Below are 72,089 nucleotides of genomic sequence, written 5' to 3' on the forward strand. Positions count from 1 at the left end.
CTGTGTTATTTAGGATATCATTTGGTAATAACTTTATCAAATTAAGCTCTTCATACAGTTCATCTCCATTGACATGAACCTTAATTAATTTGGCCAGATCGAGTAAATCTGTTAATTTAGGTAATTCACTTAATTTCAAACACGAAAACATTTTGAATGGAGAGTTTTCATAATCAAACCATTTTTCGAGGTATTCTAATGCACGTTTGTAAGTATGTAGAGCATCAGATTTAAATGCATCGTTTTCTTTGCTAGTAAGATTAGGTAATCGTGTAGTTACTGCAATTCCAAAGAAATTATCATTTTTACGATTTAAAATTTGAGATCTTAAACTTAACATTACATCATAGACTTCTGGAGCGTTTAAATTATTTTTTTCTAATATTAAAATATGTTTTTGAAAAATGGACAACACATGATGAACAAACCAAATGTAACATTCTCTTAAAGTTAACTGTTCAGAAAGTTCATTTTTCTGATCTTCAATAAATGTCCATATGATTTTATCACATTCATTTTTTCCTTTTTTTATAAAATAAGTTTTAATTGCATTCCAATTTAAAATTAATCGGTCCACGGCATTAAACAAACTCAGCCATCTCACCGGAATATGTCGCAATACATTATGATAGTCCTGTTGTACAAATTCGAAACATTCTTTAAGTTCATCTACTCTTTTGGAGCTCATAGAAAATTCATTAAAAACTTTTAATACCAACGTTTCTACATCGTATTTTATAACTTTCATGGAATGCTTTGCTGCGTTATGAATCACATGACAGTTACAATTAGCTTTAATTATATTGGATTTTTTATTTTTTAATTTTTCGAAGACCGAACAATGTTTTCCATAATTAACAGAGGCATTATCGGCACCAAAAGCTGTTATATTTTTTATATCTAAGCCAAGAGATTCAATTGCAGAAGTAATCGTGTCAAAAATTGACTGTGAAGATTCGTTTGGTTCCTCGTAAAAGTCTAAAAGGTAATCTTTCACTCCGTCTTCAAAATTAAATAACCTAACCGCTAATGGAAAAAATTTTCTATTTCCCTTATTTGAAGCGTCTGTAGATATAGAAAAGGGAATAGGAGTAGGACATTTGAGTTTTATTACTGCTTTTTCAATAGCGAACGGACATAGTACATTTTTGACGATAGCTTCCATTTTCGTTCTACCCAGGTGGACTTTATTAGCTATCGTTGAATCTGAGAAATGTTTCGACTCTAATTTTACTCCACAATCGCTGGAAAGATAGCTATGATGGTGTTTAACTACATGAAAACACTTACTCAGTTCAACGGCTGCTATTTTGTCTTCATCTTCATCATTCTTTGTAGGAAAAAACTTTTTTATAGTGGACGATTTATTTATAGAATTGACGGATTCTTCATGTTTTTTTGATTCTTGATGTGTTTTTACAGCTTTAACGCCATCATACTTAACACTAAAAACTGTCTGACATAATATACATCGTGCTTTATTAGGGTTATTGTGTTTAGCGATCCAATCAGAAAATATTTGATCTTTTAACCATTCATCGTTAAAAACACAATTACGAATTCTTTTTTTCGTTTCATTTTCGTTCATTTTAAAAATGCGTATAATTTTTCAATCAAGTATATACAATGTAAAATTAATAGGTACTACCGAACAGTCCGAACAGAATAACGAAACTAAACTCTATTATGAATCGTCTATCACATATTCACCAACGAGAACGGCATAATAGGAACAACTAACAAGGTACATACTAATCATAGTACTCATAAAAATGTCAAAAAGGACGATAGATATCTGAAGTCATTAAGATAGGTATACGATTTATTGACAGTAACATGTGATAATCAATTTCATAAAAATGATAAAATATTAATATATAATATCAAAACTCTCGATCAGGTGGAATTACTGGGTTTTTATAATTTTACAATATTATTACTTTGAAAATACCGGCTTTTTATAGGTCAATACCGGCAACCGGCTTTTTAAGTCTAAATATGTGAAATACCGGCCGGGCCGGGAAAATACCGGCCGGTTGGCAACCCTATCGTCAATATATATCGTTATTACAACGGTCCGTCAAAACAACATAATATACAATATACCTCATACACGTAACAATATAATCAATGTAATATACAATCAATTTATTTATATGCAACAATATAGGTGTACATATTATACGTTTAAAAATCGTATAAAAATAGATAAGCCGATACTGCGCACATAGAGAAGAAATCGCCGAGCTTTGGGGAATTGAGCCGACGAGCTATGAGTGGGGCGTCGCCACGTCACAACTCACAGTCGGTCTCACTATTGTACTGCGCCATAAGATGTTTCACATCAAAAATTCGTAGAATAGGGATCGCTATACCTTTCCGAAGTATTCTTTTGAAAATAAAATATACAACTCTAGTAAAAATCATGAAACAAATTTCACTTCGCTTTCATCAGTCGTCCTGTTAATTGTAGCTTATTTTTATTATTGCGTTAAAAATAATTCCACATCACATTTTCATATCACCGTTTACACCCTTCATTTTTTTTATACAACTAAAAACATCATGGATAAGGAATCACGTAAGAATATTTTTTATTATATTATTTTATGTTATATACTTATATTATTATTTTTAATCAGTTAACGAAGTATTATACATATTATTGAAAAAAACGAACCCGGACAACACCAAAAGAAAAATTAGAAACTATGCAATATTGAATGTAATAATATTTCACAAATGTGTCAAGATTGTAGGATTAGAAAGGCTTTTTTTTGTAAAAAATACTATTTAATTAATAATGCATCGTGGTTTAATGTAATTAGTAGAAAAAATTGTAATATATTCAAGTTATGATTTTGAAGTTATAATGCGGAAGTTGTATGAGAAAGTATATGAAATTGAATGTGATAGTGGACACGCTTTCTAGAAGGAAAAAAGTTTAAATAAATGTATAACTCGTAAAAAGAAACCAGTTAGTAATAATTATCGGGATAATTAAATTTTTTTGATATTAGAGTTAGAATTTAATAAAATATAATTAAGTTATATAATTAATAAATATGATTTAAATATAAAATTAGAAATTACAATTAAGAAAAATATATTTTTAGATTCCTTAGATATAGTTTATAGTAGTAAAAAAAAAATATGATTGAAAATGAACGTAATGCCTTTTTTAGGTTAAGTAAATGTGAAATTTGGTAGTTTTTAGTTTATCTTTAAGTCTTATGTATTTTTTTATTATTATTATTATTCAAAAATTATATAATTATTTAAGAAGTATAAAAATATATTTATTATTGAGATGAGATTCTATTACCGTTTGTCAAAATTCTGCGTAAACAAATCTTATTATTAGCAGAACGATATCTTTTGGGTCAAAATCTAATATCGTTTGTTAAAATACTGTGTGAACAACAGTATTATTGCCGACGCCGCGTATTGCTAACGTTATAATAACATGTTCTAATGTTAGCGGAATGACCTGTCCCAACCGATCTATTATACTCAACAAGTATATGACAGTTTATAGAATTGGTATCGAAACTCTGTTCAGTACAGTATAGTAGGTACTCTAAATTATAGTCGGGGCCACGAAAAGTGGCGTGTGACCTTGACTGTACCCCAACCCACACCCGGCCAGCGGTCGGTGGTTCTAAATTTGCGGCGTTTTTTTTGCGCTATATAAAACGAGTATTTTTAAAAAAGCGCGACGATTGGTTTTAGTCGTTTAAGAACCCATTAGACGATTTAACCGCTTGGATCGCGTCATTCACACGCCACTTTTCGTGGTCCCGACTTTTTTTTTATAGTAATTAATCTATAGTAATGTACACAATTATCACGGTAAGTACCCAATTAATATTTTACCTAACCCTGGTTTAATCATTGTAAATGCTACGATTTCTGGACACCGACTCCGTTGTCTGCCGTTATACAATCAGTCTAAACGTCCATACCTTTACGCTTGCTTTTCCTTTGTTCTCTACGTGTTTTCAAGTCTCATCGCATTTATCTGCTCAGTATTATTTACATTTTTCCAAGTGTTTAATTTTTTAAAAATTTTCATCATGTTTAAATGCGATCAGTGCTCATCGATATTCATACGTAAGCAGTGACGTACGCAGAATTATTTAATGGGGGGGAGGGTTACCATATTTTATATACACGTATAAAAAAAAAGTGTTTATACAATTGTATTCTTTTTATATTTAAAGACATATATATTTAAATTAACTATGTTTAAAATAATTAATTAATTAATTACGTTTAAAATATAAAATAATTGTATAAATATAAAAATAGTTGGTATAATATAATATTTATGATTTATCATTATGTCAAATCGCATAATTCAAAGTAGATAGCAACGATATTACGATTACAAAATATCACCTATTATACACAATACACGCACACACATACTCGTATCTATGTATGAACTTTAGTACTTTGCTCATAAACAACCATGTAATAAAATGTAACATGGAATGACAGTAATTATTATTTTTCGACAAAAATAATTATTAACACGTTATCGGGGCCAGACTAGACCGATTTACGGAACCTTTTAAAACCACCGGGAAGTGACCGACCGACAAAACTCATAATATGATCCTAGCCTAAATATAATATTCCATAAAAAAAAATCATTATTCGTATTTTACTGGGGTGGGGGGTTAACCCCCTGTCCACCCGTCGGTACACCACTGTACGTAAGGATAATTTGCTCATCCATAAAAAAACTCATGCTGGTTTACGTTTTTTGTGCACTATTTGCCCGATGAAGTTCAACTACAAGACAAATCTTAATAGACATTATAAATATGCTCATGGTACGTATTTATATAATATTATTTATTTTTCGTCATTCAATATTAATTTATAATTTTTTTTCGAGGTATCATTAATGTGTCCGCGCATCGTCAGCCGGCTCAACTCGCTCAACCAGCACGAGAGAGTTATAAAGTTCGCGCCCTCCGCCCATTATATTCAGATTGCACCTCAAATATTTGTTCCAGATATGCCGGCCGGTTGATCACACGTGTTATCTGAGGACGAAATGTGTATAGCAGCCATGGAAGCATTCAAACGAAATGAAGAAGTACAAGACGCTAATACAGGTTAGTTTTATTTATTAAGCCTGAATTAAATTTTAAAAGACTCGTAAAAATCATAAATTTTAAATTTAACAAATAGTCTGTAACGCGATCAATAGTATAATAGTTATAGATTTATTTTATTAGATATTAATTAGGTTTTTTTATTTTATTTTATTTTTAAAGATTATTACACTACTAGTGTAAACGGTAAACATGTTTCCTCCGCTAACACCACATCGGCTGCTAGAGCGAAAAAGGCTGGTATAAATTCGTACACTCTCCCGGGTTTATTGAAATATCGTCGTCGTCAAATAGAAAAATCGTATGGTACTATGCTAAAAATTTGAACAATATTCAAGTTTATCATGTGTTTCTCTAATAGCTTAAGTCAGAATTATTCCAACTATTGAAAACACGTGTACAGGATCATCCGATAAAGTTTAATTTGAAACTCGAGGCGACATACAGGCATACAGATTATTAATTATTCATAAAATTTTCAATTTCGGTTACCGATAATCCGCGCAAATGTGATCGGACAAACTGCATTGCATGTGTTGTGCTTTACATCCCGAAACGCAACTGGACGGTTGGGCCGCAACACGTTGCGGTCGCTTCCAGACGGTTTTTAATCGGTTCCGCAAATCGGTCTAGTCTGGTCCTGATAACGCGTTTTATATTTAAATCTATTTTATTTTAAAGTGTTGCGGTTCGGCTCCGGTTGGTCGGAAACCGACAAAACGCATAGTGTGATCCTAGCCGTATAGGTATTACTATATGTAGTAGTATTTTGTCTTAAAAGTTTATAACGATTATGATAGCACAGGGTAACTTTCAAAATCGTCTGTAAAATGTACCCAAATAAGATAAAATTGTAAATATCGGTTAGTGTGTTCACAATGTTCTATGTGACATAAATACCTATTTAGTGTGGTAATTTTAATTTATATATATTGTTAAATGTGGATGCCTAATTATTAGATACTTCATTAAAGTAAAAATGGATGTAAGTCAAATTTTTAAGTTTGATATATCTTGTGTTGTTTTAAATAGTGATGTTAAAACTTGTGAACATTTCAGCCTCGCGCTGAAGCAGATAAAAATCGTTAAAAACATGTATACATCATGCAAAAAGGTTTTGGCTTCGCTCCCCACGCTGAAACGTAATAGGATTGGGAAATAGGTTTTTTACCAGACTTGGTTCGCAATTCGTGTGCACCGCAATATCCAGTAAAGTGTCTAATTAATCGGTAGAATTCAGCCGGTTAAGTGATGGTTAAATATTTTTATGATTTTAATTTAACTTTAATTTTTAATATTTTAAAGGAACCAAAGAAAATCCAAAGTAAATTTATTAATTCAACTAATTTAAAATTATTTGAATTAACTAATGAAATAAAAAAAGTAAACATTTCAAATGACCTTAGTGAAGACATTGGAACACGTGATGTATCAAAAATTGATATTGCTATAGATGTTTTTAGTTGGCATCATACAGACTTATTTGGGTAAAAATAAACAAGAAAAATTAAAACCACCTGCAGGTGTTATTAATATTATTAATAATAGTAATATTTCATTAATAACAAAACAACACACAGGGGACAAGACACATAAGCAAACAGCGATATATTTCAATATATGTGTCTTGCTCAGAGATATTAATTTTTGCTCAATATTTTTATATAGTTCAATAAAAGTTATATTTATTTTTATTTAAATTTTACTTACATTATTTTGACGATCAAATCCATTATATGTGTATTTATTTTTATGCGAAACAAGAAATTAAATATTGATTAAGGTATTAAACCATTTTATAATTCTTAAAATTTTAAATATAGCTTAATATTTTCTCATGACTGTAATGAATATACTTAATTATTAAAATGTGTTAAAGAGGTACAAAAATTGAATTTGTTTTCACTAAGCTGAATGTGTTAAATGTTTTTATGACTTATATAAAATGTTTTTGTAAGAGCTAATTTTAAATTGACTTAAAAAAGTATTTATTTTTAAACAATACATTTGATGTAATATTTTTAGACTAAATGTCAGAAATTGGGATTAATATCTTTTCGTCATTTTAAAAGAATTGTAAAATTAGCAAAGAAGAAATATTAATAAATATATGTACTAAAAAATATTTATATTTAGTGATGGCAATACATTACATAATTAGACGGTAGGTAGTGGTAGGGTTATGGGGTAGGTAGGGGGTGTGAATTCAGAACTCATCTGCGTTAATATGGCGCATGTACAATAATTTGTCATGCGTACAATAATAAATGTTGGGTGGGGGGTAGACAGATGGCAGGGTAAATGTACGTCACACCGGTCATTCGGGTGATGGGTGAAGGGGATCAAGCAAGTGCGGGGGATCAGGATCAGGTTTCAGAACATACCAAATCATACTACTATTTGCATTTAAATTATTTAAAAAAATTGTAGAACAATATGTGTGATTTATAATTTACAGAAAATTATATTGATCCTGATCAAATGTCTGAAACAGTTGCTTATTTTCCTGAACGTGATAATAAGAATGGTAAATATAGACAAACCACTTCATATGTGAAGTCTGTTTTTGATAAATCACCTATGAAAATGGTTATTAATAATGGTTGGTCACCATCTCCTCTCAAAGCTGCTGCTAAAGGTAATTATTATATTAACTAAAATTAATACTAATTAGCAGGGCTAAGATTTGTATGCAATAAAAAATTGTAAAATATGCATTTTATTTACCAAAATATGCAAAAATATGCATTTTAATTTTTATAAGATAAACACAAAAATATAGTTACAAAAAAAAAGATTTATTTATTGAAATACAGGTTGGCTGTTTGTCTTAAAAATAAAATAAAATAATTTAAAATTAATAAAATTTATAATTCGCATTGACTACGTGTGTTACATGCTACAACCACATATTTTTTCAAATTTTCGAAAATGAATGCTCGGCGATTAGATCGTAGTATGGCTTTGTATTGACTGAAGCTCCGTTCAACGTCACATGATGTAGTTGGCGCGTATTTAAGTAAAGACATTTGTCCTGGTGTTAGGTTACAACTGAAATTGTCCTCATCCGATTCACCATTTAATATTTTATTTATTGATTGTAGAGTTTTAAATCCTTTATTTTTTTGTAAAATCAAGGATAATTTGTTCTTAACTTTATCTGCGACTCTTCCGTTACACTCAAGAAGTCGATCCCTTGCGTTTATTATAATCTGTAGACTTTCATGAAGTGTTAAACTCTTGTTTTGTAGTTTAATTATAACTTGGGATAAAAAGCAAAAATTACTTTTAATATATGCTAAATCATTTTTTAAATTTTGATTATCAAATAATTCTTTAGCTTTTTTTATCGAATCTGATTCGTCATCTAATTCTGAGATCACAGATTTAATTGAATTGAAATTATCTACATAATACGTTACTGCAGTCAACCACGTTGCCCATCTTGTCAACACTGGTTTTGGAGGTAAAGGTAAATTGGGAAACATTTCACGTAATTTAAGTATTCGACTTGGAGCTTTTAAAAATATTTTTTGTACATTGGATATCATTTTATCAACTGTAGTGTATTCGGCTCTTATAGTCTCGCAAACTCTATGAATTCCGTGTGCTAAACATGTTAAATGTATCAGATTCGGAAATAGCACAGTTAAAGAGTCAGCTGCCTTCACCATATATGGTGCAGCGTCGGTTACAAACAAAAGAACATTGTCATACTTGACTCCGGACGGCCATAATAATTGCATGGCATCGTTAAATAATTTACCAACAGTTTGAAAATTACACTTAAAAAGTTCCTCACTCATTAATAGCCATGGCTCTGAATAATATTCATCGTGAAGAAGACCGATAACAACATTGCATACAAACCGACCGTCAATATCTGTTGTCTCATCTAGTGAGACCCAGATCGGTCCATCACCAATTTCTAGACGAATACGTGAAATAGTGTTTTCATAAATGGTAGAAACGTAATTTTTACGTACTGTTGACTGATCGGGAACAGATTTTTCGGTATATTTCTCTAAAAAACTTTTGAACGACGGGTGGTTTAATTTCCAAAGAGGTATATCAGACTCAAGCATAGCTTGACATAAATCAAAAGCAAACGATTGTTGTTTATTTAGATTTTCAAATGTATTTTTAATAAATGTTTGTTTCGATTACTGACAAAATCAATAATTAGAAGTCACAAAAAAAACATGCTGTTGCATACAAATCCTAGCCCTGCTAATTAGCATTGAAAAATTAATTGTCTAAATTGTAAACTTTGTCTTTGATTAATATTTAATAGATCAGCTAAGAAGCAGATATCATTCAAAGAAATAGATTCATGTACTAAAAAAGTTATCCCTAATGAAGGTATGTTATAAAATATTTAAAACATATTATGTACCCAAACTGTACAAATAGTTTTATAATATTACAATTGATTTTCTTTTCAGTTTTAAGGAAACTTAACTTTGGTGATAAAGAAAAACCATGTAAATATATTATTGTGATATTATATTATATCAGTTATAAAAAATAAAGTGTTTCCTGATAGTAATAAGTGTATAAGAATTATGGCTAGCAATAAAGATTATTTTTTGTTTTTTTTTTTTTTTGGTTACAAAAAAAGTTATGCATGATCATATAATACAAACATCATCAGAATTAAACACTATTATTATATATCTTACATATGTCATCACTCATCATATATAACTATAAACATGTGTAATATTTTATAACATTTATACTTAACACAAGCACGATGCGTCACTACACGATACATGCGCATTTATTATGTATACAAGTTATATTATTATACGGTTATGAATGTTATGATTAACAATCGATCGCTACTAACGTCAAGTTGATAATGCGCCCATACCGTGGTAATCGACGCGGAGCGCGAGTGTTCAAGTCTCCTCGAGCCGCGTACTAAATTATTGGGTTCCCGTCGCTCCGCACGGCAATAAAATATACGCGCAGCAACAGCAACCCTAACAATAATAAAATATATATTATTCTCAGCCGTTCGGGCTGAAACACAACAATTGTTATCAACAAATCAGATTGTTTATGAGGTTAATTCAATATCCAAAAATATTAAGGTAACATACACAAGGCCGCCCGAAGGGAGGGGAGAGCCACGGCCCCCCCTGCTAATTAAGATATTACCTAATTTTTATTGCATTTATTTGCAGTCTTGGAGGGCGATCAGGAGGACTGATAACTGATAAGATGACACAAAATTATTGTTCGCCAGTTTTCAATATCACGGCGTGTTTTTATTTGACGATAATGATCAATGAGTCATAATTATTTTTTTTCATTTTTATTATATAGGCTTATTTATAACTACAGCATAATATTAAAAATTTATAGATATATGTATGTATATACTTGCAATATTAAAATGAATATTTTTTTTTACGATGTGATATAAAAAATAGAATTTATGGTAAATGTATTATTTCTCGCTGGCCCCCCCCCCCTGAGAAAAATTTCTGCGAGCCGTAACCTAACCTATATAGGTGCTTTATAAATGTACATTTAAATTATAAATATTTTATTTTATTAAAAAATAATAATATTTTTTATTTTTACAATTAAAGAACACTGATAGAATTATTTGTTTATGTTTTGTATATATTAACGTTAATTTATATGTACCTATTGAATTTCAAAATATCATTATTAGACATATTTTAACCTAATACGTTTTACATTAAAAGGAAAAATTAATTTCCAATATTTTATTATTTAGTTAATTACTCTAAAATTTCTCTATAATTTTTAAAATGTTTTAAAATACATACATTTTTCTATTAATTCTAGATTATATTTAAAAAAGATTTCAACTTTAAAATCTTCAATTTGGATGGAAAATATACCTACTTAATATAATTACACATATCACAGTTAAATCTATACGAATAATAAATATATTTATTTGTATTGTAATGAGTTAAAAACGAGGTGAGTAAATAATTTATGACAAAAAGCGTAAATAATATAATAATTTGAAGAATATAAAATCTTTAAGCTTTAAGATAGAATGTTTAATATATTTGTACGATATTCAATTATATAATTATTTGTTTCAACATATTTAGCTCATTACATGAAATTACCTACTTGACGTGGTATTTTGTCGGAGGGTGAGTACGAGAGTTTTTCCTTAAGAATATAATATATCTCCGGATAATGAGTATCACTTACCTTTTTGCGGAGTCTGTAAGTCTTTACCGATGTTGATTAAATTTTGATCAGGAAGTGAAAAGATAGAGGAGATACACCAAAATTCGTCAATGATATTGTGATTAATTTAATTTATTTTTATTTTTGAAATAACATGGGAAAAAAGAGTATAACAACAATGTTATGGGGTGAGCGACTGAGCGCCGTTGTATGTGTGGTGTATGCTTAAATAGACGATGATTGTGAGATGTCATGACGCCTTTGAATAAGATCAAACAGTGATTGCGGCATGTCCCAATCATCGGCGTGAAGCGATAAGTGTTTAATGTTACAATAATTATAATTATTATGGTCTATGTATTAAATTAGTTTACTTAAATCTAAATTTATTTATTTTAATGATATATTATAATGTGTATATCATTACAGTATTCTAATGGACAAATGGGCAATGGCTAATTTTAGATTTTGAGTTGAGTGATTGGCCTTTACTAATTATTAATTAAAGCTTATTTTATGATTAAAAAATATTTTTGCTTTTTCATATAAACTTATTATAAAACAATTAAAAAGTAATACACGGAAACTTCGCTGGAATTGGCTAAAATATTTATTTAAAGAACTAATTAATTAACTATAAAACAATACTCTATTATATACACGCATGTACATATTTATAAGCTATATTGTCTTTGGATCACCACAATTCATTTAAATTTATTATTATTATTACATATATACTTCTCCTCATTGAAAATTCCTAAACATCACTGTGGCATTATACGTAAAAAACTTAAAATTTAATGTTTTAGATTTATAACTGCTAAGGAAACAAAAATAAATAAATAATCTTATATAAGACAAAATATAATTCACTAAAAAACTTGTAGTGATAAATGCTTATTAAAATGCATATTTTGAATAATCTTTTTTTTGCTTTCTATGTTCTGGCCCGCTAGATTTTAATTTTCTGAAAATTGACACTAGTAATTTTGAGTTGTCCATTTCTGATATAGATAAAAAAAATAGCATCGAAAATATGTTTAAATAACCACGGATTCAATGACATTTACCTTACGTCCTATCAGCCCGCGAGTCGTGTCCGTCAACCGCCATATTCATATAGAAATGGTCGCAGCGCAACATTTTTGGTAGCAAAGCATGCACAACCATGGTTTTCCGACTTCAGTAGAAGATTCGGTAGCGTTGTGTTGGTTTTGTGATTAATATCTACATAGTATTCATACAGTGCTTATAGGCAGTGTAGGTTTTTTTTGTGTGTTTTACTTATATTACATGTCACTCGTTATGGTTGACGAGAAAAAAATTGAACATACTTCACGCATGCTCGCGCATGCCAAAATAAAGTGCACATCTATTATATCATAGATTCGGACTAAACACACTATGGCATATTACGCGTATACAATCGGAGCTGGAGCTATACCTTCCGAGTTTACGCTAAACTCGCTATAATTCCAGTTTAGGACGGATGACGATTCCGTATTGGAACCAGGGACGCCCTGAAGGGGGGGCCAGTGGGGGCCATTGCCCCCCCTGAGAATTTTTGTGTCAGTTACAAAATTGGAAGTTTTTTTACATAAAGCTGGTCTTAGGTATTTAGCGACTATGCGACAATAATTGTACCTAACAAGTCATGTATAATATAGGAGGTATTTAATTGAAAAAAAAAACAATACGATTATTAATAAATAATAATCCTTAATCGCTAAGTCATTTTTGACTAGTTCCTACAGATTACCTGTTAGCGCGGACGAGTCAAAGTAATTATAAATAGTCGATCTCACTTATTGCTGAATAATATATAGTAATAAATTACTAATAATAGTATTTATATTATATATGAATCGTGTATGAAAAACATAATAATAAAATGAAAATACTTAGAAAGCATACGCGATTATAAAAGCAGCCTGTCATCAACCTTTTGACAGACATTATTACATTTTTATTATTACATTTATGGTATTCTAGGTAAATGGTAATGTGTTCAGCTACCATGGGTAGAAATGTGCGATTACTATTTATAAATTATTATCAAACGGTTAACGAAATATTGTGTTTTCTAAGTCCACGTATTGTTGAGTGTTGACTGTTGTTGCCCTACAATTTACAAATTAACTAATTTTTAAGTTAAAATTATTAAAAACTTCGTTAAAAAGTGCAAATATGGATTCAGTTCCTAAAAAGAAGAAAATGAGAACACTGGACTCTTATTTTTCAAATGATAAAACAAAAAAGGTAAGCTCTTATATTGGATTATTTATATTTTATTAAAATTACATTCTACCATCATAACAATTTAATGTTTTTGCGAGTTAAATCAATTACATTCATACTTAAAGTATGCATTTTTTTAGTTAATACAACTCACAAGAATACCCGGATATTTAAATAATAAATAGCCAATATTATTGGCACAATAAGGTCAATTTTTATTTTTATGAATATAACTATTAATTAAATACCTAATTAATAATTCAGTTATAAATTATATTACAAATTACAATGTAGTCTTTTTAATTATTTAAAAGTAAGACTCTTTCTTTAAATTTAAATTTATTTTGTATTGTTTTTATAGCAGTCATTTGCTACAATTGATCATCATGAAGTAGAACTAGTAGAAGAATGTGTAGATGACCCTGTATTTGTTTCTGACCATACTGATGAAGCTAATTTTAAAGATGTAAGTGTTGTAAAATACAAATTGAGTTTCTTACATTTGATTATTTTTATTTAATTTTTTGTTAATATTTTATCAAAAATGAATTAATATAATAATACAATACAATAGTATACTTAGATAGGTACCTACTACCTACTTAAATAACAAATAGGATGTATTTAATTTTTTTTTTTTTTTATGAATATAACTATTTACTACTAAATAATTATAATGTAGGTAATCTTTTTAATTATTTAAAAATAAAACTCACAATTTTTTGATTATATTTTTATTTTATTGTTTTATTGTAATAAGCATTACATTTATTTGTTATGGTTTTATAGAAGTCACTTGCTATAATTGATCACAAAGATAAAGTAGAAGAATGCATAGCTGATCCTACATTAATTTCTGTAGACCACACCAATGTGCTATCTGATAACGATTTAGGACATTTTATAGAAACTTATTCACAAATTTCTGAAGATAAAAGGTTTGAACTTTTAACTAATCCATGGAAGCCTAGTAAACAATATAATTTTAAAAATGATGTTGAACACAGTAAACGTCCATTTTTGTATAAATGGTTTTCACAATACCCATGGTTAGTATATTCAAAGTTATTGAAAGGAGCGCTTTGCCTTACTTGTGTTCTCTTTCGGGCTCATGTGACACACGGTTCATACTTTGGATCTTTTATTACCAGCTCATTTGTAAATCATAAAAAATTTGTAGAAAAGGCTAATCAACACGAGAAAAATAAATGGCATATTGAATCTTTCATACGATCCAAAGATTTTAAAGATATGAAAAAAACAAACTGTGGTATTGACCAAGTGTTAGATTCTTGTTATAAAAATAAAATTGAAAAAAATAGAAATAAATTAAAGCCAATAATTTCTTCACTTCTATTTTGTGCAATACATAATTTACCGATTCGAGGAGATACAGACAACACTGCAGTATTTAATAACTTATTAAAATTCAGAGTTGATGCTGGTGATTTGACTTTAAAAACTCATTTAGAAAAATCCAATAAAAATGCATTGTACATATCACACCGTGTGCAAAATGAATTATTAGAATGTTTATCTTCTAATTTAAGATCTGTGATTACCAATGAAGCTATGCAAGCATTTTGTTTCTCATTAATTGTTGATGAAACGGCTGACATCAATGGTACTGAGCAGTTATCAATTTGTTTAAGGTATCTGTATAATAAAAATTTACATGAAGAATTTTTAGGGTTTTTCCCCTTACAAGAGTTTGATGCCTCATTTATTACTCAAACAATATTAGAAGCATGTACTAACCTAAATATTGATATGAATAAATGTGTTGGACAGGGGTACGATGGATGTGCTACGATGGCTGGCCATATATCTGGAGTGCAAAAAAAAATTAATAATGTGTATCCCATGGCTAATTTTTTCCATTGCGCTAGTCATCGTTTGAATTTGGTAATAAATGATTTGAATTCTCTTGCCGAAGTTAGAAATTGTGTAGGGAAAATAAAAGAAGTTACTAAATTTGTTAGAGATAGTGCACTTCGTAGAAATATTGTAGGGAATAATTTGCCAAAATTATGCGAAACAAGGTTTGTTGAAAAACATAAATGTATCAGAAAATTTAAGGACCAATATGTTACAATTGTTGAAGGCTTGGAAGAAATATCAAAATCCAATAATTTTAACAGCAAAACTAGACAGCGTTGCTATGAATTACTTAATGCAATCACTACTCCAACATTTGTTGTAACATTATTAATCATGGCAAAATATTCTGCAAAATTTGAAACTGTATCAACAGTTCTTCAAGGGATAGATGTTGACCTGCAAGAAGCTACAAAACATATTCAAGACCTATTATCAATGTTAAAAATAGACCGTAATAATTGTGAGAATATATTTAATTCAATATTTAATGAAGTAAAATTAGTTGTTTCTAAAATAGATCTTGAGTTAAAGTTACCACGGCGTAGTGTTAAACAAGTACATCGTGAAAACTATCCAACTAACGATGTGGAAGTATATTTTAGACAATCTTTATTTATACCATACTTAGAATCAGTTATAATGTCTCTCAAAGATAGATTTTCAGATGAAAAATTAAAAATATTTACATTATACAACCTACACCCAAAAAAAATGAAACTAATGAGCGACCAACAATTTGCAGAAAGTGTTGAATTTATTTGTACACTTTATGGTTCACTTCTAGATAATTTTAAAGAGCAAGCACTGTCATGGTATGATCTATGGAAAAAGAAAGAAGTTGAACCCACCATGAAATTAATTGATATTCTCGATTACGCCACATATTACCCAGCGGTATGCCAAGCAATACAAATTGCAATTACTTTACCTGTAACTTCATGCTCAGTAGAAAGATCGTTTAGGTAAGGTTTTTAAATAAATATTTTTACAAATTTTATTTTGTGTATAAATTCATATTTAACAAGAACTTTTTTATTATGTTTCAGCACTTTACGCCGTTTAAAGACATGGGTTAGAAATAGGATGGGAAACGAAAGACTGAGTAGCTTAGGGTTAATTAACATACACCGCCAAAGGTATAATAATGAAAATTTTTTTAATCAACAAATTGATAAATCAATTGATTTGTTTGCTTCTAACAAAAGGAGATTATCATTACTTTTTGAGTAAAATGTAATATGATGTACAAATATTATGATGTAATATGTAAATTCAAATCAAATAAAGTTGTTTTTTATTTAAACTTTATTATGTTTTTTATGAATATTAGAACTAATAGTGTAATTTTATATTAACTTAAATTAGTTTTGATTTTTAAAAAAAATATTAACGATACTATTTTAAAGTATGAGTAGATGAAAAATGTAGTGATAAATCTTCCTATAAGTATTTAGGTAGGTACTTGCAATTTTTTGCCCCCTCTGAGATACATTGCTGCGGGCGTCCCTGATTGGAACTTTTATCGGCTTCCAATAAGCTCGGCGATTATTTACCTGTCTTGTTATAGCGGAGGTGCGCCAGTTAATTAATACGGCTAAAAATATTATCACCCAGCGGTTAATCCGGACTGGTGCTGACGCCATCGATCTGTCGTATATCTGAGATAAGATATCTAGCGCTCAAAAACCGTGCTCAGATCGGTCAAGTCACTTTTTCGTTTACCTGATATACCACAACCCATGTTCGAAGGCGATTTTCGATCGTCACCTCTGAAGCTGTCCAAGGCATTCCGGTATCGGCGGACGATTACGAGTTGGTAATGACCACATACCTAACGCATTGTCCGATAAGTTTAATCGACTACGTTTGGTCGCAACGTTACTCGTCGACAAACATCTACGGTCGTTGACCATGACACAAGAGTCACTTGATGCGATCAGAACACATTTTTGTGTTTTATCTTTAGTAGCGCTAATATTCGACCCGTTAGGTGTTGTCAATACACACAATGTAAGGACGGCACAACCACTTATTATTATAAGATATTAACGTTACATTTATGTGAGTATAAATGTTATACATATTTTATAAATTATAAAGTAACAGTTACTGGCATCAAGTCCGTGGTTATTTAAATACATTTTTGATCCTTTTAGGTATCTACCCCCGGCTACATTAACAGTAACTATATTTATCCATAGGGTCCTACGACTTTCCCAGAATATATCTTATATTTGACTAGTCGTTCTCCTGATGACCACATTACAAAATTACAAAGAAAATAATATAGTAACAAGTATATAGATCATTTCAAATTTCTATGGTTGTTCGTTTTTGAGTTGCATCAAAAAAACAAAATCAATTTTTTGAAAACTGGATTTACGAAAATAATACAGTTTTTCTTTACTTTTCTGTTTGTATATCCCGACTACTTTGATAAATACTGGTCATTTTTAATTTTTACATCTTTAAAGTACAAACTAGATCAAATTTACTATCCATAACCATCACCCTGAAAATCAAACCAATTTTTTGGCTGCTTATTTAAAATAGATATAGACACAAATAATACTAGAAAAACACTCATTATTGTAAAATCAATGTATTCATCGCTCCGAACAAAATCAAAAATTAATAGATAAATCATAATTATAAATTATAATAAATTTTGTATTTTATTATTTTTTGGTATAAAAGAGTATTTACAATATTTTAATTTGTTTAATTTATTTCTGATATTTATTATGTTAAACAAATGTTTTTGGATTCAAAAACCTTGGCATAAAATACAATTTTTTTTATAATATACTCGTAATATAAATTAATTTTTTTATTTATAAACGCAATATAATTTCTAAAATATTTAGAATAATTTAAAGTTTTTATTGCCATATATCTAATTATAATATTATACGATACTACGTCAGTAATCATTTTAAATGTGTATAAATAATACATGACAAAGTTTTGTAATAGTGTAATAATGTACTATAACATTTTTGGCAAAAATTAATTCAACCTAATGCATATTATATTATTATGAGGTAGGTATCTTTAATAATAGTGAAATAAATTAGGTACTTATTGACTTATTGTAACACATACTTCATAGGCCACGCCTGGTTCAGCGAATAGTGTTTTTGGCGCGTCTGTCAATATCTTTTGGATATTTATTTGTAAGGTTTACATAAATATAGTATTATATAATTAAAAAAAAAAATGTCACAATGCAAATTATATTAAATATATATTCAAATAGATATTTGAATGAAAATAAAAAAATTATTTATTAATTCTAGAAGTCTATGTGCAACGTTCCCATAAAAATACAACCGTGTACATTATTCTTTTTACAGACAATAGCAATTAAATCAAGACACAGTGCATATTAATAGATGCCTATTAGCCTATTATACTCTAATAGGTATAATATAATCGCAAATGATACGAATAGGTACATCTTTTTTTACTTATACTTATTTTTTCTAACCAAACCTTATGATGAAAATAAACAAGCACAGTATGCTATTTTTTCATTGTACTCCAGGGAATAAAATACCTATACATCAAATATAAAAAATAATAAGAAAAAAAACTTACGTTAGCGTTGGCTCTTCCCGTGAAACTGAGTTGTGCCGTATCTTTAGACCAAACATGCACCGTCGTTGAAGAAACAACTATAGATTTCTTCATCTGTCTTTATCACGCTTCGAAATGATTGAGATATTTTATGAAAATAACCTGAACGAAATAAAAAATAGATTACTAGTTGTATATTAAAAACTGTTCACTAAGACTTTTTTAAATGTTAATCCTTTCCAACGAATAGCGAGAATTGTCATTTGCCATGGATGATAAATATTACAATAGGATAAACGATGCGTTTTTTTTCTATAAAATTCTATGATATTATAGGTAGAATCTTTTTTTCTATTACAGTTATCATCTGTCACTCAGCCAATTTATTAAACCATATAATTTAGTCTACAAACCTAAAGACTTTAATGGAAAACGGTTAAGTTGTTCAGAAGTTACACAATTAAATCAAATCCAAATAAGAAGAAAATAAAGAATTCAAAATTGTATGTTAATGATTTTAAAGATACCGGATTTAAAATTAAATTAAAACATGAAATTTAAAAGTTGATATCAAATGAATAATAGAATTATTTATAAATACTTATAATTAGGGTTCGGAAGTTGTAGGAATTGCATAATCTTCTGTATACTCTCAATGTATAGCAGAACAACCTGAACAAACTAGAAATCTGAATTGTAGGTACAAGGAAAGTTAAAAAACTGAAAATTGAAAATGCATATTTTGTTAATTTTAGTTAAAAATGTGCATATTTCAATTTTTTTTTAAATTGATTTTTTTGCTTTCTTAGCATGTATATTTTAATTAATATTGAACATAAAACTCAAAATTATTAACGAAGGTATTTATGGTGATTTTAAATATTTTTAATTATATTTTTAGTTATAAACAGTTTTTATGTATATTATTCTATATATTACTGTGGTGTTACTAGTTACTACCATAGGAATCACTGATACATTAAAATGATATAATTAATAATTATTAATTATTATTACAGATTAAATATTTAATTTGTCATTTCTATTTTTAATTTATTTTATTTAATTTGCGATTTTATCTTTTATAGTGATACAAATTATTTTTATAAGTAGTGTTCAATCTCAATTTCAAACTAAGGTTGGTAATATTGCTATTAAATATTGTTACTATATAACTGATAAAAACTTGTTTTTTTTTATCAATCGTTATCTCTTATTTTATTAATTTATATAGTGAATACCGAATAGAATAGTATACTGACTTTACTGTAGAAGGTAGAAGCGTGAACTAAAATTCTATGATTAATCTTAATGATTATGTCATCAAACTTGCATTTATAGATATACATATATATTCTATTTAATTTACATGTATTTGCATTCTATAAGATTCTAATGTAAGTAAAATCATTTTTTTACCTATTTGTTGTTTATTGTATTATGTGAATGTTTAAATACAATTTTTCTATTATTATTTAGCAACAGTATGTTATACATTTGATTTTATTCTATAATTTCAAAATTCATCAGCAATCATGGTGTTTGAATCTTTGGTGGCTGATGTACTCAACAGGTTCATTGGTGAATATGTTGAAAATTTAGATAGTTCTCAGCTGAATATTGGGATATGGGGCGGTGAGTATAAATAGTGTATTAAGTACCTACAATTTTTTTTTTTTTGTGCAGCCCTTAAAATATTTTTTCTTTTCTGTGACTAGTTTTATTATTTTATCTGTTCTAATTTGATGTAACTTATTTTTATCAAGTTATTCTTACAAGTTAAAAAGTAAAGGTGAAAAAATCCTATTTGTTTAATATTTTATATGAATTTAATGTTTTAGTTGAAGTGCTATTGCTATTACACTCATTCTTAAAGTTAATCTATATAATTTTAAATATAAGATTTTTTTCTGATATTTTTCATAACATATTATTATTAGGGTTAAGTATTTTTATTTACACATTAACAATTCAAGGTACTTTGATAATTTCTATGAATGAAAAATATTGTTCTAGTAAATGAATATTTGTATATGATAATTTTTTTATTATTTATGATAGTAATGTTAATTGTTAGATAGCTCAATACATTTGTATTTTGTACCTAGTATTAAACAAGTTTTGATGATTAGTTATAATATTATTTGAACGTTAATGAATAATTTAATTAATTTAAAATTCTTGAAATCTAAAACTAAAATTTGTATATATATCTAATTTACATATTTACATATACATATATATATATATTTGACATATACACACAAATACATATATATATATTTTGTATAAAATGTAACTGGCTGTTAATATATTTTAACTGTGTCATATAAATAAATGAATATCAAGCTTATATTATACTAGATTATAAACTATTACAGTTAGTGAATTGTAATAGTTTTAATAATAAAATATTTTATTATTTAAACTTAATTTTACCAATACTCAAATAACGATTGATAACTTTATATGTTATACCTCATTAGGTGTATAAAATAATATTTACTTATTTGAAAATTTATGAAAACTGCTTATTATAATTGTTAATTATTTATTTATTAAAAATAAGTTTTTTATTTTACTTGTTAATTTATTGATAATTTGTTTTGATTAAAGTTGTTAGTTAAAAATGTTTTCTAAACAAAACACTGAATGCTTAAATAAATAAGTTTAAAATAAAAGAATGTTGTGTTTATTACTTTATTTAGTAAACATTTCAGTCACACCTATATTATTATATTATAGTTGTTGTAAATAGTAGCACATTTCATAATAATTGAAATATATTGATAATTTTTAAGAATGTTTAACATTTTAGATTATGTTAAATATTATTAATAAAAACCTATTATATGTTGTTAAATTTTATTTTCTCCTTAAATACTTATCTTATCTTTAAAAAGGTTTTTTTTTTTTTTAAACCTAATTATGTGCTCATGGTTTTTATGATCAAACTCAATTATTCTTTTAATCTTTATTTTAATACCTTGAATATTATCAGATATAATAAATAATTTTGTGGCTTGGCGTGGCGCGTTGGCTGCTACCAGTCGCGGAATGCGACTGAGAGTAAGTAACGGCCATAGCTACTAGCTCCCGGATGGGTGACCATTCGGGATCATAGTGGTTAAAAACCTTGCCACACATACACGTGTTTGCTATCAACCGTAACAATCATAAAAATACAACCTACCGTACCAACCTACAACGTAACCCTTACAAACAGCTAATGGCCCTAGTTGCCAGGCTTAAGTTCAATAAAAAAAAAAAAAAATAAATAATTATACATTTTTGTTATAGGAGATGTTGTTTTAAGAGATCTTAAACTAAAAGAAACATGCTTAGATAATTTAGATCTTCCAATCAGAACTATTTATGGACATCTAGGTAAACTTAAATGATTTTAATTATAATAAATTCTATTTTTATTTATTACTTATACACTTTGGTGTTATTGTTTGTTATATAGGCAAATTGGTTTTAAAAATACCATGGAAAAATTTATATAGTGGTTCAGTAGAAGCATCCATTGACAGTCTTTTTTTACTTGTTGTTCCAACACAAGATGTTACTTATGATGCGGAAAAAGAAGAAAAAAATAAACAAACTGCAAAACAAAATGAAATTTTAAGAATAGAAAATATTAAGTTATTGGATCAACAAAAAAATAGTATGGGCAGTTATTATATCAATTTAAAAATATAGTTTTCATGCATACATACTATTAAATGATAATTTGTGAAAATTGTTTTTTTGTTTTTTTAAACATTTCACTGACTTGTTAATTTATTGCAAAATTAAATTTTTCATAATATTTATATAGGTATTTTTAACATTTTAAACATATTTTATTCTTTTTTCATCTATTTTCTATATAACTAAATTAACTTAATTTCTTCACTTTTGCAGTAAAGTGATAAATGTATTAAATTTATTTTATAATTCCTAGTACTTTTCAAACTAATCAAGGGAAACATTAAACTAATTATGAAAAACCTAGAATATGTATTCAATACTTATGTAATATGTTCAACAATATCAATTTTGTTTATAAATTATAAAGCATAATAATTAAATACAGCATTGAATGTTATTTATTTGTTCTTGCAGAATTTAAAAATATCAAAAAAAAAAAAAAAAAATACATACCAACTATTTTTTTTGTTATTCTATAATATTCTCTCATTTAGATCAAAACATTTTGTTATAAAAAATATGAATCATTTTTTAAAATTTATTTAGTTTTACAATGGAGTTGTATGCATGATTAAATTTCATAGTTCATAAAATTATTTATTAATATTTAATAAATTTATTATCATTGTAAAATAATATTTTAGAAATGGATCAAGATAATGTAAAAGATTCATTTGTTGAAAAGTTGGCTACTCAGATTATCAGAAATGTGCAAGTCAATATTAAAACAATTCATATTAGATATGAAGATCGAGTAACGTTTCATAATAATCCATTTTCTTTTGGTTGTACACTATATGATATAACATCTCATTCAACTGATTCAAATTGGAATAGATTTATTGATAAAGGTCAAGATCCACTAGCAATGATCTTTAAGGTAGATACATTTTAAGAAGTAAAATTGAAATAAATTATTATAGTATGTATTTTGTTACTGTTATGTTTTATACATTTATATATATGTTAAATTATTTTATGATGTAGGTATTAAAGTATTAACCTTTTGGGCTTCAACTAATGGTACACCTTTGATTCTTTTTTGAATTGAAGGGTATATATTATGAAATACAAATTATATTTATAAAAGAAAAATGTACTCCTAAGTAGTTATTATTAGATTTTAAAAAATGAAGCATTAAATTCTGTAATTAGTAGGGTTATTTTACTTCTGATAACAGTGGGTGTTTAGAAAGTTAATTTTTAATTCTTAAAGAAGTTTAAATGTTCTATTTAATAAAAACTAAACAAAATCTTCTTTTCTTTTAACAAGAAAATTAACATATAATATTACAAAATTGGATATTATTTAATTAAAATTTTGATTGATCTATCACCTTTAAGCTTTGCAGCTTTTGTTGAATATATAGATATTATTTGTATAAATATTACAATAGTTAATTAAATTTAAACATTAATATAGCATGACAAATAATAAAAAAATAAAATAAGTTTTTTTTGAAAAATTCAATAAGTATAGAAATAAAGAAAGTTGGTCCCAAATAATCTACAAAAGATTTATTGGCATATTAAACTTGAAAATCATAATTTATAAATTCTAAAGTTTGATTAATGATTATCTATTTAAAAATTCTTTAATAAATATAAAATAACAATTTTTTTTTTATGTTTATCTTACTGGTAAAATCCAAAATTCTCTGTTATTTCTATTTGTAGATCTTTTAAGAGTACTTTTGTTTAATCAAATTCTGACAATATTATTTTTGTTAACTATTATTAAATTAAATTAAATATATTATTATGAAGGTCACCTCATACTAATATACCATGTTGGAAGTTTGATTGATATAGTGCATAGTAAATTATTCTTATTGTATGTTATGGAACTATATTTTTAATTTTGACCAACCTGTAAGTTATAAAACTTAGCTTACCTAATAGGTTATTAATATGTAAATTCCATCTTAAATTAATATTAAAAATTACTCTTGAGTATCTAGATTTTCAACCTTTTTAATGTTTTTAAAAATTTGTGAATTACAAATTTTATTTATATCGCAACTTTGTATTGAAATAGTGTTATAGATAAAAACATATTTATTATTTGAAAACGGCATAAATACAGTTTTTTGCATATTTAAACCTTTTAATATACTTCACCCCAGGACTTATGTGAAAAAGTAAACACATATCATCAGCATACAAAACTATAGATTCATTAATACTGATATCAAAGATTTCAATAATAGATAGAATAAAAATAATTGGTCTCAAATACTACTTTGTGGTATATCATATTTAATAGACACAAACTCCTATTTATTTCATTAATTTTCACTGTTTGTTTCCTATAATGTAAGCAACTTTTAAACCAGTTTAAGTTTGAACTATTTATTCCAAAGCTAAGCAGTATGTATAAAAATTAATATACATAGGCTTTGGCAAAGTCTAAAAACTTCACTAAATTGATCTTTATTTTCAAATTTATTTTTATTATTTAAAGTATGTGGAACTCACATTTGTTGTCTCCAACTTACAAATGCTTAATATAACAAATATACTATGTGTATTTATATTATAAAATGTAATATAATGTTTAATAAGTTTCATTGTTTTTATATTTAAGTTAATGACTTATTATAAAATTTAATAACATTATCTTTGTTTGCTAAAATATGTTTTTGATATTTCAACTTAAAAGTGAGATTTAAATTTGTAAAGTTAAAAAAAAAAAGATAATTTAAACTTTAAATTTTACAATAGATTTATTTACTCTTATAATGAAACTAGTGAAACTACACATGATCTATTAAATGTAAGTTTATAATTTTAAGCCATTACAAGACAGATATGTTTTTTTTTTTAAATTATCTAATACATTTTTAATAATGTCCACAACTTTATCCATTGGCGTAATGTATCCCTATAATTCAATGTTCATAGTAAGTTAATATTATACATGTTTATATATGTATAATTACTATACAATTATCATTTATTAGGTACCAAAACTTTGTATTGGTTATATTAAGTTGTTATTGTTGACAAAATCTTATGATTGCTAGTTAAGATCAATTTTTATTGTAGTTTCTCCTCAATTCTGTAGTTTTATTAATTTTTTAAACGGTATTTACTTAGATAATATCTATGGAAGGATATGCTGTTTATTGGAATTCTAAAGGTAATTTATTCACTGAACAACCAAAGGAAACATACAATGATTCTTTCATAAATGGAATACCAAAGAAAGATGTTCTCCCTGATGGTTATGAATATTGTAAGTTGTAATTTAAGTATTTATTTATAGCTGTAATAGCTGTATAATTACTAATTAGTAATGAAATATATTACTTATTTATTTTAGTATTGGGTCCAATTAATGCTAAAGCTAAAATGAAAATGAATCCAAAACCAGAATTAGATGGTAGTGATTTTACAATACCAAAATATTCTATTTTTATTGACATGGAAAGTTTAAACCTAAGTAAATACTATATTTATAGAAATACTATACATTTTTATTTGAAATAATTATTATTAACACAGTATTATTTTATGTCTTAGGAATTAGTAAAACTCAATATCAACATTTAATTATGGCTGCTGAATCTTTAGATCGTTTAACTAAAGCAATGCCTTATAGGAAATATAGACCATTACTTAAAGAATATAAAGGAAACTATAAAGAATGGTAATTACAATAATTATTGATAATATCTATTATTTAGTGTGCAAATTATTAAAAGTAATTTTCATTAAAAATAAACCCACAAATTGTACGTTTTTGTGTTTTATATACATTTTTTTTTTTTTTTGTATCAAATAAAACTTATTGAAATTTTTGAAAAAACTTTTACTTAACATTAAATCATTTTAAAACAATGTTTTTAAAATAATAGGTGCTTATTAATAAATGAATCACCTGGTATATATGGTTTTGTTGAAAATATTTTATTATAACAATACTTATTATAAGATTCATGTTTATTATATTTTTTATTTATATCATAATTATTTTTAAATTTATTTTAAAATAATGATTATATGATAAGTCTTGCAATTCAAAACTGTGCCATTTTAATATTAAATTAATTCTAAAGTTAATCGAATTCTATAAAGATTTATGTTTTGCATAATATATAAATATTTTTTAGTTTTATAACTAATATAAACATTAATTTCAAATTGAAATATTAAATACTTTCTCTACTTGCTTTAGAGGTTTTAAAGGTTTATTATGACAGTATTGTAAGTGTTGACTACTATAAAGTTTAAATATTGATTCAAGATAATATTTTTTTTTATTCATAATATTCTTATTTAAATTTAATATGGTATTATATTGATAATGTATTTCAATAAATTAAATTAAAATTTTTATACAAAATTTAAATACTATTTTAATTCATTTAACTGTTTGTTTTTTATTAAATTTAGGTGGAAGTTTGCATATAAATGTGTATTGGAAGAAGATGTGAGAAGAATACATAGAAATTGGGATTGGATGCATATGAGTTCTCATAGGAAATTAGTTAAAGAGTATAGTATTCTTTATAGACAAAAACTGGAATCAAAAAAACCATCAACCACAACATTAAATAGATTATCTGAATTGGAAAATCATTTAGATGTGATGAATATTATTTTGACCAGACAAAAAGTAGAAAATATGGTAAGAATTTTGAGTACATGTTTTAATTAAATGTTAGTAATTTTAATATTATTTTAATACATATCTTCTTCTTTCTCTTATTCTTTTACTTAAAACATAATTTTGAATATTTGAATGTAATGTTATTAATTATTCTTTACTTATGTAGTATTTTTAAAAATTATATTTTTTTCTCCTTCGAAAAATAAGTAATTACCTACATAAACATATAGTTTAAGTCTTTATATGTATAATATATACAATTTTTAATTTTTAGCTTGTAAAAATAAACATTATTATTAAAATTGTCATTAATAATGAGTAAATATATGTATCTTCTTTAATTTAGTCTATATTTATAAGTGTATCCGTATTAATAGGTGGAAAGAGAAGGAAAAATTCAAGAAGAAATAAAAAAAGTAGAATCAGAACGTGGCTGGTTTAGTTTTTGGCGTTCCAAAAATGAAAATGATAAAGAAAAAGAAAAAGATATAAGTAATTTATGATTTTAATATAAGTCTTATAGTCTTATCTTATTTTGACTTATTTTTGTATGTTAGTCAAGCAATTTGAAGAAGTTATGAATGCAAGTGAAAAAGAAAAGTTATATAAAGCAATAGGTTACCAAGAAAGTTCAGCTACAACAATCTATCCCGAAACATTTATAGACACAACTTTTAAATTTTGTTTACATAAATTAGAAATATCTGTTTTTGATGAAGAATTTATATCTACACAAAAAGTGTTAACTGTCTGCTTTAAAGAATTTTCTTTGGAACTTCAAAGAAGATTAACAGCAAATGCTATAAAGTATTGCAATACATATATATTTATGTACTATTATTTTCATTTAATTACATTACATAATATGTATTTCAGAATTGAAGCTTCTGGTGAAACATTATCAGTATTAGGTTTGCAACAATTAAATACAATACCAAAACTGATTATCTCTAAATCATTTGATCAATACAAAAGTGCTCAAGATTTAGCATGTATTCAAGACTTTGATCAAGATAGCTTTGATAGACAAAAGTATTTATTCAGCTTATTGTTTGAAACAAATCCTCTTGATCAAAATTGTGATAGTAGAGTAATATTATCATTCAGACCTTTAAAAATGGTGTATGATGCTCAAACTATAATTAAAATTATGAATATATTCACAACACAACAATCAAATGTTACAACACAGTAAGTCAAGTATACATTTTGTGTCCTTAATAATTCAATAGTTTATAACAAAATAAGTAAGATGATTTATGTTTAAATTTAAATTTATGGTTATATAAAATATGATTTTTTTCTAATTACTAAGATTACAAGCAGCAGCTGGTACAAAACTAGCTGAAATCAAAGAAAAATCTGCCTTAGGTATGCAACATATCATAGAGGAACATAAAAGACTTGAATTAAAGATTGAAATGATGCCATCTTATATTGTTATACCTCATGGCGGTTTTTACAAAAAGTAATAAAATTATTTTAAAATATTAAAAATAAGCAAATATAAATTAACATAATTTTCTTTCTTACAGAAACCAATCTTTATTAGTTTTTAATTTAGGTTGCTTAAGAATAAAGTCTAAACCACAAACTACAGACAATTTAGTAAGTATTCATTCAATGCATAAAATGGGAGCATCACAATCTGAAGTCTTACAAGAAATTGTTAGTCGTAGCTATGATCGCTATTACATTGAATTAGAAAATGCTCAAGTATGTGATAATACTAAAAATAAATATGTGTGTAATGATAATAATAATAATAATAATTACTATTCATTTTTAGATATTAATTGCTAATAAAGGTGAGAAGTGGAAAAATAAATTTAATGAATCATTTCAAAATGAACTTTATATTCTGAAGCCAACTACTCTATCCATTCAATTTGAAAAATGTTTAATAACTGATGATCCTCGTTTGCCATTACTTAAAGTGACTGGAGAGCTTCCAGCTATTGATATAAAAATTGCAGGTAAATTTAGAATTAATATTATTTTATAGTTTTTACATTTTATTATTTAAAGATACTATAAACAATTTTAAATATTTAATTATGAAGTTTATATTATTTTATCTAGCTTATGGCTCATCAATCAATTAATTAATTAATATTAACCATTATTATTTTTAAATTAGTGGTATTAATAATTACATAGTCACCACATTTCATTAAGTATAAATTACTATTTTATAAAATATTATATGCAATTTGTGCAAATAACTCCTTAGTTAAAATGAAGTTAGATACAACTGAATTTTATTTTGTAGTCAGGAGTAATTTTTAAAATGATCGTGAATAATAAATCTATTAAGATGTTCATTGAAGTTAAATGATCTAAAAATGTGTTTTTATGAATTGATAATTTATTCAATGTTAAATATTTACTGTTTAATAATATCTTATATAGTTATTAGTTATGTTTAATTATATTGTATTATTATTGATGTTATTTTATTTTGTAATAGAAAATCGAATTTTGGATGCGTTGTCAGTATTTTTAAGTGTTCCTTTACCAAAGAAAGCCAAAGAATTTGATAATGATCCTCATGTAAGTGTTTTAATAAATTATTCTCATTTTTATAATGTCAAGATTATAGCATTTTATTTTTTTATATAAATTATAAATAATAATTTTTTTTAAGGATTTTGATGTACTTGGTTCAGCAATGTCATTACGTCAAAAAATTGATTCATTTAATATGACCAGAAATTTAACTAGCCAAAGAAAAGAAGCGGAAAAATCTTCAGATTTAAATGTGCAATTTACATCATTAGATGTTAAATTAGTTCTTAAACGTGAGATTAATACACAATATATAATTAATTATATTGATTTATTAGTTTAAGTTGATATTAAATGTATGTTTGTTTTTCTTGTTTTTCTAAAATTCTAGGTTTATCAATTAAAGTATTATCTTATGATGACAAAGGCTCTTGGTTAAGTCCACTATTAGACTTTAATTTACTTACCCTAGAACTGTCATTAACTCAGCAATCATTTAATACGAATATTGCTTTGAAATTGGGGAGACTATTTTTAGCTCAATATTATAAAGAAACTATTATACCTTTAGTAGATACACCAAATGAAGATGAAAATCAGTATCTATTACTTATGAAGTATACTCTAGTTAGTATATACTTAATATTTGATAATTATTTAAAAAATAACCCAATCTATTTTTGTAGGTGGATAAAAACTCTCCAGAGTTTTATACTAATGATAGCGTATTGCAACTCCTTGAATTAAACTTCACTAAGTTATTAGCAACAGCTAATAGAGATGCATTACTTTACTTTTTTGATTGGATGAACAATGTTAGTACTAATATAACAAACATGCAAAAACAGTATAATTATAACTCAGAATCTCCATTGCAAGTTCAAAAACCTACCAAACTTAAAAGAATGCATTTAGTTTCTAATACATTGTCAACTATTCTTGAAGAATCTGCTGCAAGTAAAGTTCAACAATGTATGTATAATATGATTAAATCAAATATTGATTATTGCTGCTTATTATTTATTTAAAAATATATATTTAGTGAACAAAAAGTTAATAGAGGACAAAGACATCAAAGATTTAAAACTAGTAGCTAAAATAGGTGAAATACAACTTATAATTGTATCTGAAGCCGAAGATTTAGCTCATATGCTTATTACTAAACTTGAATCATGTGTTTCAATAAAAAAATCTGATATTCAGATTGATGCTAAACTACAAAATATTAGTGTTTTTGATCCATCATCCGATACAATTTATAAACACGTAAGTAATAAATTTTTTAAATTATTTTAATAATCAGTCTTGTTAAATATCATTTATTTAATAAAATTTACATAGGATGAAAAAACTTATAAACTACCATAATTTCATCTGAACTTAAAAAAAAATTACTATTTTATTTTTTTAGTATAATAATTTATAAACCTGTTGACTTTTATACATTTAGATTATTCATGTTGCTGAAAATGATGAAGCTTTAAAATTTCAAATGATAATGTATAACGAACAATATCTAGTTGATTATGACTCACCAGAAATTTTTATGTCGATTTCATCAGGATGTATAAAATGTGTATTTTTAAATCGTTTTATGACCAAATTATTAGTAAGTATTATTTACTCTTGATTAATTATCCATTATAAATATGTAAACAATTAAAATTTTCAAGTAATTAAAGTAACTATATGAAGTAGTATATTAAAATTTATTTATTATATTTTTATTCGTAGAGCTTTATAAATCATTTCCAAGCTGGAAAAGCTGCTGTTTATGAAGCAGGTGCTGCTGCTGTAGCTTCTGCTAAAATGAATGTGAAATCTGCTACCCGAATTGCTCTTGATATTAATCTGAAAGTGTGTATTTATTGTTAAATTTTCTATTTTTTTTAATAAAATTAATTATATTTTGATTTAAGGCTCCAGTCATTATAGTACCACAAAACTCTTTTAGTTTGGAAGCATTATGCTTTGATTTTGGATATTTATCTATTACAAATTCATTTTTGGTTATTCAAAAAGGAACTGATCATATTCCAGCAATTATTGATCAACTAAATTTAAATTTACAAGATCTTAAAGTATCCAGGTTTGATTATTTATAAGTTTGAAATATATAGGCATAATATTTTATGTTTTTAATTTATTATTTTCAGAGTAAAATTGAATGATGGTATTAAATATTTTGTGTTTGACTGTCTGTTATTACAACCTATTACATTTTCTTTAATTGTGAAACGAAATTTATCATCAGCATGGTATACCGATCATCCAGATTTTGATCTGGTGGCTAAATTTGATTCTATCAAAGTAAAGTTAATAATTTTAAAATATTTTACATACAGCTATTTACTTAATGTTTAATTTTAATTATTATAGGTAACTGTTAGTCATATTGATTATATTTTAATAATGAAAGTATTAAATGAAAATCTAAGTGAAGGAAAAGATGACTTGATTCCTTCAAATAATCAACTATATTTGAACACATCACAAAATAATTCAAATGGTTTGTTGTATATATTGAAAACCTCTATAATGAATTTTGTAAATTGAAATATCTCATATATTTTTATTTTATTAGAAATCGAAGTTATTGTTGATGTTGAAAAAAACACATCCCAATCTCAAGAAATCAGAACATTAGCTAAATTTGAATTTTCTGTAAAAAATATTATTTTAGAGCTATTTAAAGAAGGTCCTGATAAGGTAATTGATAAATTAATTTAATTAGACCTTTTTTGTTTATATTTAAAACTGAGATTTGTATTGTCTAATTTACAATTTAATTATTGTAATTTTGTAATTCTTAAACAATTTAGAAATTAACAGATTATTTTATTTTAGATCATAATTGTCACTAGTCATACCAAATCAAACATATTTTTTGTTCAGTAGGTACTTGACATAGTTGATAAGTTAGGTTACATTTAATAGTATTATAAAATTTGAAGTGTTTATTACTAATCACACTTTTAAAACATATTTTATTTTGTTCTTTTAAATTTCAAATTGTTTGTTGAACTATGTTCAACGCTATAAATTAATTTCTTTCTAAATTGTTTAATATATTAACACGTTCACTACAGCTCAATTTTGTATACATATACTTCGATGCCAAATTAAAACTAATTGAAAATAAATGTATAAATAACATCTTAAGGCATTATTCATACATGAGAATAATCGAAATGGTGTCTTAAGGCGTCATCCCGCAGTGAATGTGTTAAAAGCATTGACTATCTAGACCAGTGTTTCCCAACCTTTTTACCACCACGAATCACTTCAACAATATTTTATAGGTCGCAGACCACCTCAATTTTATGCAAACTAGGAAGACCTTCTTTTTTTTTTTTTTGCTCATTAACAAGAATACACAAAATTTATCAAAAAATGTTATGTTAATTTTCAAAATGTACTGTGTGGTAATCAAACGAATAACGAGCGCATACTGAATCAATATCCATAACAGTTATTTGTCGGTATTTATAAAGTATAAATATATAAGCAACGATGTTTGAAATTGACATGATCATAATCGGTCGCAATAATAGTATAATTTATTACTCTGATAGGTATCAGAGACACTTATAAAAGTAGAAAATACTTATCGGTCGTCGGCAGAAACAACGATAAGATAACCGTATATTACAGTAAAATAAAATATTTTTCGCTGTTAAAAAAAATAAATAGTTTTTAATAGAAAACGAAGAAAGGTACCGCGGACCACCTATGACTGGCCCACGGACTACCGGTTGGGAAACACTGATCTAGACATTTTAAAATATTTATTGTAACTTCATTAATATCATTCAAATGAATGCCTGCCAACAGTCACTTATCCAGAATTTAATTTTTTTTTTTTTTTGAGCTAAGGGGTTTATTCAAAATATTTCATTTCTCTATCCATAATTAGAATCTTTTATACTAGATGAGTATTTCATTGAACATGTTTTATTATTTAATATTTTTTTTCTTTACATAGTTTTAAATTGTTAAAAAACAAACAACTTTTTTTAAGTTTTTGCTTTTTTTATGATAATATATATTTTTAATTCCCTATTACAAAACAGAATATTTTTTGGAGTACTTAGATGTTTTAAAATCAAATTTCAGACTAGTAGTTTATGAGTTTAAGTATTTAAAGTTTAAACGATTGGTATGAAATGGTACCCTGCAAAATGCTAGTTTACTGCTGGTATAATTAAAAAAAAAACTATTTATAAAAATGTTAAGTCTTATAACAAAATAATAGAATTTCTATGTGATTACTGATTAATAGGGCTCGAATTTTTGTACATATTTTTCTACAATTCTCTTGAAATAATTTTGGTTAACAATTTCGATGTTTCAATATGTGTAGATTCTGTGATCAACTTTTTATTTTGCATATTTAAGTAAAAATGATTATAAATTGCACATTTCTATGTATTCGCTTAAAAGTTTATATTTTATGATAGTAAATCAAAATTATTTTAAATTTTGTTCAGAAGTAGTTGGTTTAACCTCTTATAATAGCTATTTTGTACACTAATTCCTATCATAAAATAACATCAAATATATGCACCTATAGTGTCTTATGACGTAGACATTTTTTTAAAGTATTAATCTATGTTTTGTGACAATTGCAGAAGTTTCTAATTTGAAAATCCAATTTTTTGTTGGTATTTGTTCTAAAATGAATATTACGTTTTTGTTTTTATTTTTACATTTATATAAATATGATAATATATTTTATCAGTTAAAAATAATAATTGGGAGTTATATTTTGGTTATAATTTGAATTGTATTTTTACTTCTGTAATTATTTCTTTTATTATCATCAAAATGTTAAGTTTTTCTGAGCAATGAAGAATTTTATTTTGTATATTTTTTAATTTTCTTTGTGCATAATTATTTGATGCATAAAAATACGGACCCTACTGATTAATATCTTTTATTACACATAAAACACTATTATAACAATTACAATAATGATTATTATTATTGGAAATTATAATTATGAGTATTGAGTAGAAATCTATCAGTTAGTTAAGTCAAATTTTTCATCAAAAGCCTCCCAAAAATTACTAGCACTAAATAATATATAAATATCAAAATGCAAATTACTCCAATAATATTATAATAATTATAACAAATTTTACCTTAAACCTATCAATTATCTATTCAGCACTTATAATACTTTTTATTAACAGCAGTAATTATTTTATTACTATTGAAAAATGACAACTATCAAAGCAAACAAATACTAAAAAAAAATTATTATTATTATCAAAGGTTTAACATTTATTTTATTAAATACCTACTTAATAAAAAATTTAGTTTTTATTTTAAATATAAGAATCCTAATTTATAATACATATTTTAATATTCCTAATTATGTTTGGTTTCTAAGTTAAAAAACCTAACAAAATTAAATTTAAAAAAATTAATTTATAAATTATAAATTATCATTATCAAAATAATGTTTAAATAATATGACTAATTGGAACTCCATGTACGTTTTCTTTGTATTATTTTATATACCTTTAACAAATATTTCTAGGCAAAAAATTCTAAATATCAAAAAAATAAGTTAGTATGATTATTAATTTAATATAAATGTTGATAATGTATTGTTATTATTTTGTTTATAGAATGGTTTGCAAATAAAGAATAATAGTATGGGGCAATTTATGTTTTCCACATTAACTATGGATGGATCAATGCAGACAGATCTTTCATTAGCTTTGACATTATATTTGTTAGATGTAACTTTAGATGATACACGAGTTAATAAATCTCCAGGAAATAAAGTAGTTCGTTATATGGAGAGAAAGAAAAGTAATCTAGAAAATGAAAGTTTGAAAAACACTATTGATATGAAGTATAAACAAACCCTTGCTGGATCTGATGGTAATTTTTATTATTCGAAACTCCCTTTAAAATTACCAATTTTCTAAAACTTCTTTGTATTATAGTTCAGTTGAAAATATTTAGTTTTAATCTAATATTTAATGTGGAATATATTCAGTACTTACTGAATTTCTTTATATTGCCATCTCAAAATCAAGATTTAGCAACAAATTATGTGACAAAAAATGTCAAACAAAATATGATGGTAGTAATAAAATAAAATAAACAATATTATAAATAATATAAATTTTGTAAATTCTTTATTTTTCTAATATATTGCAGAAAGAAAAATCAAATATAATGGAACAAAAAGAAAACAATAAAACACTTTTGTTAAAAGTACAATTAGAAAAACCTGATATCATATTAGTAGAAAGTTTAGATGACATCAATACAAATGCAATTATTATGAATGTAATATTATTAACAATAATTAGTTAAATAATTTAATAACTACCTTAAATGAATTCTAGACTGAAGCCACATTGAAATTACGCATGTCTACCCCAACTCGTCAAACTATAAATGGAGAAATTAAAGATTTGCAAATATATTCTTGTTGCTATAATCCTATGAGAAGGAAAGATACAATGAATCAAGTTAATATTTATTATTCGTGTTTTTATTAATATGTTAACATTAATTTTCATTTTTATATATAATATTTATATTAAATAGATATTAAGACCAGTTACTATAAACGTGATTGGTTCAACACCTGATGATACTTGCTTTAATATTGATGTAACAATGACTCCCTTGATAATATCAGTTACACCAGGTAATTATTTTCAATTTAGCTATTTATTTTAACTTTTATAGTTTTTTAAATTACATTATTTTTCTTAGCCAATATTGAAATGTTAAACCGTATCAACCAAAGCTTGACAGAAAAAAAAGAAAATTTAACTGAAGAACTCAAATACGATGAACAAAAATATGAAGATTTATGGAATAAAACTATGTTTGATGATACAGAATTCTGGTTTTTAAAAACTGGTTAGTAGTGTATTAAAATGATTAAAAATTGATTACTGATATTATTCAAATATTTCAGAATTAGGTGTGGAAGCTAGTAATATAGACAAAGATGATGTGTTATCCGTTTTAAAGAAAAGTGAAGTTTGTATAATTTCTATTCCTTCAATAGTTTTTACCATTGAAGCAGGAATTGGAACCAAAACAATGCCAATGTTATTAACAGAGTGTACATTTAATGGGTCAGTTAATAATTGGAGTTCTAAGGTAACATTATAATACTATTAATGAATTTATTAATTTAACCATTGCTATTATATTATAAGTTTAACTGTTTAAAAACTAACTAGAATGAATAAATTTAATAAAATATAATTTTGATATTTTATTATATTTCTATATTAAAACTATAAAAAAAAAAAAATATAGCTGTGCACTTTATTACCTGTAAAAAAAGGCCATCTCTTACGTATAACTTTAAAAAACTTATTTTATCATTAAATTAACACTGTGGAAATTTTTGATTTGCAACCCACCACATTGTATCATCTATTCACACTATTACTTAGTTTTTGCTTAGTGCTCTTCTAAACTTTTTTTTTTTAAACTTGGTTCTTAAAAATCTTAGCATTTTATTAAAGAGTCTATAATCTCACTCAAAAATTGGATAATAAATACAAATATAATTTTTTTAAATCTGGCTAGTAGTTATTGCAGAGTTGCAGAAAATAATGCATTTAAACAGCTTTATTACAGTATATGTGGAGATTAAGTTGTAAATTTGAATATTTGTTGACTAATTAAAAGGGCTCAAGTTTCACTTTTTAAGAGTTATTAAGAGATTAGAAATTATTTTTTATATAATTACATTCAACATTTAAATTTTGGAATATTTAGGTATTGTAATATTCCAAAGTTCAAAAATATTTTCTGTGGAGTATATTCTATGTTAAACATTTATAAACAATAAGTTTTAACTATATACAAAAATAACTAAGCAAAAATTGATTTTTGAAAAAAAAAATAAATAAAAATTAAACAAATTCTTCTTTATCTTCTCAAAATGTATGCATAAATTGTTAAATGATTTTGATAATTAATTTAAAAGTATTCAATTTTTTTATTTTTTTTTTTCTCCAAAATTTTAATATTTTATTTTTAGTTATCTGTAGCAGGAGAGTTAACAATGCAAATGAATTATTATAACAGCCGATTAGCTCTTTGGGAGCCATTTATTGAGCCTGTTGAAGTTGAATCTGCTATTGGTACTAAATATAAACCGTGGTTACTTGAGCTTAAGGTAAACAATTTAAACTAAATAATTTCAATTAATATTTAAAATTTAATTATTATTTTAGTTGGAGACTTTTGACCAAAGTTTAAGTCCTCAAGAAGAAGTATTTCAAAGAAAACCAACAATGAAAATTTCTTTGATATCATATGTATGATTTTTTAATTAATATATTAATAACACGAGTATGTAAGACATTAATTTTGTTGTTATTTTAATTTCAGGAAACTATTGAAATAACAATGACGAAAACTGCTTTAGAAGTTTTAACAAGCTTAGGTAAAGCGTTTAATGAAGCAATTACAACAGAAATACCACTTTCAAAAAGAATTGAAGCAGCTCCATATGTTGTACAAAATAATCTTGGATTTGATATAATTATCATGATATCGAATACACCATTCAAAGTAATAATTGATTAAAAAAATAATTATATTATTTAATTATTTAATTTTTTTAAATTATAGTTGTACAATGTAAATGAAGTCGAAGAAGTTGCTGATAATACCATTTTAAAAGATCGAGAACAGATTAGTCTTTGTCTCAAAAATGATGACTCTGTGTCAGATTATTTACGTCAGAATAGAATAACTGAAAGATCTCTAAAAATTAAGGTTGGAATAAATCATTTTAACTAGTATAGTTTGAGAAAAAAGCTTTAAAATCATAATTTTTTTTTTTTAGATTCAGGAAAATAATAATGTTACAGAATTTAGCTTGCCATTAATAAAGGCTGACAAAAGATATTTTAATATTAAACATAAACTGAGTACTGTAAATGAACCATGGGGATTAGTAACTGACACTCAAGTAATTGATGGTAGCATGGTTGTAACATTGCGAAGTGTTGTACAAGTAATATTGTATTTATAATATAAGATTTGATTATTTTAATAATTACCATTTTATTGACATAGATTTATAATCACTTTAATGAGAGTATATTTCTTTATTATAAGAAACAAGGGAAATTAAAAATGATCGGTAAAGCAAAACCTAACAAACCATTCAATTTACCCGTTCATTCAATTTATTCACAAACAAAAGAAATATTATTTTGTCCAGAAAAGTAAATTAATCTATAATTAAGTTTTTGACAATTTTAATAATACTCTAATATTTAGATATCAAATATGCGTTAAATCTTTTATTTGGAAAGATATTCAACCAGTTATGAAATTACGTGCAATGCTACAGTGTCCACCAAATCAAGTCGAGGACAGAGATCCATTTTTTATACAAGTAAAGTCATTGATAAAATTGTTTGGAATATCATAAATATTTTGTTTTTGTTATTAGTTATTAGGAAATATGGAACATATATACTTTGAGCACACTGATCGATTTGTGATGTCTAGTAATTGCTATAATATTCATTTATATCCTACAGTTATATTAGTCAATGCTCTACCAGTAAATTTGGATTGTTTAATGCAAGGCGATTCTGATTTAAAAACATTGGCTCCTGGAGAAAAAATAAATTTACCAATTGTAGAAATTGGCTATTCTTGTCTTACACTGCAGGTATTTACGATAGTATGGTTTTGAATAAGCAGTTAAATAAGTTTAATTAATCTAGGTATTGTAAAGAAAATTTCTTATGAAATGCTTAAAAAAATAGCAGAGTAAGCTAAAAATGTGTTTCATGATACAGAGAACTCAAATTAAAAACTTTGTTTTGCTTTTTTTGCATATTTTGCAATTTTTTAGTTTTTAATGCCTTTTAGGACTTATTGAGACTTTTTTTTACATTTTTATCTGTTTTTTAATCAAAATTGGTCATATTTTATGAAATTGTATTTTAGCAATATATGTTTTTAGATTTTTGTGAATCAAATTATCAAGTAAATACTAAATTGTAAATGTAGGTAGGTATAGATTAAGTAAATAGATCGATTACACTGATGTAACACCGTACAGTTATAGCGATAATAATACATAGGTTTAATATAATATTATTACGATAATTTCATATTAGTTATTTGATTTTAATTTTTGTTATCTGCTGATTTTGTTGATTTCCTTTTTTTGTATATTTAGCTTTATTTAAGGTAATTTTTTTATTGCATATTTATGCAATTTTAAGTTCTATAAAATCCCAACCCTACTCATTAGGCATTTATTTTTAGAATTTGTCTTACTTTGCTTGTTAGATACTGCATAACATGGTGATTTACCTATTGTTATTTTTTATTTGAAAGTAATGTTGCGAGTGTTAGGTATCTCAGGTATGAATATTTCTTTTGATTGAATGATTATATTTTATTCAAAGGAATTTATAAAATATACCTAATGTATTTATTTTGAGAATTTTATTTGAAGTAACGACTGTGATTCAATATGTTATCTACAGCTACGAATTACTATATTCTATTTTTGGTTTAAAGATTTTTATAAATAAATCATAATTTAATGGATTTGTAAGTTTAGTTTAGTTTAGCTTAATGTTTAATATACCTTGCACAGCTAACAAAAAGTGTTTGAAAAAGTGATGAATTATTATAAGAATTTGAGGAGTTGTTCAGGTTAGACTCAAATAACTCCTTTAGGAAAAAATCAAAAATTACATGTTATATAACATATTGAACCACAGCTGAAGTAACTTGCTATTAATTATTATCTAGAAAAATAAAGATAATAAGAAATATGTATAGTATTGTTTGTTACATGATAATGCTTAAATGATGAAAATGATGAAATTAATATGAAAAATGATAATAGGAAAAGGAAGTAATATAGGTGAATCGGGAGTTATCCGTTTCCGCCAAAATAATATTATCCGATTCCGCAATAACCCTTTTCCGCCAAAAACGAAAAAGGTACGGTTTCCGTTTCCGACAATAGACGTTTCCACCAAAAAAAACTTGTGAAACGAATAGTTTAAATTCTTAGGCAATATATGTTGTGGTAAATATAAAATATAGTAATGTAACATTCCATTAGGTAATAGCGATAACATTTGTAAGTAATTGCAAAGATCATAGATACAACAATATATTATACAGCAATAATTTTTGATAATCATTAATCGTATTATTTATTATTTTTATTAATCGTCATTCGTCGTTAACGAAAGGAATTATAGACATACTCATAGATTATTTATAATTAGCACATAATATTTATCTTATAAATGTTAAATTCTTTTATTTATTTCGATTCAGTATCTATTCTATTTATTAAACATTTGATAATGTTCTTAAAACGAAATTTGTTGTAAACAAAAGAGTAAAAAATATTGATTTTTGATGGTTTTAAGTATGTTTTGGGTTATATGTCAAAAACAAATATAACTCGGCGGAGATGTTTCATGAAAAATTGTGCGACCAATATTTTGGAAAAAGAAAATGTAATATTTGAAACAAAAGATACATTTGTATATGGTTCCCAAATAATAATTGGCGGAAACGTCTTTTCACAAAAATACATTTTTGCGGAAACGGAAATCATAGCTTTTTAGTTTGGCGGAAAAGGGCTATGCATAAATCAGGGAACCAGTTTTTTGGCGGAAATGGGCCATGCCTGGTGAATTACCCTATATCTTTAATTTATATATATATTTTTTAAATAATATACTATTAATACTATAAATTAAAAATTATAAGTTTAGCTCTAAATAATTTATTTTTACAGATCAAATATTTAGATAAATATTGGGATTGCAAATGTACTGTCGAGGAACATCCAGATGAATTTTCAATTTGGTCTTTCACTAATAATGAGGATAAACCAGATACAAATGCAAATGTTATAAATTTTGGCATACGAACTGAATTTCACGAAGGAGGAACACATATCAAAACACTTTATTGTCCATTTTGGATGATCAACAAGACTGGAAAAACTCTAACTTATAAGGTATCTGTTAAAAATACTATATAAACATTTTATTAATATTCAAATGTATATTCTAAAAAAAATTATCCTGTAACTTTTAATATGTATAGGCTGTTGATGATGAAGCAAATATATTACAACATTCATCAAATTCTACAGAACCTTTAATGTGGTCATTTAAAAAAAAATTGTTTTTTGCTAATAAAAAAGCTTACATTAAAATTGATTCAGGTCTATGGTCTGATAAATTTTCTCTGGATGTAGCTGGAAACTCTGGTTCAATTATGTGTAAATCAAATAATATTCTATATCAAGTAATATTTTTATTTTAAGTTATAGATTATGAATATTTGTTTTTTATTAGTATTTGTTTTTTCTAGATGGGTGTACACATACAACTTACTAACAATTCTTTAACAAAACAAGTTACATTTACTCCATTTTACATAACATCTAATCAATGTCCATTTGCTATAGATGTTCAAGAAATGTATAAATTACAACAAACTTGGATTAAAGTATATTTAAAATTAAAGTTAATTATTTTAAATATTAAAATTTTTCAATTTATTTAAATAGGTAGATCCAAATAGCTGTGTACCATTTTGGCCTCAAAATATTACAGATAAACTAAATGTAGATAAAATATTCATTTTTCGTATAACTGGTACTTTGGATGCTTCTACTCCATTGCCATATTATAAGTCAAGAAGTGATTTAATACGTCTCCGAAATAAAGTAAATTATTAAAAACTATTTTACTGGTTAGATTATTGATTTTATTTTGTTTTAGTAAATATTTTTAGTTATTATTAATAAATATAACAATAGTTTTGCTTATCAAACATAATACTTAGGTTTTTAATATTAAAAATATGTTTTTAGTATAGTGCTGTTCAAGTGGATATTCAGATGACAGAGGGTGGAACTTACATCACATTTAGTCCATACATGGAGGGAATGGCGCCTGCTTTAATTATAAACCATACAGAAAGTTATCTTAAATTTATTGAACATGATTTGTCAGAATATTTAGATGAAATGTTAGTTATACTTATTACTTAGAAGTTTTAGTTTTAACTTATACAATTTTATAATTTTATCTTTTTTTTTTCGCAGAAAAATATTACCACCTAGACATAAAATGTTCTTTGCGTGGTCTACTCCAACAGATAACCCTATTATTTATTGGAATATGATGCAAAATCAAGCAGATTTAAGAAAGGTTAACATGAATTTAACACTTTTTTTTTTTTTATTTAAACTTTGTAATATACAATTAGTCTCTACAATTAAAAACATAACATAAAAAATAATATATAATAGATTATGAGATACAAAATAAAAAAAAAATAAAGACAATTAGATTAAATTACAAAAAGAAAAAAATTTAAATTGAGTAGCCTGTATGGCTAAAAAAAAGACAAAACGCTTAATATCACACTTTTTTGTAAGTTGGTTAAGATATTTTGTGTATTAAAAGGGACATTGGAGGATTTTAGGATGGACAAAAGGTTGGTGCGATTTGATAATAAACTAGGGCAGTTGAAGATAAGGTGATTGATATCACAAACCATGGGAACGTAGTGAAATGTGCAGAGAGGTGAGTCGTTCAAAGAAAGTTTAAACAAATAAGACAGTAATAATGTGTGGCCAAGGAAAGGCAGGTTTTAACACTTATTTAATGTATCTGTAATGTTAGGGGTAGTAAAAATAATTAGCTATTGCTTTTACTGATTATGAAAGATATATTTCCAAAGTTCCTTATATACAGTACTTTTATTGTAATTCTTCAAAAATGTTGTATTAATTTAATATAAGCTTCAGTTATCAGCCTATTGATAATTTTAGTAATTTCAGTATTGATTATTACATACTTCAAATTCAACTTAATATAGCTTAAAGCAAAAAAAAATATATAGTTACATACCATGTGTTAATTTAAACCAACTAACTTTATTTGAAACTCAATTTATTTTTTGATTGCCATGTTTAAAACTACAAAATTAAAAATGTATTATTTAAAATTTTAAAATTAGAATTTCTATAAAAATTTAGTTAGTTAATAAGTATCCAAATTATTTTTGATTAGGAATTTACAAATTATTAAAAAAAATCTCCTTTTTATCTGATTTATATTTTTTTCAGGATGGTGTGGGGACATTTAATCATGATGATGGTATAAAAGTGTATTGGATTTCGTTTTTAGATGGTATACAACGTATTCTAATGTTTACTACTGATGCTCGTATAGCTGAAGAATGTCAAGCTTCAAGCAAACTTGAAATAATAAATAGAGAAATATTAGTTTCTATACATTCATTAGGTTTATCATTGGTGAATAATGATGTTTGTATGGAATTAATGTATTTGAGAATTGGAAGGTAAAAATTATAAATTTATTTAATTATTAATATTTTTGTGATTTAATTATCATTTACACTTGGTTAGTAGCGTTAGGTAGGGAGATATTATTATGTTTTGATAATATTTGTGTATATTAAAATATTAAATAAAATAACACGAAATTAAAGAATTTTTTCTACAAAGGAAATTTGCAATAAATTTTGTATATACACTATACAGTAGGGTCTCGTTAATCCGAATACAGGCTAATTCGAAAGACGCAGTAATTCTAACGGGCTTGGAAATAGCCTCATCGCTATACTAAAACACACGTGTATCATTATTCATAATAATATGTGATATATAAACATATTAGCTGGTTGTATATACATAATTATAATGATTTTGATTGTATTCACAGTATTTTTCACAACAAATTTTATTAATTAATACTGCAGTATAGATGAAGATTAATTTTAAAATTTAAATTGGAATAAAATTGATTTTTTTATTAAGTCACGAGTAATTCAAATGATTTCTTTCCCCAATCTTGTTTGAACTAATGAGACTCTTCTGTATATTTAAATATCAAAACAAAACACATAATTGTAAAATCAATACATTTATTGCTTCAATGTGAGAATTAAAAATTGCACTTTTTAGACATGTGACTTTTTTTAAGTTAAATTTTTATTATAGTTCTGGAGTAATATGGGAAACAAAAAAATTAAGTGGTTCTCGTTATGTACCAATGACAAAAAAAGAATGTGAATTAATTGAAGCCGCTTATATACGCTACACTAGAATGTTGGCAATTGGCGAGAATGAACCCATTGTCTTTATTAAAGATTTGAATATTGAGGTATATTTTAGATTAATTGTACTATGAAATTAAATATATTTATATTAATCAATATTTTTAGGTAAATTTTGCTGAAAATTTTGTTACAAAACCTTCTAAAAAAAATATTAGACGAATTTACAATACTGGATTTTGGCTTAATTTGCAATCTTCTGATTATACATCCCAGATACATGCTAAAATAAATAACTTACAAATTGATAGTCAAATAGATAATTGTATCTTTCCTGTTGTATTTGCTCCTGTACCACCACCAAAAACAATTGCACAAACTGGTAAGTCATGATATTTTATTTAAAAAAAAAAAAAAAAAAAACATAAACATTATTATAATTTATTGTACATAAAGCATAAAGCCATAACTAGGCTTTGGTGAGACTGACCCATGCCAGGGGCACAGCAAAAAAAGAATATAAAAGCCAAAATAAAATATGCCTATTTTATTGTTAATACTTATAATATACATTTTACTTATTCTATGCTAAGGTGTTATACTAAATATTAATATAATTTATAAATATGGAGAAATTTTAGGTTATTCTTGATAGGTAAATAATAATTTAATAGCATATATATGTATTTAGTATACAAATATTACAAAATACTTGCAGTATAAAATATTTGACATTATAATATTATGTAATATTAAGCAAAGTGGTAGTAATAGTTTTGAAAATTGATTTGTATTATTATTTTTTAACATAAGATACATGTTAAAGTTAAAAATAGGATTAAAAATGCAACCCTTTAATATATTTATATTTATTGATGGGTAGATAACTATTCATATTTCAATATTTAGTCATTTATGTTTTATAAGTTCGTGAAAGGGTGTTCTAGAAGAAATTTTATGGTAAGTTTTTTTTATTGTTGCTTACAAAATTAAATTACTTTACTTATAACAATAATAATTAAAATATTTTATAGGTATTTAAAAAGTCGCAATAAAATCATTTATTGATTTTGATTTTTTATCAATCAAATTTTAAATAAGATAATGTAAAAACATTAGTATGTTGATACTTTTAAAAAACAATAATAAAAAAAAAATGAGTTAACATTGAAACTATATTTTTGGAACCAAAAAAAGTTTGTTGTTAGGGGGGAGGGGTGTAAACAATTTACAAGGGTAGAAATGCATTAAATGGCTTGTAGCACTGAATCTAACCACGGTTCTGATTATATAATGTGTATTATATACATTTATACATAGAATATTTATAATTTGAAATTTAACTAAATAAATATTGTATTCAAAGGCTTTGTATTTTAGATGTTAGATCATTCTGCTTATGAAAACTAATTTTAAATCTAGTTAATTAATAAATTAATATTTTAGAACGAAAGCCATTTGTGGAGCTTAGTATTGTAGAACGATTGAATAAATACAGTCCAGTTAAACAATATAAGTATTATAAAATGCTTATTCAAGAGTTTCATATCAAACTTGATATTGGTTTTATCAATGCTATAATAAAAATGACTGAAAAATATGAGCTCTCAGAAGAAGAAAGGGTTTGTTTAATTGATTATTTTCTAATATCTAATTTGTATGTCATAAATCAAAACTTAAATTTTATTTTAGTTAACAATGTTCAATGAAGATTTGGCATATGCCAGTAAGCCATTACAATCTCAAATGATAACTCTTTCTTTACAAGAACAAAAGAATTATTATGATATGCTTCATTTTTCACCACTTAAGGTTTGTAATTATAAAGTATTTTAATTTCTTAATCAGCATATAAAATAGATGGGGGCTTAGTAAAATCTACTTACTAAAAATATTATATAGTTTATAAATTTAATTTTAAACATTACTTTTGTTTAATTTAGATACACGTTACATTTTCATTAAGTGGAGATGAATTAGAAAATATTCCTCCTATTATCAGTATAATCTTACAAAGTATTGGTGTTACTATTACTAGTGTTCAAGATGTTGTTTTAAAGTAAGTATTATATAATAGATATAATTTTATTTATAAAAAAAAAAAAAAAATTACTTATTTTGATCAATTGTAAAAAACATATGATATATGACTATGTGTGTTTTAGTTTCTAAAAAATTAATAATGTTGTGTTTATAGGTTGGCTTTTTTTGAAAGACAATATGTTTTGCTTAATCAGCGGCAGTTAATGCTGGAAGTTCAACATCATTATGTCAGTCAACTAATAAAACAACTTTATGTGCTTGTCTTGGGTCTTGATGTGTTAGGGAATCCATTTGGTCTGGTATCAGGCTTTAAACAAGGAGTTGAAGATTTATTTTATGAACCTTTTCAAGTATATAATGATAATTAATATAAAAATTATTTTTAAATTTAAGAGTGTCAGGCAATATTTGTTTTCTCTGTCAAACTCACACGCAAAACAGCAAATTTATATTTAGCAGAACCAATCCTATGCTAACTGAAGACATTGTACCTGCATGTGTTATATCTATCTTACTAATTATACCATTCTAAAATATATGTTCAACAGTTCCAATTTTGTGTACTTAGCTTAAATATTAGTGTGAGATATCCTATAATCAAACATAAATATTAGAACATTATCTATACTCTTTCATTGATTTTTATGATGTTTTAATTTTAAATGAATTATAAACATTTTTAATCATTAATATTTTATATACTCATAACTAGCTTAAAAATTATGAAAACTGAAAAACCCTGACGAAAAAAACATAGATAATGTAACTGTTGAACATTGATTTTGGTATGGTATATATTAGTAAGATTGAGATAACATATGCAGGTACAACATTCATTTAAAATTAGAATTTATCAAACTTTAAGTTAAAAACAGTGTTTGCATTTGTTGATTTGCTTTTTTAGGATACTGTAATTTTTATTGAGTATTTTGCCTGTAATATTTTACATATTCTTAACTTGCATAAAAAAATACCAATGGACAAATACATTCTTTCTAATATTAATATTTAAACACAAGATTAGTTTTGCTTAACACTAATTTGTTGTGATGTCCAGAGGTCAAAGAGAATATAACAAATAATGTATTGTCATCCTCTTAGTAGTTATAGAATTTAGTTAATAAGATGTCAAAAATGTTAATTGGTATTTTGGGTAAATTTAACTTATTTAATTAATTAAGGGTGCAATTCAAGGACCTGAAGAATTTGCTGAAGGATTAGTATTGGGAGTAAAGAGTTTATTTGGACACACAGTTGGAGGTGCAGCAGGAGCAGTTGGAAGAATAACTGGCGCCATGGGTAATTTATTAAATTGATAAAAGTCCTTATTTTTTATTTGTATTTACATTCATTTTAATATAATAGGGAAAGGTATTGCTGCTTTAACATTTGACAAGGATTATCAAAAAAAACGTCAAGAAATAATGAATCAGCAACCAAGTAATATTCCAGCTGGATTAGCACAAGGGGGTCGAGGTTTTGTTCTGGTAATTAGTTATTATTATTTTTATGTGTGATAGTAATTAATACATTTATTGTTTTAATTATTGTCTTAATTTAATTAGGGTGTTGTGGAAGGTGTAGAAGGTGTCTTTGAAAAACCTATCAGTGGTGCTCGTAGTGATGGCATAAGGGGATTTTTCAAGGGAGGTTGTAAAGGAATGGTTGGCCTTGTAGCTAGACCTTTATCCGGAGCATTAGATTTTACTAGTGGAACTTTGAATACCATAAAACGGTTTGTATAAATTGCATGATATATATAACTTAAAAGGATTCTCTGTTTCTGTCACACAAACATATATATATATCAGCAAATATTATATATACAATAATCTATTTTACTGTTATTTTTAAAACTTCAGTGAATTAACTATTTTAAAATTTATAGTTAAGATTAATATGGTGAGTATTTTAGGTTTTTTTTAATATTTAATTTACAAATGAGCATTTCTTAGTTTTTTTTGTACATTTTAAAATTTTCATAATTTGCTTTGTAATTCAAATATAAATTAAAGCCTTGCAAGATTAGATTCCCTAGATATCTTACCTTTAAATTTTATAATTGATTCACTGTAATTTTAAAAATTACAAAGTTAAATGAGTTATTGTGATAGTAAAATGTCCTATATTGTACATTTGTAGAATGAAATAACACACAAATTTAACAAATTATTATATTGAAATTAAAATGTATTAACATATTTTTAATCAGGGTTACTGATACTACATCAGAAGTGCAACGTATTCGTTTACCAAGGTTTTTTAGAGAAGATAAACAAGTGCGGCCATACAGTAAAAGAGATGCTGAAGGATATAAACTTTTAAAGGTGAACCAATCTAATGTTTTTAATTATATTTAAACAATTAATATAATTAAATTCTTTTACTAAATGTATGATTGTTTATTGCCTTAAGGCTTAAGGAGAGTAAGGAAATAGTGATAAAAACATAGATAGTATCAAATTTATCTTATACACAATAATAGAGATAAGTATATGTGTAAATTCTTCTTTGTTTCTGAATTTCTAATCGCTATTTACTTATTCTTCATCTTTTATTTACATTAATTAATTTTAATGTAACAAATTGTATTGACAAATTACATTTAAATGAATCAATTTGTAATTTTTTTATATATAATATATAAAAGAACACTTTTTGGACTGTATTATCATTTATGTACCTAACCTAATCTAGTATTTATATTTCAAATAATTTTAGAATAGAAAAAAATTTAAAAAAAATTTGTTTTTTAATAAAAAAATTATTACAAAAAAATGTGTATACTAGTTTTTGATCTTTTTCCCCCTCCTGAGGTTATTTACATTCTACTTATAATGAGTTATTTAAAGAAATCTAGAATCTAATTAATACTGACAGAGTTTCAATGCGTAAGCAAATTAAGATTCCTGTAAATTATTTAAAATTTTATGGTAAGAAAGTTAAAATATTTTTATTATATTCCACTTTATGAGATAAAATGTTACAGATTGCTGGAAAAGGGGTGTATAAACTATCAGATAACTATATTTATCATGTACAAACTGTGCCTACTGATAAAGAAATTTTTTTAATCACATCACAAAGAGTTATGTATATTACTCGAAGTTACTGGACTGGTTCTTATAAAGTATTTTTTATATAACATTAATATTTTGAAAAAAATGTATATTTAAAATATTGTTTCAATTAGATTGAATGGGAATATGTTTGGTCAGCCATGACTAGGCATCCAAAAATAAAACAAAACGGAATATCTCTCTATGGAAAACATGATCCTAATTTACGTCGTTGGTGGTGTTTCAAAGTTAAGCAATCTAATGCTAGATTAATTTTGGTATCAGACCCTGAACTATGTTCTGTATGTATTTATATTTAAACATATTGTATATTTATTAATATAACTAATTATTATTTATTCATTTATTTTTAGTGGATAGTTGATAAAATTAATGAGCTTATGGAAAGTGATGATCCAGATATGAAATCTACTCAGTCTTCTAATGTATCACTTATTAATAGTGCAGAAGATTAAACACCAATGATTATATCAGCTTATTTTTCACTGCTTTAAATATTATATTTTTTTATTCTACATTTAATTTGTGTATATATCAATTTAAATGAATCAATATTGTCAAATTATGAAAATCTGTGATGTATTGGAACTTATTTTTTTTAATTATTGATTATAAAAAAAAGAGTTTAATTATAGTTTGTGTTGCTTATAACATATATTTTGTAAATGTTATAATTTTTTGTTATTCATGTAACGTTAAACCATTATTTTATTTATAGTAGTGAATTTTTTTACCACACTTCAAAGAGTGTTTATTCATATTTTTTCATTATCTACTTAAATGTTATACTTAATATTTTAATTATTGATCTTTTAAGATAAACTTTGTTTTTAATTACTTATATATCTTATTCAACTTTATACTGTTTAATTTTTAATTTCTGTAGGTTAGATATATTTATTATTCATTATTGTTCAATAAATTAACATTTGTTGTAACAAAATTATAGGCGTAAATTACTTAAAACTAATAAAATATATAATATGTCCTAAAATAATAAAATGACAAAAGTTTAACCAAAAAAAAAAAAAATAAAAAAACAATGAGAAGATTGTTTATCACAAATAAAGGATTTTTTGTAATATTTTATTCAACGAGTATTAAGGGTGATTCCATAAATTATTATGGATTAATAAATCTTAACAATGAATTACTGGTTTTCATAACACAAAAAACATTAATATCAGCATTCAATATATAAATTACTGTAAATAATCAGTAAATATTGGTTTAAACACATCATGGAATGTAGAAAATACAAATAATAGAAATACTTATAATTATACCAATACGACCAAGTGATATTATTGGTTAAGAAGAAATTAATTTAGTTGAGAATAAAACTTATCAAGATATTAACATTAACAATTTAAAAATACAATCCTTGTAATACATCAAATATGTTTATTTATTTTTATTAACAATAATAAATTGTACTAGATATTTAAATTAATTTAATATATTTTTTTTTTTTTAGATAAAACATGCGGATCATGGATATTGGCTGTCACAAAAATGTATAGTACCTATATAGGTTATTTTAAAATTGACCTTATTTTTTGTACAGACACTTAGTTGTATGTTATTATTCACTTATTAATGAACACCAATAAGTGGTTTTCTATAGTTCTGTGAATGTAAAGGCTGCTCCTATGCCATCTGAATCAGACCTACTGATTGAAAGAATAAAATAATTGAATTACATAAGTATCTCTATGTGACATGTATAATAAATCATAATAATATTGTAGTATTTGATTTTTTGAGATTATACAACATTATTAGTTTTTGTAATTAAATAAGCAATAGTTTTTGTTTTAACTTTTGAGAAGTTAATATTAAAAAAACCAAAGTGAACAAGTAACAACATATTATATGTCAATTATATATTTATACTTGAATAAGTTAAATTTAATATTTTTAATTCTGGATTATTAAATTTTATCTTAGACAAGAAACATAATCTCATTTATACGAATAAGTATATATTTTTATAAAGATTTGTACTATAATTTAGTATAATATACATAGGCATAGTTAGGGGGACTTAGTCTCTCCCCCAAATGCAGACTAAACCCTCCATGTGTCAGTACATGTCTACCCCTAGAAAGGTAACAGCTCCTCCCCCCCCCAAAAAAAAAAAAAATTTGACCACCCTACGCCTATTATAATAATATATATTACTAATTAGGTAACAATGACGAATGTTGACTCCGATGTATCGATTTGCTCATTTATCATAATGTATTAGAGTTCTATTTAATTAATAATTAATACATAATACACAAATTTGTATTCATTTAAAAATAAGACTTCAATTTATTATTTTATACAATAACACTTACTTAGATAATAATCTTTTAACTAAAACCAAGTTACCTTCACATTTTTAATAATTCATAGATCAGAGTCAATTCTTCTTTCTTTTTTAACGAACTTTTCTATTATTTTATCGCAAAATTCAAAGCTCATTTTTAAACTTTTTAATACTTTTTAAAATTTTATATATACCTATTTTATTTTCTTATCTTTGTAAATACTTGTAATATTAGGGATTACCAAACAAGATACCTGTTTTAATAATTTCACTTTTTTTTTAGAAAAATGTTTTGAAATCAAGTCACTTATAAAGTTATAAGTTATAACACAATCAGTTTTTACGATAGCCATAATATTGTTTAAAATAATAAATTTATTATAGGTAGTACTAAAATACTAAACACTATTAAAAAATAGCACAAAATAACAAAACGAAGAAAAATTGTCATAATATTATACTCGTAGACGCCGTAAATTATATAAATGACGACATCGGACATTGACGAAGAATAACGAATGAAGTATGAACATGCCTTGGGTTGTTCGCACCGCCATAACAAGCGTCGTATAGCTTACGCACACCATAGACATATTATATGTCTATGACGCACACATCAGATGATCGATGATCGTATGCTCTGTTACGATAAAAATAAACACGAATAATTATAATAGAAGTATTAGAGAGAAATGATATATTTGTCATACATTATGTCTCTTTTAAAATATGTAACAAATTATTGATTACAAAATAATATTTGTATTTTTTATTTCCTAATTACATTTTTATTCCTAAGCATGATGAGCATGCCTGAATAATTCACCACTGCTAATTAACAACACAACTTGTGAAACTACAGTTGTGAATAAAAATTTATTTACAGTAAACTATATTATTATTTACTGTCATAGTGTCATACTCTGTAAAATACAATTTAATTTATCAGATTATTATCATGGTTTAAAGTTTGTCTAATGGTTTAATCTTTTAAATATTTTTAATTTCTTTATCTTTTCAAGGTGAATTTATAATTTTTAATGAGGCAAAATTTTTATAGTTAAAATCCGACGATGGCGAAAGTATCAGTGTTGAAGTTTCGTTCATCAAAGTTAAAACAGTACAAGGAAAATCGAGCTTTAATTATGTACCTAGGTACATCATGGAATATTAACGGAACTTTTTTAATGCCAATACCACCAAAAAGTTTTACCTTTCTTTTACTCCACCAATAAAAAAATACATCGACGTGTTGTAATTTACTTAAGTTGGAAACCTAATGCCATGATTTCGATTTAAAAATTATTTCTAAAAATATAATAGTTAGGCTGTTAATAAAAATGAATTATTTATAAATAATTATTGTAACATTCTAACATCTAATCTAATAACTTTCGAATAAGAAGTTTGAATTTTTCCGCCACCTGGAGCAATAATATTCTCTTTGCACCTTAGTCAATGCACTGTGTACTGTACTTATTTAATATTGGCTATTAATTAACAATACTACCTATCTCGTTCAATATTTGAAGTAAATAAATCAGTAAACCATAGTTGTAACTTGTAACATGCTCGTGCTTGACTATGGTTGTCGGTTGATATATTATTTAAATACTACGTTCGCTGTTCCAGAATTTATGGAATAATTGTAATAGCAATTTAAAGTAATTTATACGAAATTACGAAAAGTCTCTGTTTATAAGGTAAGTACTTTCAAGCTTAATAATATCATTGAAAATATTTACTTTAGTAAATGGGACTTATTAAATGTTATTAAGTCATTCTATGTTAATGTAAAAAAAAAAAAAAACTATTTCAAAATATAATAATGCTAAAATACCATCAGAAAATAAAATTAGTATGTACTTATTAAAATTAAATAATGACATAAAAATTTAGAACTACTCTCGGGGTGCTAATTTTGAATCTGGGCATACTAAACAATAAACAGTAAATACTAAATAGTAAGTACCTAATCAAGCACTTCTCTTCCATATTAATCCACACAACTATAAATAATAGTGCCTATGCCTCCCTTCCAGCAAACATCGTATACACAAATATTAATTGGCAAGCAAGTCGGATTGTCGTAGGTACACTAGATATATTATACAATAAGCTTATAATTACTATATTATTACTTTCTATAATAAAATTATAATCTATATTTTGAGGAGAATAGTAATTAAATTTGTTTAAAAATGTATTCCAAATAGCCATTAAAAAAAATCGCTTGCTTGAGCCTTGGGTCGTAACTTATTCGTATTATTCATACTAGGTACTCATTAATAAAAATAATTTACAGGTAGGGTACCTATTAATTATTAAGTAGATAGGTAATAGTTTTGTGTTATCTAAATCTAACTAAAGAAACAAAAATCTCTGTACAGTGTACACCTATCTAATAAATTTATTATGTGCATTTCGTTAATAATTTTGCTATATCTACTACCTTAGTTTCATAATGTAATATGACTTCATTTGATTTTTTGCGTTATAATTTAATTCATAAAATTATAACTTATACATTTATTGATATATTAAATACGATTTGAAAATGATAAACATAATCTTGCTCTAATTTACTTATCTGTCCCTGTAGCGCAGAGGATAGCGCGTTGGACTTCTAATCCAAAGGTCGTGGGTTCGATCCCCACCAGGGATGACGTAAATTGATATTTTTATACTTTAATTTAAATTTAACTTGTTTATTTAAATATACGTATTTTGATTTGTGATTAGAAATTATTTCGGTAATGACTTTGCTATCATTAAAAACTTTAAAAGTTTTATAAAAGAATTCGTTTAGGTCCTTGTTCTTATGTAAATTCACACATTTATTTAATTGTTTATTTTATTTATTAATTGACATAATTTGTTGTTTTAAAGTAATGATTAAACATTTAAAAGTAGGCACAACGTTTATTATAATAATTACTTATCTATAACTAGCATAACTAAATTACTAGCTGAATTACTCTGCTTCACCCGTGTGTAGTTTACTGTTTATGCTTTCTTAAAATGTTATTTAATTTTATCAAATGCTAAATAATAGTAATAGCTGAATTATAAATAAAAAAAAATATAATAATCACTCGTAGGTTTCTTCAAGGTGGATAATTCCCTAATTATAAGAAGTTTAGTGTTGTGCCAATAAATATGTTAACTAATACTAATCCTCAGTTTAGCTACAGACTACCTGAACATGTTGACAATGATGTTCTTCAAATGGCAGAGGAGCCCGACTACACTTGAGCAAAGTATTAGGTTAAAATTTTTGATGGGAACAAAATTTATGGTAAGAATAACTTATAAAAACTAATTTAATACCTAATTAGTTACTATTAATTCGTAAACGTTGTAAAAATCAACTCATAGAAAATGATTTGATTTATTTCACAGATTATTTTAGAAAAGTATGGCATCAGCAAGTTGAAGTTAAAAATTCTCTACAGAAACAAAAGTTGAAGAATATAAGACCTTAAAGCCTAAAAGAATTAAAAAGGTGCTTGCTTTGGAAAATAAGTGTTCATTTGATATCTGATGAAAGCAATAATTCTGATGGTAATTGTTTACATTTTCATTTCTTTTATCTATAAATGTTAATAATTTTAATTTAAATAATTGTATTTAGGTAATTTTTTTGAAGTAATGACTTCATCTACTAATTAACCTTTAGCTGTGCCTGTTCCAGTTACACCGATAGGTAAAATAGCTTTAACTAAACTTCATTAGTAAGCTATCAATACAGTTGATTTTTTAAATAATAATATATCATCTATTATTTTGTAAAATATATGTAAAATAAAATAAAATATTATATTAATATGTGATGAGTAGGGCTCGGATTTATATGTATTTTTGAAACCAAAATATATATTTATGTCACCAAAATATATACATAAATTTGTGCTAAAAAACTCAAAATATGTATTTTACTAATATGATTTATTTATTGATATTTAATCATTAATATACTCATATGAGTTACTAATGAAGCAAATTATATTTTGAATAGTAAAATTATTTAAAAAAATAATTAAAAAATATAAATAAAAAAGCTAAAAAAAAAATAAAAAATATTAATTATCTTGATTATAATTTATGATAACACGCATTTTTAAATTTTCAAATTCAAAGATTTTAGATTTGGTTGTACAACTTACACCGACTAAATAATCTTTTGACTTTTACCGATGTTATTGGACACTAATGCATTTATATTGTTATGGTCATTTTTTGATGTTTGATGTTTATAAATCATTTTAATACTTTTTAAGTGCATTTTCTAAATATTTTTAGGCCATCAAGTTCTGAGCCCTATAATATATATTTAATTGTTAATTTTATAAAGTATTTATTAAAAATATAATTTATAAGAGTTGTTATAATTATACGGAATGAAATTTAAAAAATATCTAAATTAATTTAAAGATATTATCTATCTATTTATACCATGCATTTATTCACTCTGTTTTATGATAAGATTTAATTAACTCAAAAGTTAATAATAAAGTCCTTGAAAAATTAAAAAAAAAGCTAATTTTTGGGGCTTTGCGAACTTCGCAAGAACAGGCCTTTTTTATGTTCCCATTTTGTAATGACAATATTTAACATTTTTCTAATTTTTTTTTCTAAAGTTTATATTGAACATCACTAGAAACATTTCAGTGCGCTTTCATTAACCGTTTTTTTATATTTACTTGCCAATCATGAGTGAAGATGTGACGGATCAGCTAGTATTGTATTATATAATTATATATAATATTATTTTTAGGTGTATGAACTTGACAATATAAGTGAATAACACTTACATAGTTTTATGTTATATAATATAATGAATAACATTTTAAAATTATCTTAATATAATTTTATAAACTCAACAAATAAGTTATTTAAAAATATAGCTTTTAGTATACCTAGTAATATATTATAATCTATGGTATAAGTTGATAATAAACAATGTAGTATGTACCTACCTAATGTAAAATATTATTTCTATAAATTATTTCATTAATCATTACTTTGCTCTAAATTTGTTTTTTTTTCAGTCAAAATCCAACATACCTCTATAAATGATTCCAACAATAAAACAGTTTTAATATCTGGAAACACTATTTTAATTGCTTTTGTGATTACTGCTTCTCGGTCAGTAACATTTTTAATCCTATGTTACCAAGTGCATCTAACAAAACAGTTTCAAAAAAGTTTTATGAACTTCATACTTTTTTGCATGGTGCATAATATATGCTAATGGTTAAGTGGTTTGTTTTCAAATAATGGATGTTTAAAAATTAGTATTAACAAATAAAAATCACTGATATTGAAAATGGTGTCATAACTCAAGACTAATTCAGATAAATGATTAATAGTTAACAGTTGTGAATAGCTATGTCATGTTTTCAGTCATCATACTCATCAAAACTACAACAAAGTTTAGAATAAGTTGCATGTTTTGAATAAAGTTTGACACTTCCTCATGTAATAAGTATAACCCAAATAGTTAAGTCTTAATTTGTTTAAGAATTTTAACAAAAAACAAAATTTATTTGAGATAAAATAGTTACATGGGTTATGATGTAAAACTATGAATACCTTAAATGGTAAAAAAATTAATGTGTCTTTTCGATAAACATTTTTTTTTTTTATTTGCTTGTAAAGAATCTTGTATCTAATATATTTTCAAATCATTGGTAGGTAAATAAAAAAAAAAATTGAATTTCTGACTACAATAATTGGTAGTAATTGGTTACTATAATATATTGGTCTAGTAATTAGTGTAGATAATTGCATATATTTCATTGATTTTATACACATATATTATGCATATTTCATATTTTTCTAAGAAATTGATTTTTTTCTTTCTTAGTTTGTATATTTCAATTTGCATTCTTATTTTTACAATACGTAGACAGTTAAGTTTTGTACCTCCTAGTGTATGTTTTCCAAATGTCATTTATTCTATAAGAAATGTAACAAATCTCACGTGACTAATTTAACTATTTTCCTTTGGAGTAGGTATCAATGTTGAAATAATTTTATAATTCATGGATAGAAAACAATTCAATACTTTAATATTTAATTAATTTTATAGATCCTAGATTTTTTGAAGGAAAGTATTATAATAAATTAATAAATATACAATTTATATTTTGTAATAATTTTTATTTTATTTAGGTACCTACTTACACTAATAAATGTAAAAATCATATTATTAGATTTTTGAGATTATAGTAGGCGTAAGCATCAATAATAAAATATTTATTAAATAATAATATAAAATATAATATAGTAGTGATGTTATTATGTCGTTCAAATAACTCGATTGCACAAACATGTTTTTGTTTTTGAATTTATTTTAAAAGTATTGTTTTTGTTGATATTTTATAACTAATATCACACACCAATAATATGGTTTTTATATTAAACTCGTATCAGTCCCTGTAGCGCAGAGGATAGCGCGTTGGACTTCTAATCCAAAGGTCGTGGGTTCGATCCCCACCAGGGATGCATTGGCCAACTACATTTTTTGCACTTTTTTCCTAATATTTATCTTTTAATGTTTTGTTTTATGAAACAATATGATGTTTATTGTTTATTTTGTTATTTTAGTATGAATAAAACGATTTATACAAAATCTTGTTTACAAAATACATAGATAGATTAATTTTTTTTTTTTATAAGAAATTGAGTTCAAATTTTGAAAACAAATTGCCAAAATCACATTTGCTAACTATTTTATAGTAACAAAACTATGAAATGTGCAATTTTTATAGCTTAGATTTGAATATTTAAATGAAGTTTCTTTATTAATATTTCATATCGTAACCAAAAAATTTTAATATTATATTAATATATATATATTTTTTTTTTTTTTTAGATATTTTAAATTCAAATGTAGACAAATCTAACATTTAACAGTAAAATAGAATACTAATGGTAATAAAAATATAAAATATCTATATCCTAGACTTACATATATTATGTAAAGAAATTTACATATTTTCTATAATTCTACAAATTGTTTACACTTATTGAACGATAACTAAATAGGACTTGTGAACTAAATGGAAGAAGACTTTTAGATTTATATTTATTACGTAATGTTTATGAAATAAATAATAAAGTAATTAACGAATTATCCAGTATTGTGCATTCAATAAACGGTAATCATTGTTACCCGATCTTATTATAAAGTGCAAATTAAAAAAAAAATACGTACTCCACAATTAAAATGTTATATATTAACATAGGTAGTGAAGTAATTTCGTTCATATCGATATATTTTTGTCTACTAAATTCAACATTGTACACATACATCTGAAAATAAATATAATTATTACGTATCCATTAATATTATAATACTATATAGTATATATACTATTGAAGCATATAGTTTTAACTTAAATAAGATTTTTAAAATTATTTCTTAAATTTTATTTACCTGTTTACTGTCGCTTTTATTTTAATAATCGTGTAATAGAAAAGAAATATATTTTTCACGTATCATTATATCTATTATACATCTAAAATTTCCCATGTCCTTTGTGAATACTAATGACAGCTAAGTAATGTGGATAATATAGGAAAGCGTAAAAGACACAAAAACACTTAGTGTCTGTTTGCAAAGTATTCTTAAAAAATAATTTACTGAAAATAAATATTTAAAATTAGAAGGAAGATATTTAAAATTAAAATTAAGTTTTGTAAAACAGAACTTCTACTAAAAAAAAACTAATAGTGCACTAAAAATGAAAAAATTAACAGATAAATAATTGAAGAACAAAAATAATATAAATCATGAGTTTGTGTTCAAATAACTTAACTGACTGATGATAAACATTAGGTTTAAATATTATAGTGATATATTTATTATTTTAATTAGCCAGCACAGTGTTATGATTATTGATTAAACTGATCATTAATTTTTAGCCAACATGCTTACAATATTATAATATGACTATTGAGTATGGTCCGAATACCTATATAATAAAAATGATATGTTACATAATATGGTACCGCGAAAAAATAACCCCGGAAAAAATAACTCCGGAAATTTAGACCCCGAAAAAAAGAACCCCGAAAAAATAACCACGGAAAAAAAACCCGTTATATCAGTTAAGATTATATGATCGAGTCTTATTTCATTATTGTTCAAAAAATATAGATAATATTTACTATCTACACTCTACAGTAATTTATATTTATTATATTATTATGGCAGTGCTACTACGTAGATTAGATTATATTGATTATAAAATTTGTCAAGTCCTGTGTGTGTTCATTTCTCAGTATTCGGTACTACAGATGGCTTTCGTATATTATATATTTCTCTGTGCTTTGTTTTGAATAGTATTATACTGTTATGGATATTCTAGATATTTTTGAGAGCCAGAAGGGCAAAGAAAAGTTGACATTCAAAAAGTATATGTATGTTGTACACAAAGAGTGTATAAATTTCATAAGGTGGAAATGTTGCAAAAAAAAATAGCCACAAGTGTCCGTGTATTTTAAAAACTTCTCTAGATAAAAAACGTTTAATTAAAATTGATCATGAACATAACCATTTGTCGTGTCAAAATGAAATTGATGCCGCAAAAATTCAAATTCAAATTAAAAAACGGGCCAAAATGACAAAGTCTACGCCAGCACAGTTGTTTTCAGAAGCTATGACGGGTCTTTCGCTCTTTCGGAAAGTATACTTGAAGAACTTCCGAAAGAAAAATCTGTAAAATAAACAATTCAAAATCAAAGGACTTAGAGTTTTTCAATAGTACCTGAAAATCTAACAGATTTAAAAATAGAAGGTATGTACTTTGAACGGTTAAGCTCGAAAAATGTTTCAAGTTTAACCGTTCGACGTTTTCCAGCAATATTTCCTCCTGAAACTTGAAATGTTCACCAAACAACTAGGGAAAATAATCAACGTACCAATAATGTTTGCGAGTCATGGAACAATATAGATTTAATCATTTAGTCGGAGTAAAACATCCATCGATTTGGACATTGATTAATAAAATAAAAAATGAAATGTCGGCTGACCGTGCAAAACTTGCTTTGCAAAATGTAGGAGAGTCCAAAACTAAATGTTCTAAATCAAAAACCGCTCAAAAGAGATTAAAAACCTTGTGTGAACGGTTAAATTCAAACGAAATTGAAGTAGACATGTTTTTGAAAAAAATATCCTTTAATTTAAGAAAACGATTATAAAATAGATATTAATATTATATATATTTTTTAAATATTATTATTTACCGTGACTGAAAATTTTGACTAAATATTTGTTTTAAATTATTATTATATTATATTGTGTTATACATTTATGGTGAATATTTTTTATTTATTATATATATTATTATAGGGTTATTTTTTCCGTGGTTATTTTTTCACAGGGTTATTTTTTATGGGTTTTTTTTCGGGGTTATTTTTTCTGGGGATATTTATTAGGCAAATCGTTACATGTTGCGTTATTAAAGTGCAGTACAATGCCAAAACATAGATTATACACCAGAGATGTACAATGAAGCATTGGTCTTGATCGAGGATTTATGTGTTCTTATTTCAAATTTACCACTTAATCATTATGGTATGCCATCACCTAATCGTCCAGCCACCGACTTAGTCAATACCGATTTACAACGAGAAAATCAATATGACCATGGAAGTTTAGCAACAATTATCATGAACAGTGAACCATTACTGACAGCAGAACTAAAAATTATTTATGATCGGATTATGCTGGCTGTTGCTGCTGAACAAGGCGGTTTTTTTTTCTTGGATGCACCCGGTGGAACCGGTAAGACATTTTTAATATCGTTGATTCTTGCCAAAATACGGTCGCAACAAAAAATCGCATTAGCAGTAGCATCGTCAGGCATTGCCACACTTTTTCAATAATTGTACAAACATTTTTATATTATTTTTATTTAACCTCCATTGAAAATTATTTTTCAAACAATGTCCATTTGTGGTTTAGATTTGGAAAATCCATGTTTTTCTCATGGGCAACTATATGTTGCGTGTTTACGTGTTGGGAAACCGTCGAATCTATTTGTGTTAGCTAAAGACAGGTTAACCAAAAACATTGTGCACCGGTTGGTGTTAAATTAAATTGAAATTGAAAGTATTTATAATTCAAAAAAATAGATATTAATGTTTAAAAGTTTAAGACTGTCTGCCTTGCCTATCTCATTCATGAGTTTAAGCGTCACATTTTATTTACTGTATTATACTGTAATATACTTATATTTTTATAAAATTAAATGGAAATAATAAATCTGATAAATTTTTATTTTGTACCTATTGATTTCTGCTTAATATCAAGTGTAAGAACATTTTAATTAATTGTGTTCAACGTACTTCCCCTTCAAATCTCAATCCAGTGAATTTGTATACCAACATCAACATTTTCGTCTTAGTTAGTAAATAATTTCATTGTACTTAAGGGTTATAGTAGTAGAAAGTCAAATAAGGAGATCACCATATTTTTTTACAAATACCATCTGTGTGAAAAAGCATAGTGGACTCCGTGACTGATGTTCTCTTATTGTTCCTCTTAATGTAATATAACAAAAACTTTAGCCACAGCAACGCGTGGCCGGGTCAGCTAGTTTATTTACATAATTAATTAACATTAATTCGGACAAAGAGAATACATAAAATTATACAAATTAACTACAGGAAAAGGCAGTTATTATAGAATAATAAAATTATTTTTGCAAAGTAGTTATTTATTCAAAACCTAGACACAAACAGTGAAGATTTAATTTGTTACCAAAATAAAAGTTAAAAGTGAGTTCGTTGGGTTTCATTAATAAACAACTTGAATGTTCATTTAAGCAATATGATTACAATTAATGGAAAAGTATATAAAAAATGGTAGAACTAGTAATAAAAACAGAAACATGCCAGTTTATTTTTAAAATATTTCGGAACTATTTTTTTAACTATTTAATAATTTACGAAAAAAAGATATATCATTGAATATTCGTTTAGATGTACTCAAGAATGTGCATATCAAGTTCGATTCTTAAGTTTTAATTTTTAATTATATAATTATTAATTAGTATTATATTGAAACATCATTATAGCCATTTATAAGTGTACGGTGTATTGGTGGGGTAAATAATCAAATATATGGGGATGAAATATGAATAAATATTTATTTTGATTATTATCATCGTAGTTAGACTTCTGAGAATACCCGTGTATTGCAGCCAATAGGTAGGTGCCGGTTATACGACAACGTCACAATGGCACAGATAATGGATTACATACACATATGAACATATATACAGTACTCATATAATGACACCATTCAAACATGCATGTAATATGAACTGCTTAAACATTACTCCTTAAAACATGCTATGCTCCAACCCCTTTAGTGTTAAGTTTTTCTTTAACGCATATACAATTACGTCAAATGTTTTTTAATGGTCTTAAATTAAGAGAAGGCTATTTACATAGTACATATTATCAATAAAAAATAATTAGTATGCTGTGTGTGATATATGTATAGTCAAGAAATTAATTTATTAACTAAACAACAATATTTTGTAATAAAAAAATAATACGTATAAACTTTTCAAGATTTACACAATTTGTACTATTTGGCACAATAGTATGTGATGACAGGAAAAAAAGAATTATCGAATATTAGAAATAATAAACCACCCATTAATGACACTTGACTGGGAGTTGTTTGGTTATCTATATTATATAATTAATAATTATATATCTATCTATTACAGATAATCATGTATAATATATTGTATAAATAATTATATATTTAATTTTAATAGTTAATTTTCTAAAAAGTTATGGTAAAAGTTCTTTTTAAGACAATGTCTAAGAACACCAGATAATGTAAGAGTGGATAGGTTTTTTATGAGTGAATTTTAGTGTGTTTGGAGACGGGTATAAAAGTTTTTGTAGAAACGTGCAGCTTCTTTAGTCACAGTTTTCATTGAGAGGTAGTTATGTAAAGTGTAATTAGATACATTGAGTAAGCCGTTTGTATTTGAAAGCGATCAGAGCAATACAAATTTCACCCCCAACTAATTCAATTAAGGCTTCACGCGTTTTCGAAAATTCAATTACGCCTTTTACAAAAATCAGCGATGGTGGTTTAATTTAATTGGTGATATTAGATGTTTCTAGAGTAAAGTTTGATTTTGGATTAGAGCCCGCAGTGTAATTTCCTAAGCACTTCGTAGCGATTAGCCGTTAAAAATAATTTTTTATTATTTTTTATACTTGATATACTTGAAGTAGGATCAGTAGAATTTGTATTATTGTACATGTTATCATATACAAGTGTAGAACTTAAATCTGAAGGTTTCATCATAGAAATGTTTGCATTGTTTTTAATTAGAGAAGCTGTCTGTATAATAGTGTTGTCAATTTTAATTTTATTTACAACTTGTTTACTTTTTACTTTTGGTGATATCTATGTGTTGGAAGACCGCAGCATGTTAAATAACTGAGCAAAGATCGCGTATTGCCGCACTGGTCTTCGTTGCAACTATAGCGCTACGGTTATCGAGTAAACGATAGTCAGCAATTCTGTGATACGCATGCCATGACGTCAGCGGGCAGGAACATTTATAACAGTTGTAACTAGTTTCAAGATTTGGCCGATAAAAATCCTTGCCGGCTAATGTCATATTACCATATAATAAATGAAAATGTATTTATTATTCCATGAATGCGCTTTTTAGAACGGGTTTTAGTATTATTGCTGACATACCTGAATATTTAGCCATGCGATATACGTTATTGATTTTACGCACAATGATTTATTTATATTTGAAAGACAAAAGAACGTATGAGGCAGACTTCTAGTTTTATAATTTATATGTATAATTAAAAAAGATAGACAATTGTAATTTTTTACGTACTAATTACGACGCATTTGGATACGAAAGAGGACGGTATCATATAATTAAGATGAGTGTAATAGTTACGTATGCGGCGACTTATGTGTAATACGCGACAAAAAAATGTTAATGAATTTTAAATTGCGTATTAGTTAATATTGTATGATATACGTAAATATATATATTATTATAATAATTAAATACTAATAATATAAAAAATTCAATAATTTCGTATGACATATCAATCCACCATAATACCAAAAGTAAAATAAATGATTTAATAACTATATCAAAAAAATATATCATGAAATATATTAAATGATATAGCCATATAGTTTGACAAATCATCACCGTTCAAAATTGTTTTTTTTGTAAACAATGATGTTGGATCCATAATCTGTCTCACGAAGCAATAAAAGAAAAATACTGTTTCGCGCACATAAACTGAGCTACAAACACCAGTGTTGACCGAATTATGTGGTGGGAGTATTAGGCGCGAAGTAGTGTATGAATGCGCAAGAATATCGGGTTTTGTCAAAACGCAGTACCTTTCTTTCACGAGACAAATTATTTAGTGGAGGCAAGTGAGTATCCTCGTTTTTTATTTTTGTATAATAAAGGTGGTCAATTTCAAAGACGTTTTTGTTGTTGATATCAGACTCAAAATCGACGAAGAAGAGCGGGAGAAATTGTTTGGTATTTCGTTAGAGAATAATATTTATAACGTTTAGAGGACGTGTGTGGCGTGTCCTAGAGTTAAGAGTTCTTTTGAGTTATTTTTTTATTTCAGTAATTGGGGATAATTATGAAGATAACTATTCTAAAAACATTATTTTATTTTAATTGGTATGTATGAAAAGCAGTTTCATTATTTTAGAGACATTATTAATGAAACGATAAGAATCACGTGAAGTAGTAGAAAGTTTGATGCCGTTGATAGAACGTTTACATAAAAATGGTTTCATTTTTGTAAGCTGCTTAAACATGTTCATAGAAAACTTTTGTAACGATATACAGGTTACTGACGCGTCATTTATGTCACACTATGCGATTTTGCTTAAGTAAGAAGAACATAGAGTATGAGAATATTAATCATTGATTTAGCCGACAGTCGAGTTCAGGTCGTTAAGTAGAGAAAACAGTCATATCTATATTTTTAAGTAACATTTTTAAATTTGATTTACTGTAGGTATAATAACCTACTTTATAGATAAATCATAATATTTCAATCATTACTTCAACTTGTACTCCGCTACTCCCGTGGTCTTTGATAAACTACCCTTAATAACAGGGTTACTCAGGTGATATTTTATTGTATAATGTTATTAATATTTAATCATATAATAAACCTTGTATACGTTACTATATTGTTTCTATTGTGTTAGTCTACAGACTATGACCTTAGTCTATGACCTTGCAGGTCATTCGTTTTTAGGACTTGTAAAATATACAATTTAGAAACTCTATTTGTATCGACTCAACAATTCGGTTCTCAAGATTGGTTCGTGTAGTGGGAATTACTAATCAACTACTCCTTAACTGGATAGAATTAGATATAAATATTGACAGCCACTTGATTTGAATAAACGGGTAGGTGTGTTGCAATTTGTAATCGTTAACAATACGAATAAAAATAGATGGTGGAGGTTTAATATGTGTGGAGGAGTTCTTGTGTACTCAGATTCTTTATCGATTTTTCGGATTCTATAATGTTTTCGTATAGAATCGATGGACCCGCAAATAGAGTGAAACGATTTTGCGAAACAAAAAATTTTGTGTTCAGTTGGTATTTTGAGTTTAAATGGCGATAGAAGGAGATGTGTTTGGACATTCTTAGGGTCAATAATTCGAATATTATTGGGATTTGAGTTCGAAGTTTGGGTTGGTAAACGATTTGGTACGGTCTGTGTACATGAGTTAAGAATAATTAGTGGAGGTAAGACAGATTTAGATTTATGTGAGGAACATATTGGGTTAATATATAATACGTTATGTTAACGTATGGTCAATAAAACAATTAGCCGAGATGGTTGACCGTGTGAAGTGCTGAGTAAATAACGATATAATAGGAAATTCATTTTAAGTTACCTAAGATTATGATAGGAGCAGCTTCAGTTAAATAATGTGCTAGATATGTTTTGTGTAGTGCACTTTTAACTTTTTAAATGAAAAAATCGATGCTGAATTTAATTTGTAATTAGCTGAATACTTGGCTTCGCTCGTGTGTGTTTTGTGCTTTCTCAAAATGACTGTAATAACGAATAAAATTAAACAGTGAATAATAGTATTTGGTACAACTTTGTGAAAAAAAATTGGAAAAATGTTAAATAGTGTCGTCACAAAACGGAACATAAAAAAGGATTGTCCTTATATAATATATATAAGGATAAAAAAAATATAGAGCAATTTAGTATTGTCCGATGTGTGTAAGTTAACGGTCATCACAAGGGAATAAAATTACTTAAACATTTTCTTTCATTTTTGGATTATGTTTAGCCAAAGCAATTTTAGTACAATTGATAGAATTAATATAATTTTACGAAAAACCAAACGTCTATAAAGCTTTTTTTAAATATTGAAAAACTTTCGAGACTAAAATATAAATGAGACTTTATCCGATTCAATGTATAAAGCTAAAATATCAGGCATAAAAATTTAATTTCTAAAAGTTAGATTACGAAAGATGAAACCTTTTCCCAGAGAAATTACAGAATATGAGTTTCATAGAATTATAGTATGATGAAAAAAAATTTTATTAATAATTAAAATTTTAAAAATATTATTGAAGCTTTTTAATTTTTAAATCCAATTTATTCTTGTTCTTTGCCTATGGAATACTTGAAAAAATTTGAAGTCGATTTATTCAATAAATATGAAAATGACCTTCACAAATTTGATTTGATTTCAAAATTAAAAAGCATAAAAATGCATGTTTACAACTTAGAAGCAATTTTAAAAATAGCAAGCTTTTTTAAAATATTGAATTTCATTTATAAAAATAAACTTTAAGTTGTTTGCTAAATATATCTTACAATGCCAGTTATTTTTGCTTTATATGGACGAAACTTTAGCGAAATAAAATCAATAAAAATATGTCTACGATCTACTACAGAGCAAGAAAGACTTAACCACTTTTGCAGGACAAACCAATTATGAAGATATAATCAATGGTTTTGCTGCAAAACAGAATAGAAAAAATTCATTTTTAAATTTCTATTTATTCAGAAATATAATCATTTCATTAAATTAAAATAATTTTTTTTTAAATTTATGTTTAAGCATTATATTGACATATTCTATAGTATATATGTTACATATACAAAGATAATGGTTTAAATAAAAATAAGTTTTTTGTTTTATATTTAAACATTTTGTCTTATGTCAACATCCGGCACACTGTATAGCTCTATTCAAGGGCACTGCATTTTTATTAGCACCGGGCGTCAAATGTTCTGGATCCGGTAGTGAATACTGTATTATATTATGTTCATTACACAATACGTGGGCTGAGAGTAAAAAGGTTCTATGTTTTTTTTTTCGAAATTGAGGTTTTCAAATATTCCTAATACGTTTTCAATGGCGCATGTTTTAAGCTAGAAAATATGTTGATACGAGTAAATAATGAATGAGATACGCAAAGCAAAAAGGTTCTATGTCTTTGAAATTAATATAGTCGTTATTTTTGAATGTACTAGATAGAATCATTTTACTCCATAACTTTTTTTGAGAATAAAAAGGTTCTATTTTGTATTACAAAAAAATTATTAAGAGTATAAGAGTCCTATCCTTTGTTATTACTACCAATAACACAATAATTTATATTAATATTATGTCGATACGATAATATTATATTGTGCCGTGGTCAAAACAAGACTTGTTTCCCATCCCGCCAATTGGATATAATAAGAGTGCGTGTTATTTTAATATTGTTATCAGTTTATGGGACTGTTATGGAATACAATTTATAAATAGATTGTTTGCTGGATAGTGGATATCTACTTACAAATTCATATTCATAGTTTTGTTTATAGTTTTTTTTTCATAAAATATCATAGTATTATAATGTGGTGAAAGTATAATATTATAGAATAAAATAAAATAAATTGAAATACATCGCTAAAATGAATTTGAGGAAGAGGACTCTACAAATATTTAATATGTTGGCCTGACTGATCAAAATTGTGTAATGGGCTATAGGGTAAATAGGTTCTATCTATTAAATACAAAATATTTAGCGAGTAAAATAGTCCTTTGTATAGAACCTTTTTACTCTAAACTGTTTTTTTGTTGTTTTTTATTTTTAGCGAATCAACTAAAATAGTGAGATGCTATATTCGCATGTTATATTGTTATAGAAAACCTGCTTTATTTTTTGATATCAATTATAAACAATTATCCCTATATGATAAAAAAATATTTGACAACAAACCTTAAAAATGTTCTCCTGAAAAATTAGATATTTTGACATAGAACCTTTTTACTCTCAGCCCGCGAATAGTCAATGTGGAATCCAGAACAGAGATGCATTCATAAATCACAATAGTAGTCTAGTAGACGAATATAATAAGGAAACACATTAATCGCTAGTCAACCAAGCCATTGAAATACCAAACCAACCAAATTAAACATATAATTGAGTAAATACTAAGTATATTACTATTATAATAAAATATGTTAAATCCGTAGTACTTGTAACAAGATTCACAATCAAATAGTTTATCTACTATTGGGTTATCTTTTAGGTTAACTGTATAGGTCATATAGGTATTTTAAATTTTAACTGTCTGCTTGAATGACGAACCGATACTTTAAATATAATCTATAGGTACCTAGATTAAAATAATGATTATTAGTTTATAATTAGGTAGGTGTAATGTAGCAAATAAAATAAATTTAGTATGATATGCGTAGGCATATAGTGTATACATAGATAACCTAATAGTTGAACCTGATTAATTAAAACAGATTAAATTAAAAATTAGCCTACCAGCCTTGTATACAAATATAGTAGTATTAGTTTTTGTTTTCCATAAATGTCTTACTTGATTTAGATCAGTTAATTTGAACCAAACAATTACTTTTATTTTTAAATTTTGAGCATTATGAACAAATACATTTTATGTTTTATAATGATGTGTATTTTTAATGTATTTCATTTTTCTTATCTTTGTTTGAAAATCTAATAACATCTGTTACAGCTGTTTTTAAAAATGTCAATAAGTACTTATGATTTCGAAAATTTGTTTATACGATAAATATATTCATTTATTATTTGTGATAGGATACTACCGTTTACCATTTCAGTAAAATAATTTAAAACCGTAAGGGAATAATGTTATAATACGATATTATTACACGTCTCTCAATGAGTTGTTTCAATGCAATATATTAACCTGTACCTTGTAGTCTTCGCATTTACGAAATTGACTGAAATATTTAATATTTTAAATATATAAATTATCTGTTTAAAATATCAATATGATTCTTATGATTTAAAATTTAAAACTTGTACTAAAAGTGTAAATTAAAGTTTTTAGGTAAATTATAATTTTCTATACGCAACGATTTTTCGATAAATTTTACTTTATTTTAATTATACTATGAACCTATTCACACAGTTTTACGATGTGTTAGTAATAATAATAAATCATAGTATGTAATATTATTATAATAATAAATAATATAAATAATAATATATGCAATATTTTGAAAAAAAATATCTTAAACTACTATATTCATAGAAGTATTATGGATAAATTATAAAATATCCTTAAAAATAGAGTAAGAGGTGTCAGATTTCTGTTCAGATTGTTAGTCGTGTATACATGTGTGATGATTTATTGTTGAATTCAAATTATACAATTCTATTCCAATGACCTACTCAATGACAAGGTATACATCTACTACACAGTAACACAGCAGAACGACTTTCCATTTTTTTCGTATTTTGTAAAAAAAAATCAAAAAAAAAAAAATCGATAGGACAATTATTATTAGGGATTTAATAGCAATAAAAATTACAGTTTATATTATATTTATAATTAGTTTATATTGATTCAAATTTTATTAAATTATAATTTATACATTATATATATTTTAATTAGATATTTTTATTTTATATTGTTTGTGAAAAAGTGATTAGCCTTTATAAAGAATCAAACGCACCGCCATTTACATTTATAAAATAATTATGCTCATAGCGTGCGCACGGGGGGAGGGGGTAGGTCGCGGCCCCCCTGTGTTCTCTGACTTTTTCTTTAATAAATGCATAGATTACTATACTAAATAGCGAACATTTTTACATTTTATATGAAAAAAGTGAAGTCAGTTTCAATTTCATAATGGAGATATCTGTGAATAACAGTAATAACGTTATTAATTAATCAGTTACCATCGATCAAATGATTTATTGTCATAGAATACTTTACAATCCACTTTGATATCAGATAGCGGTTTATTTATTTTTTTATCAAAGTGTACCTACCTATCAACTACTTACATATTTACGTCATTTCACGATTGAAACTTGTAAATAATATTATACCTAACTAGTAAATAAACTTTTATAATGAGTAAAAAAAAGAACCTGCATATAATATAAAAATTGATGATGTAATTGATCCATACAAAAACCTTACACCCGTGGACAGAATGATGGAGTTATAAATAGCTATGTAAATAAGGATTTCTTATGTATAAATTGAGTAAGATATAATGATTTTTTAATATATATTCATTTTTATTATTCTTATGTATTTTAATATCTTTCAATAATATTTATTTTTATATTTGCATATCTATTGAATTAAACAAATACTTTATAAAGTT

The 72,089-nt window shown here is 25.6% G+C and overlaps 3 protein-coding genes, 1 long non-coding RNA gene and 2 other non-coding genes across 7 annotated transcripts; all 6 read left to right on the forward strand.

Annotated features, from left to right (window-relative positions):
* Nucleotides 1–13,508: 13,508 nt before the first annotated feature.
* Nucleotides 13,509–16,670, forward strand: LOC112593659 (52 kDa repressor of the inhibitor of the protein kinase-like). Its single transcript, XM_025338163.1, has 4 exons — nt 13,509–13,580; nt 13,921–14,025; nt 14,349–16,402; nt 16,487–16,670. The coding sequence occupies exons 1-4, from the start codon at nt 13,509–13,511 to the stop codon at nt 16,668–16,670; spliced, it is 2,415 nt and encodes an 804-aa protein (XP_025193948.1).
* Nucleotides 16,671–20,264: 3,594 nt separating this feature from the next.
* Nucleotides 20,265–50,624, forward strand: LOC112593769 (vacuolar protein sorting-associated protein 13). Of its 2 annotated transcripts, XM_025338310.1 has the most exons (61): nt 20,265–20,416; nt 20,499–20,654; nt 22,320–22,406; nt 22,489–22,689; nt 23,360–23,595; nt 25,815–25,953; nt 26,041–26,160; nt 26,241–26,367; nt 27,114–27,348; nt 27,708–27,822; nt 27,888–28,137; nt 28,207–28,521; nt 28,646–28,798; nt 28,866–29,046; nt 29,120–29,306; nt 29,801–29,883; nt 29,978–30,131; nt 30,230–30,465; nt 30,525–30,810; nt 30,881–31,104; nt 31,289–31,447; nt 31,573–31,695; nt 31,758–31,927; nt 31,995–32,148; nt 32,218–32,347; nt 32,423–32,547; nt 35,475–35,733; nt 35,799–35,938; nt 36,016–36,147; nt 36,207–36,332; nt 36,412–36,514; nt 36,583–36,732; nt 36,791–36,978; nt 37,874–38,011; nt 38,070–38,153; nt 38,227–38,409; nt 38,470–38,616; nt 38,687–38,857; nt 38,920–39,071; nt 39,127–39,244; nt 39,302–39,526; nt 41,636–41,860; nt 41,950–42,153; nt 42,220–42,357; nt 42,419–42,577; nt 42,725–42,882; nt 42,959–43,064; nt 43,988–44,223; nt 44,885–45,047; nt 45,109–45,322; nt 46,387–46,562; nt 46,633–46,752; nt 46,884–46,999; nt 47,138–47,333; nt 48,165–48,282; nt 48,349–48,470; nt 48,549–48,718; nt 49,196–49,310; nt 49,973–50,113; nt 50,177–50,344; nt 50,417–50,518. In XM_025338310.1, the coding sequence occupies exons 2-61, from the start codon at nt 20,555–20,557 to the stop codon at nt 50,516–50,518; spliced, it is 9,753 nt and encodes a 3,250-aa protein (XP_025194095.1). In that variant the 5' UTR covers nt 20,265–20,416; nt 20,499–20,554. The 2 variants fall into 2 exon arrangements, with proteins under 2 accessions (XP_025194095.1, XP_025194096.1); XM_025338311.1 differs by lacking the exon at nt 20,265–20,416 and having other exon boundaries at nt 20,555–20,654; nt 50,417–50,624.
* Nucleotides 50,625–54,972: 4,348 nt separating this feature from the next.
* On the forward strand, nt 54,973–55,045 carry Trnar-ucu. Its single transcript has one exon. It is a non-coding gene; the product is annotated as a tRNA-Arg (tRNA).
* A 318-nt stretch (nt 55,046–55,363) lies between these two features.
* LOC112593779 lies at nt 55,364–56,147 on the forward strand. Its single transcript, XR_003114607.1, has 3 exons — nt 55,364–55,678; nt 55,783–55,944; nt 56,015–56,147. It is a non-coding gene; the product is annotated as an uncharacterized LOC112593779 (long non-coding RNA).
* Nucleotides 56,148–58,817: 2,670 nt separating this feature from the next.
* Trnar-ucu lies at nt 58,818–58,890 on the forward strand. Its single transcript has one exon. It is a non-coding gene; the product is annotated as a tRNA-Arg (tRNA).
* A 3,003-nt stretch (nt 58,891–61,893) lies between these two features.
* LOC112593660 lies at nt 61,894–62,277 on the forward strand. Its single transcript, XM_025338164.1, has one exon. The coding sequence runs from the start codon at nt 61,894–61,896 to the stop codon at nt 62,275–62,277; it is 384 nt and encodes a 127-aa protein (XP_025193949.1).
* Nucleotides 62,278–72,089: the final 9,812 nt, after the last annotated feature.

Source organism: Melanaphis sacchari, unplaced genomic scaffold (assembly GCF_002803265.2).
Source record: "Melanaphis sacchari strain LSU unplaced genomic scaffold, SCAv2.0 Contig20_pilon_pilon, whole genome shotgun sequence".
NCBI classification, from domain to species: domain Eukaryota; kingdom Metazoa; phylum Arthropoda; class Insecta; order Hemiptera; family Aphididae; genus Melanaphis; species Melanaphis sacchari.

Excerpts from the sequence above, each read along its gene's own strand:
- LOC112593659 (XM_025338163.1), top strand. The coding sequence starts at position 13,509 with ATGGATTCAGTTCCTAAAAAGAAGAAAATGAGAACACTGGACTCTTAT. Across the intron at positions 13,581-13,920 it reads CAAATGATAAAACAAAAAAG|CAGTCATTTGCTACAATTGA; the intron begins GTAAGCTCTTAT and ends TTGTTTTTATAG. Across the intron at positions 14,026-14,348 it reads ATGAAGCTAATTTTAAAGAT|AAGTCACTTGCTATAATTGA; the intron begins GTAAGTGTTGTA and ends ATGGTTTTATAG.
- LOC112593660 (XM_025338164.1), top strand. The coding sequence starts at position 61,894 with ATGTACAATGAAGCATTGGTCTTGATCGAGGATTTATGTGTTCTTATT.
- LOC112593769 (XM_025338310.1), top strand. The coding sequence starts at position 20,555 with ATGGTGTTTGAATCTTTGGTGGCTGATGTACTCAACAGGTTCATTGGT. Across the intron at positions 45,323-46,386 it reads AAAAACAATTGCACAAACTG|AACGAAAGCCATTTGTGGAG; the intron begins GTAAGTCATGAT and ends TTAATATTTTAG. Across the intron at positions 50,114-50,176 it reads ACTGGACTGGTTCTTATAAA|ATTGAATGGGAATATGTTTG; the intron begins GTATTTTTTATA and ends TGTTTCAATTAG.